The 60,948-nt window shown below is 43.9% G+C and overlaps 2 protein-coding genes across 4 annotated transcripts; both read right to left on the minus strand.

The window, feature by feature from the left end:
- Positions 1-10,912: 10,912 nt before the first annotated feature.
- On the minus strand, positions 10,913-14,537 carry LOC135523413 (keratin, type I cytoskeletal 13-like). The gene is made up of 7 exons (XM_064950068.1): positions 13,957-14,537; positions 13,278-13,360; positions 12,798-12,954; positions 12,449-12,610; positions 12,219-12,344; positions 11,707-11,927; positions 10,913-11,482 (listed from the first exon to the last, which is right to left on the minus strand). The coding sequence occupies exons 1-7, from the start codon at positions 14,452-14,454 to the stop codon at positions 11,338-11,340; spliced, it is 1,392 nt and encodes a 463-aa protein (XP_064806140.1). The 5' UTR covers positions 14,455-14,537; the 3' UTR covers positions 10,913-11,337.
- Positions 14,538-48,907: 34,370 nt separating this feature from the next.
- LOC135523394 (keratin, type I cytoskeletal 13) lies at positions 48,908-60,686 on the minus strand. Of its 3 annotated transcripts, none has more exons than XM_064950056.1 (7): positions 60,056-60,686; positions 59,422-59,504; positions 58,941-59,097; positions 58,543-58,704; positions 58,293-58,418; positions 57,751-57,971; positions 48,908-49,475 (listed from the first exon to the last, which is right to left on the minus strand). In XM_064950056.1, exons 1-7 carry the CDS (start codon positions 60,578-60,580, stop codon positions 49,292-49,294), a joined length of 1,458 nt encoding a protein of 485 aa, XP_064806128.1. In that variant the 5' UTR covers positions 60,581-60,686; the 3' UTR covers positions 48,908-49,291. The 3 variants fall into 3 exon arrangements, with proteins under 3 accessions (XP_064806128.1, XP_064806111.1, XP_064806120.1); XM_064950039.1 differs by lacking the exons at positions 57,751-57,971; positions 58,293-58,418; positions 58,543-58,704; ... (1 more) ...; positions 59,422-59,504; positions 60,056-60,686 and adding exons at positions 49,662-49,882; positions 50,209-50,334; positions 50,974-51,135; ... (1 more) ...; positions 51,852-51,934; positions 52,468-53,070; XM_064950048.1 differs by lacking the exon at positions 48,908-49,475 and adding an exon at positions 56,799-57,465 and having other exon boundaries at positions 60,056-60,684.
- Positions 60,687-60,948: the final 262 nt, after the last annotated feature.

Below are 60,948 nucleotides of genomic sequence, written 5' to 3' on the forward strand. Positions count from 1 at the left end.
GGTTGGGAGGAGGACATCGGTGGGGGAGGCAGAAGGGAGGAGTAGAGAAGGGAGGAATACAGGGAGGTATTACCTCATGCAGGGCAGGGCAGGGCAGGGCTCCTCCACCCACTTTGACACCCTGCGGGCAGATGCTAGCATGCAGAAGGAGATGGAAGAGGATAGATAGATATGTACTTGGTTTGAATATTGAAAATATACCATTGTCTTGCAACTTCACCCTCCACCATCTCACTCTATAGAGGGTGTCTGCCTGCACAAACATATAAAATTGCACACAACCATAAACAGATGGATTTCCTCCCCCATAATAGCGTCTGGTTGAAAGCATAGACAAACCTGCTTCTATTATCCCCAGGTAGGTCAGTCAGTCAGTCAACACACACAGTTTAACTTTGACAGGTGAGCTTTGCCATGACACACAGAATGGCTATTTACCTGAACCTGTTATGTTACTAAGACAACAAGTTGCAAAGAAACTTCACCGTACAAGATGATCTTTCGCTTGACACCCAGACAACATTCTCCCCGAACAGACCTGTCTTTGTCTCACACACTGGTATCTTGCAAGAACATCTCCTGTCCTTTTCATTAAACGCAACAGTCCATTGTTCCTTGGTAGTTTTTCGGATTTCATGCACAGACTCAGGTACCATTGTTTTAGGTTCCACTCAACTTTATGCATGTTCAATCTATTGTAAGAGTCTGTAGGACCGACAAAAGTACCACTTTATAGTCCCTATGGGATGAGTCATTACTCCGGGCATCGTACCCCGGGAAAACTCCCCTCAGATGGGATTATAGTGCTGTTCTTCTCCCTTAACACCTTGGCAGGGAACTTGGCATCTGCAGCGTGCAAGAACAAGCTTTCGCTTGTTTGTATATTGCCATATCACCAGAGCATTTCCTTTTCATAATTATACTCCAGAGGTTACCATTTGAGTCTCACATTTAGTATGTGAAAAAGTTTCTTTGTATTTGGTTCAAGCCAAAGAGCATTGCATCATTTATGTCCACATGTTAATAATTTATGGTAAAGTGGATTATAGTGACATTGGTGGAAAATGTAATAAAAAAGTCATATTTAATCTTTGTAGGTAAATTGTCACCATAGCTAACATACCATTAACATGTATGTTGCCGTGACATCACACTGGGCACACCATGTCATTTCAACATGGACAATTGGGCGATTTTTGGTTGAGATGTTGATCAATGAGAATGTAACCTACATTCACCCATTCAAAAAGACATCCAAAAGTTTGTTGAATTCCCAATGGGTTATCACTATGCTTTCCACCATCCAAAAACACAACCAAATTCCAATGGAATTCCAATGGAACTTGGTTGTCACCTAAATGAATTATAACTGCACTTTCAACCATTTAGCACAAAGTTCAAATGAGAAAACAATGACAGATACTGTGTTTTTCTGCACAACGGTATGTGTTATCATTGTGCTTCATCTAATGAATAGTACAACCAAATGAGCTGAATTGCAGTTAAGATTTCATTAAAAGTACATTGTGCAAGCAGGGGCGGACTAGGACCCAAAATTTGGCCCTGACATTTCTGTTTTAAAGCCAAGTTCCTACACTTCTACTTAGTTTAACATGACATATAATGTTGGGTATGCAATTTCATGATAATAATTATGAAAAAAATCTAGTCCAACCCATATTTGATGTTATTCTTCCTACCAAATAGGTTGTAATATTGTAAAAGGAGCAATTATAATCTCTTATTCAGAACACCTGCGACTATCAAAATAGCCAAATGCATTATGTTTTTGTGCAGTTTTCACTAAGCGAATCGCTCAATTGACGGAGACAGATTTCCCATTTAAAGTAAAGTCCAAAAAACAGGCTATATAGAAATAATTATGCTCGAATTGAAAAATCATTCAACAAAATTAAGATTTTTATCATCCTAATCGAGGTGTAGATTACATCTCACATTCAGAGTTGGCTCTAAGCGAGATTTGGTTGGGGGGCCCCCCATCAAGCAGGCAAAGCGTTTAGTGGCCCCCTTCTTGACAGTGGAGAGAAACATTTTCTGCAGTTCTACACATTTTGCCATGTGGCATAGAGACAAATGTGCAATTTTATCAAACATTTCATGCAGTTCTACACATTTAGCCATGAGGTGAACAAGAAAACACATATTTTCACAGTTGGTCAGGGGGCCCCAAATGATGGCTTACGTCGATTATGCCTGGAGCTGGCCCTGCTCATATTCCAGCTATTGAACTTGTAAACAAGGCTGCATGGGATTTCTATTACTGGGACTCCCTGGAGCCAAAGTCAATGTCTGCTTTAGGTATAATGCCAAGAGCCGCTTTGGGTTTGACAGAGCAAACGCCATGCCACCTCTGGCAGCGCGACAACAACTGCTCTGTATGTTTTACTCATTTTAAGGTTGAACTGTTACAAAGATTTGAAAGAAAGATTTGTAAGGGGGGTTATAGATTCTAGTATGTATCTACTGCTTATGTCAAGAAACCAGCTCATCGCGAGTAACAAAAAGGGTGCCAACGCAGAGAACAAGGAATAACAAAAACATTTATTAACTAAAGTAAACTATAAACAAGTAACAATGGTGTGTCCATGGTGTGTCCAATTTCGCTGACAACCCTACAAGCTCCGCCCACCGACATCCAATTATGGAAATGAAGAGGAAAGAGAAAGAATTCGGCAGACAGAGTGGGAGGGTCGTCACACTGAGCTAGTTTCATTTGTGCCACCGGCTCAGTCCTATAGATTAATGGTTGAGATGGAGAAGTAAATCCAACATACTTGTTATCGACAAGTTATTAGGCTATTTACTGTAATGCAAAAAGTGATACTGAACTATGTTTGGTCAGTGCAACCAAATATCTACATTTGAAGGAGAGCTGATCCAAATGGCTTAGTCATATTATTTTGGTTGAGATGGAGAAGTAAATCCAACACATTCATTATTAAGTTGTCCACAAACAGGAAATAAGAGCTTGAAACACTAGGCCTATATGTATTATCAATTTTTGTCCTGGGATCGGTGTCCCTTCCACAGGTTGACTTGTAGTAGGGTGTGGCCATAGAGATTTATTGTTTGGGTGTGGATAGGTGATGAAGGATGGAGGGCCAGACAACAGAAGCACTCTGTCTCTGTTCATACAGTGCAATGAAAAGAACAGATCAAATTTTAATTAAACAACTCTTTATGCATCGTGCCAATGTACTGTCTGTACTGTCTGTAGCCCTGGGATAACATTTTAGGCATAGATATGTACACCCACATGATCATATTATTCTAGCATTATCACAGAGTAGCATATGTTCTGCTGTGAAAAACATTGTCTGTTTCACCCAGCACTATATTTTGTAAGCTTGGTCGTGATCATACAAAAATATTTTATCTTAATGTCTAATTGGCTTTAAAACTTATTCAGGATCGGTGTCCCATCCACAAAATTGTTGAGCTAACATAGGCTAATGCGATTAGCATAAGGTTATAAGTAAAAAGATTTCCCAGGACATAGACATATCTGATATTGGCAGAAAGCTTAAATTCTTGTTAATCTAACTGCACTGTCCAATTTACATTAGCTATTACAGTGAAAGAATACCATGCTATTGATTGAGGAGAGGGCACAATTTTAACATGAAAAGTTATTAATAAACAAATTATGCATATTTGGGCAGTCTTGATACAACATTTTGAACAGAAATGCAATGGTTCATTGGGTCAGTCAAAAACCTTGCAAATGCACTGTTGCCATCTAGTCGCCAAAAGCTAAATTGCGCCTGGGCTGGAATAATACATTATGGACCTTCTCTTGCATGGTACATATAAAATACAAAAAAAATCATGTTTTTTTCTTTGTGTTATCTTTTACCAGATCTAATGTGTTGAGGGTTGGATCCTTATTAAGAAGTTAAGAAAAATAAGTAAAAAATTGAAAATAAAAAATAAAATTAACGTGTACAAGTAGGTAGTGTTAAAGTGACCATGCAAAGATTATAAACAGAGAGTAGCTGCAGCATAAAAGAGAGGTCTGGGTAGCCATTTGATTAGCTGTTCAGGAGTGTTATGGCTTGCAGGTAAAAGCTGTTAAGATGCTTTTGGACCTAGAATTGGCGCTCTGGTACCGCTTGCCGTGCTATAGCAGAGAGAACACTCTATAACTAGGGTGGCTGGAGTCTGACAACTTTTAGGACCTTCCTCTGACACCGCCTGGCATAGACGTCCTGGATGGCAGGAAGCTTGGCCCAAGTGATGTACTGGGCCGTACGCACTACCCTCTGTAGTGCCTTGAGGTCTGACGCAAAGCAGTTGCCATAGCAGGCAGTGATGCAACCCGTCAGGATGCTCTCGATGGTGCAGCTGTAGAACCTGTTGAGGATCTGAGGACTCATGCCGAATCTGTTCAGTCTCCTGAGGAGGAATAGGTTTTGCCGTGCCCTGTTCACGACTGTCTTAGTGTGTTTGGACCATGATAGTTTGATGTGGACACCAAGGAACTTGAAGTTCTCAACCTGCTCCACTACAGCTCCGTCGATGAGAATCACATAAAGAATTTGCGATAGTAACATTTTTAAATCGTTTTGTTAGTCAAATTAAAAAGCCCAATGAATACTCGCCTTTGTGTAATGATTTAAATCCCACCGCTTAAGGGACATTTATTTTGAAGGCACATATAAATAACAACTGCACGAGGACAGACAACAACTGACAGGCTGACACACACTTCACAGGTGTAAATAGTACTTACCGCATGGCACCGACAGAGATGGTTGCCTCGCTTCGAGTTCTTAGGAAACTATGCAGTATTTTGTTTTTTTATGTATTATTTCTTACATTGTTACCCCAGGAAATCGTAAGTCTTATTACATACAGCCGGGAAGAACTATTGGATATAAGAGCAACGTCAACTTACTAACATTACGACCAGGAATACGACTTCCGAAGCGAATCCTCTGTTCGGTCCACCACCCAGGACAATGGAGCTAATTCCAGTAGGCGATCCAAAACATCGACTTCGCAGAAGGGGCAGACGAAGCGGTCACCTGGCGAGGCTCCATAGACGTGCACATCGCACACAGCTCCAGAGTACACTACTAGCCAATGTCCAGTCTCTTGACAACAAGGTAGACGAAATTCGAGGGTTGTCTTCCAGAGAGACATCCGAGATTGTAACATTCTCTGTTTCACGGAAACATGGATCTTTTGGGATATGTTGTTGGAATCGGTTCAGCCACCAGGCTTCTCCATGCATCGCACCGACAGAGATAAACACCTCTCTGGGAAAAGGAAGGGCGGAGGTGAGTGCTTTATGATTAACGACTCATGGTGTAATCATAGCAACATACAGGAACTCAAGTCCTTCAGCTCACCTGGTCTAGAATTCCCTACTATCAAGTGCCGGCCATTTTACCTACCAAGAAAATTCTCATCAGTTAAAATCACAGCTGTGTACATTCCCCCTCAAGCAGACACCAAGATGGCCATCAAGGAACTTCACTGGACTATACTGCAAACTGGAATCCATATATCCTGAGGATGCATTTATAGTAGCTGGGGATTTTAACAAAGCAAATTTACCTAAATTCTTCCAGCATATTGATTGCGCTACGCGCATGCGCAATACCCTCGACCACTGCTACTCTAACTTCCACGATGCATACAAAGCCCTCCCCCTCTCTCCCTTCGGAAAATCTGACCACAACACCATCTTGCTCCTTCTGCCTTATAGGCAGAAACTCAAACAGGATGTACCAGTGACGAGAACCATTCAATGCTGGTCCGACCAATCGGATGCCACGCTTCAAGATTGTTTTGATCACGCGGACTGGAATATGTTCTGGTCAGCCTCAGAGAACAACATTGACCAATACGCTGACTCGGTGAATGAGTTTATAAAGAAGTGCATTGAAGATGTGGTTTCCACTGTGACTATCAAAACCTACCCTAACCAGAAACCGTGGATGGATGGCGGAATTTGCTCAAAACTGAAAGAGCAATCCACTGCATTTAACAATGGAAAGAGGTCTGGGAATATGTCTGAATATATACAGTGTAGCTATTCCCTCTGCAAGGCAATCAAACAAGGGAAATGCCAGTACAGTGACAAGGTGGATTCGCAATTCAACGGCTCAGACACGAGACGTATGTGGCAGGGTCTACAGGAAATAACGGACAACAAAAAATTATTCCAGCCAAGTCTCGGACACCGACGTTATGCTTCCAGACAAACTAAACACCTTCTTTGCCCACTTTGAGGATAATACAGTGCCACCGTTGTGGCCCGATAACAAGGACTGCGCGCCCACCCCCCCTCCTCCGTGGCTGACGTGAGTAAAACATTTAATTGTGTTAACCCTCTAAAGCTGCAAGCCCAGGCATCCCTAGCCGCATCCTCAAAGCATGCACAGACCAGCTGGCTGGTGTGTTTACGAACATATTCAATCACTCCCTATCTCAGTCTGTTGTCCCCACATTCTTCAAGATGGCTACCATTGTTCCTTTACCCAAGAAGACAAAGATAACTAAACTAAATTAATCCCACCCCGTAGCACTCACTTCTGTCATCATGAAGTGCTTTGAGAGACTAGCCAAGGATCATATCACCTCCACCTTACCGGCTACCCTAGACCCACTTCAGTTTGCATATTGCCCCAACAGGTCAACAGACAATGCAATTGCCATCACACTGCACACTTCCCTATCCCATCTGGACAAAAGGAATACCTATGTAAGAATGCTGTTTATTGACTACAGTTCAGCATTCAACACCATAGTACCCTCCAAGCTCATCATCAAGCTGGAGTCCCTGGGTCTCAAACCCGCCCTGTGGAATTGGGTCCTGGACTTTCTGACTGGCTGCCCCCAGGTGGTGAAGATAAGAAACAACATCACCACTTCGCTGACCCTCAACACTGGAGCCCCACAAGGGTGCGTGCTCAGCCCTCTCCTGTACTCTCTGTTCACTCACAACTGCATGGTCATTCATGCCTCCAACTCAATCATCAAGTTTGCAGACGACACAACAGTAGTGGGCTTGATTATCAACAACAATGAGACTCCTCCTACAGGGAGGAGTTGAGGGCACTCGGAGTGTGGTGTCAGGAAAACAACCTCTCCCTCAACTTCAATAAAACAAAGGAGATGATCGTGGACTTCAGGAAACAGCAGAGGGCGCACCTCCACATCCACATCGAAGGGACAGTACTGGAGAAGGTGGAAAGTTTTAAGTTCCTCGGCATACACATCACAGACAAACTGAAATGGTCTACCCACACAGACAGAGTGGTGAAAAAGGCACAACAGTGCCTCTTCAACCTCAGAAGGCTGAAGAAATTTGGCTTGTCACCCAAAACCCTGACAAACTTTTACAGGTGCACAATCGAGAGCATCCTGTTGAGCTGTATCACAGCCTGGTACGGCAACTGCACCGTCCTCAACCGCAAGGATCTCCAGAGCGTCCCCGGGGCAAACTACCTGCCCTCCATGACACCTATAGCACCCAATATCACAGGAAGGTCAAAAATTTCAAAAATGAACCACCCGAGCCATGACCTGTTCACACCATTACCATCCAGAAGGCGAGGTCAGTACAGGTGCGTGAAGTAGACAATGATTGTAGGGTGTTCCAGCAAGAGTGAACATCAAAATATTTCTTTATTGAGGTATCAGGGAAAGCTGTGTGCTTAGTGTGTCTTGAAAGACTACAACTTGTCCCGACACTTCAAGACGAAGCATGCAGAAAAATAGGAATATGTCTTCAGAGCAGAAGGCAAGAGAGTTACTCTCTCAGTTGCAAAAGCAGCAAGGACTTTTCACAAAACTGCATTCAGCAAACGACGGAATTGCAAGAGCTAGCTATGTACTATCCCACAAAATTAATAAACAAAGCAATCCTTTCGCTGAGGGCAAATTCATGAAATTATGTTTACTTGACTCTGCAGTTGTTGATATTCTTACGAGCCATAACCCCAGACTTTGAAATTACAGAGGGGCTTGCTTCAGTGCAGTCAATGAAGAGCACAACCACAGAGAAATAATTATTGGAGGAGGATAAGTGTGTGGCAAAGCTGGGACTGAATTTTGAAAAGTTACCCGTGTGACCACTGATGGGTGCCCAAACAGTCACTAAAGTGGTAAACTTCAATTGTTTGTCTCACCGTTGGAAGAGACAGAGTCGGGTCATACCCTACCACACAAATGTGAGATGGCTGAGTTTGGGGAAGGTGCTATAAAGGGTGTGGGACCTGAAGTCAGAGATTGCTGAGTTTTAGCAAATGAAAGGAAAATATGTGGAACTGTTACGCGGTGTGGAATAGGGAAACCCAAGAGCAGACTCAGATGAGGAGACTGGGATGAAGTAACCAAAGTATTTATTGAAACACAGGGGGAAGATGGAGTGCAGGTCAGGGGAAGCTTGGGCGGGTTGCAGGAAACCAGGTGTAGAGGCTGAGGCTGGAGAGAGAGGGGCTGGGACAGGGTAAGCAGGTCCGGAGGGGAATCCAGGACAGAGTAGCAGGATGATGAGACATTGGACTGGAGACAGGGACCAGAGTCAGAGCTGGCGGAACTGTAGCGGAGAACAAAACAGCATCAGGCAAGGAAAACAGGCACAACAGGATCTAAATAGAAACAAACGGCTAGAACCGTAGACTGACTGAGCAGAGATTACAATCTAGCAGCGGGGAAGTGGCAGGGCTGGGTATTTGTAGAGGTCTTGATTATGGAACAGGTTGCAGCTGGTGAGATCTGCTCTGACTCCAGCACACCTGTCTCCACCCACACAATCACACACACGCACAGAGAGAGAGAGAGAGTACTGGGGGAGTGGCGGCAGGTCAAGGAGACACAGGATGAGAAGTAGAGGGCGTTGCAGGAGCAGATGAGACATCAACTGCAAGATAAAGAATGGTTGGCAAATTTTGGCTTCACCGTGGACATCATGGCACTCATGAATGAACTGAATTCCAAACTACAAGGGAAGGAAGGGTCTTTTTGCAAATTTGATGTACAGCCTTGTCAAAGCCTTCAAGGGAAAATTACTCCTCCTGACCCGTCAAGTAGAAGCCAACAATCTCACCCACCTTCCGACACTACTAGTCTGTTCCCTATCAGATGACCAGTGGGAGAAGTATACACCACTGCTGCGTGCTTTGAATGGTGAGTTTTCTTGTCGTTTTGAGGATTTCAAAGTGTTGGAAAATTACATGCTGTTGGTTTCCTCTCCTTTCACCTTCAGTGTGGATAACGCTCCCACTGACCTGCAACTTGAGCTTATCGATCATCAGTCTGATGCGGTGATTGGAGAACTATTCAAAGCAATGTCACTGACAAGGTTCTATGCATCTCTCGATGAACAAAACCTTCCAAAGATTAGGAGTCATAATCAGAAGTTGTTTGTACAGTTTGGGTCAGCCTATGTACACTACTGTTCAAAACTTTGGGGTCACTTAGAAATGTCCTTGTTTTTGAAAGAAAAACACGTTTTTTTGTCCATTAAAATAACATCAAATTCATCAGAAATACAGTGTAGACATTATTAATGTTGTAAATGACAAGTGTAGCTGGAACTGGCGGATTTTTTAATGGAATATCTACATCGGCGTACATAGGCTCATTATCAGCAACCATCACTCCTGTGTTCCAATGGTACGTTGTGTTAGCTAATCCAAGTTTATCATTTTTACAGGCTAATTGATCATTAGTAAACCATTTTGCAATTATGTTCGCTCAATTTGATGTTATTTAATGGACAAAAAAATAGCTTTTCTTTCAAAAACAAGGACATTTCTAAGTGACCCCAAACTTTTCAACAGTAGTGTATGTGACCAAACATTTTCAGTGAAAAAATACAAGTCAAGGCACAGATCATCTCTTACTGACTCTCACCTCTCAGCAATTCTACGCATAGCGACGTCAGAAACTATATCTGACTTCACTGCTCTAGTCAATGCCCATCAGAAACTTCACTCCTCACACTGATTGAGTAGTTTAAAGGTAATGTTGAGCTCTCTTTCTTTTGTTTTTGTGCATACCCTTTAACAAGAGTTCTGTCCGTGGTGCTGAATGCACAGTGTACTTTTTCTTCCTTGTAGTTCATTGCATGTTTAATAATGGAAATACCTACCAATAGGAGAACATGGTTGTGGTTTATTTCTGTGCATGTTAAAAAAGTTACGTAAGTAGCATATCTGGACGTGATTTACAGTAGATATATCTGTCAACACAGTCATACAGATGATATATAATCCTGTAATATAATTCTGGCCCGCAAAGGCAAAAATATATTCTAATGTGGCCCTCCATGGAAGAATTTGCCCAGACCTGGTTTAGCCGAAGTTATTCATTATTCAGATCTGACTCCTGACCCCTTTACATAGACCTACATGGTAGTTATGACAGAGACAACCCAGAATGTCAAGTAATAATTTGTCAAGACAACCATCAATAAAGATTATGTGGTTAAATGAGAATGGACTGTGTGGTTTTACTTGTTTCAGAGACAGATTACAAGAATGTCTGAGTATGGATGCCATAGCAGATACATTTTGTGTTCTCATTTCAAATTAATTGTTTACATCATTCAACCAAAACATGGTGTACAGCTCTGCAGCTGACTCCACAAACACCCCCATACAGTACATAACTCTGAACCTAATGCTTAACATTTTTGGAGTTTGATTAATTGAGATTGAATTGTATAATTTTGCTGACAACTTGAATTCAAATTTCAACATACATTTAATGCCAAGTATTAAACTCAGTACAATTGATTGTCATTATTACACTATTCAAGATCATAATGACACATGTACTTTCTCAAGACCATAGATTTGGCCTCATGTGAGAGTCAGATGTATGGGAGCACGCCAGATCGGATAAATCAAGTTGAAAGACACAGAAGACAGAATGATGGTGCCAGCAAGTCAGAGCATCTTTATTACATTGACAATTGGGGTCTGTTGTTGGTGTTCCATCCAGATGTAGTAGAATGTGTTGTTCTGGAGGTGTTAACCATAGAAATAGTATTACCAGAAAATAAATCCCCATTCAAGTCAATGATCCGAGGGGCTTTAGCCATTCTAGAAAGAATAGGAGGATGGTATGCACATCTTAAACTAGAGTTAACCAGAGCTGGCCTCAACAAACAATGTTATTTATCTGACAAATACTTTTAATAAGTTGAAACATTGTATTTTAGGTTGCATGAATTAAGCACTGGGGAACAGCAATATTCTATGTGCTGGCCTCTCATTTCATATACCCATTCTAGTAATTATATTTCTATGGGGTTAACCCGTTGCTTGCTGCAATGCTCGCTGCATGTGTGGGACCTTATGTGGTGTGTTTGGTTCCACTTGAGGAAACAACCTTGCCATCCACCATTTCCTCTGTGACGATCACCACCTTGCCTTTGGTGGAGGACCTGGGGCCGGAGCTGGAGGAGCTGTGGACAGATTTCGAGGAGCTGAGGCCGAGGCTGTGAGGAAGGGAAACCCATGGTTAGCATAGTTAGCATCTATGATCATAATAAGTATCTATTAAAGGTCAAACACCAGTAGATTCATGTCAAAAGTAACAATGGCTCATATTAAGGTCAACTTCAAAAGAACATTGTTTATAAAGTCAAATGTTGAAGGAAACATTCATTCATTTTCACTTGTTTCAAGGACCCTTGTCACCCCTCTTCCCATCCTGCCTTACCCGCTAGCCTCTCCGTCCAGCAGCCTCCTGTACTCAGCGATCTCCATCTCCAGGCGTGTCTTGATGTCCAGCAGCATCTTGTACTCCTGACCCTGGCGTTCCATGTCGCTGCGGAGAGACACTAGCTGCTCCTCCAGACTAGTCACTTGGTTCTGGAGGTGTCCCAGCTGCATGGAGAAACGGCCCTCCGTCTCCGCCAGCGTGTTCTCCAGGGAGCCTTTCTATTGGCCGGGAAGGATAGAGATGATGGGTCAAAAACTGTGATAGTTGGTTGGGATTTTGAAATGTTTAAAGTCATACTGAAAAAGTTAGCTCTGGAAATTGAATGTGTAGGCAGGTAGAGGTTAGCTATAGTAATGGAGTGGTGCCTGGCTATAGCAACTTGTGTTAGAGACCAGGTGAAAGTGAGATACTTGAGGGATGGTAGAAAATGGTGAGAGTCAATTGTTGATTATTGAAGAAAGTTGTAGAAAGTTGTGGACCTTGGTCAGATGTTAGTAATTACATCTCACCATGCTGAGCTGGGACTGCAGTTCGATTTCCAGGCCCTGAAGTGTGCGACGGATCTCTGAGATCTCTGACTTGGAGGTCTGGAGAACCTCTGTGCTGGATGCCACCTCCTTGTTCAACGTCTCTGTCTGTAAATCAGTGGTCAATCATCACAGGAACAAGCAACATTACCAACTAAAGGTAAAGGAACATCTACAGCATGAACATAGTTTAGAGGTTCTAGAGGTTCTACCTTGGTCTGGAACCAGGACTCCAGGTCACGCTGGTTCTTGGCACTAACGGACTCGTACTGCTCACGGATCTCAGCCATGACTCTGGACAGGTCCTGCTGTGGTGCTGCGTCCACCTCCACGTTGATCTGTCCAGTCATCTGTGACCTCATGGCCAGCAGCTCCTGTGGAGAAACACATAGGGGTGAGCTGCCCTCTGTCTTCATTATACATTTGAACACCATTGCTTGATACAGATGTGCTTGAAAGCCAGCAATGGTGTTCTAGTGGAGACCCATAGCAGGTTGACATGGTCAATAGATGTAATACATTAAGGGACTGTATGGATATGTTCCATCAGCCCACACCCACCTCCTCATGGTTCTTCTTGAGATAGATGAGCTCCTCCTTCAGCCCCTCGATCTGCATCTCCAGGTCAGATCTGGCCATGGTCATCTCGTCCAGCATCCTCTTCATCCCGGCGATGTCCGCCTCCACTGACTGACGCATGGCCAGCTCGTTCTCATACCTGAGAGATAGAGAGAGCTTAGGTCAAAGAACTGCCTGAATGTGTTTCTCTGTGGGAATAGCAGGGGGGTTATAGATTCTAGAATTCCATTTAGTTTTGGGAAAATAACAGAAAGTAACACCAGGCTTCTGATATGTCTGTTGGGAGGGTGTGGTTATTGTGGAGGTGAAGGGTAATATCATTTAGCGTCCTTTTTTATAGATTCAACACAAAATTCTGTAAAAAGCGGTATGAGGATTTTTACAGATTTGGGGTTATTCCATTTGGTATTTGGAATGTACCAGCAGTGTACTGTATCTGTGGATGGTGTTGGATATACTTACTTGGTTCTGAAGTCGTCTGCAGCGAGCTTTGCGTTGTCGATGTTCAGATAGATGCCCCCATTCAAGCAAGTGGCAGCCTGGATCTGAGAGGTGGAGGATGGCAAAACATTTCAGGATGGGGCATGCAAGGAATTTCCCACTAATGCAGTACGCACAAACTGTGATACCACACTGTAATCATTGAGTTCTGAGTTTCAGCTGCACTGTAAATCATTTACATTACATTTAAGTCATTTGGCAGACGCTCTTATCCAGAGCGACTTACAAATTGGTGAATTCACCTTATGACAACCTTTTGTCTTTGTGAACATTGTAAAGCATGACACAAATAAACTTATTGAAACTATTGCAATCGCCTAGGGGCTCTTAAGAGACAGGAAGGATTGGATTCAATGATCTGCCTTATTTCCAATACTTCAGCTGCAAATATGTATACTGTCTTTGCATCTATCTTTGGTGCAATATCTTGGTTGAATCAATTATAACAAATGTGTATCATTTCGCAAATCATATTCATATCACTCTTAGCATCTTGTTGGAATACAAGCTGATGACATGTGTAACATGTATCTGTACTCTCTAACAAAGCATAACATTGTCACTCTGCAGACATTACCATGTTTTGACATGCTGAGATGTCATTATTTAGTTATTTTGCTATCAAGGACACGTCTCGTACCTTGTCCTGAAGGTCGACAATAGTAGCGTAGAAGCGAGAGTAGTCGCGAGCGCTGGGGGACGTCTTGCTCTCCATGAACTGACGGATCTTCAGCTCCAGCTCGGCGTTGGCCGCCTCCAGAGAGCGCACCTTCTCCAAGTAGTTGGACAGGCGGTCGTTCAGGTTCTGCATTGTGGCCTTCTCGTTGGCAGACACATGGAGGTCGGCTCCACCGCCACCACCACCCCCTCCCATGCCGAAACCATAACCGCCACCACCACCTCCTCCGCCGGAACCAAACGAGGAACTAGAGATGCGCACCCCAGAGCCTCCTGCACCTCCATACACACTGCCGGCCCTCATGGCCATGACGCGGCCTCCTCCACCACCACCACCACCCATCGAGGAGAAGCGGGAGGAGCCCATACCCATTCCACCTCCACCTCCAGACCTCATGGACATGGTGCCACCTCCACCTCCACCACTGCTGTAGGACATGCTAGATCTGGAGAAGGACATGGCTGCTTAGAAGGAGTCTGCCTGCCTGGGATGAAGAGGAGAGAGAATGTGGTGCCTGGCCCAGCCACTGTTCCCTTTATATTCTGCACAGGGCTTAAGGTGGGAAGGAGGTTGGGAGGAGGACACCGGTCGGGGAGGCAGAAGGGAGGAGCAGAGAAGGGAGGAATACAGGGAGGTATTACCTCATGCAGAGCAGGGCAGGGCAGGGCAGGGCTCCTCCACCCACTTTGACACCCTGCGGGCAGATGCTAGCATGCAGAAGGAGATGGAAGAGGATAGATAGATATGTACTTGGTGTGAATATTGAAAATATACCATTGTCGTGCAACTCCACCCTCCCTCATCTCACTCTATAGAGGGTGTCTGCCTGCACAAACATATAAAATTGCACACAACCATAAACAGATGGATTGCCCCCCCCATAATAGCGTCTGGTTGAAAGCATAGACAAACCTGCTTCTATTATCCCCAGGTAGGTCAGTCAGTCAGTCAACACACACAGTTTAACTTTGACAGGTGAGCTTTGCCATGACACACAGAATGGCTATTTACCTGAACCTGTTATGTTACTAAGACAACAAGTTGCAAAGAAACTTCACCGTACAAGATGATCTTTCGCTTGACACCCAGACAACATTCTCCCCGAACAGACCTGTCTTTGTCTCACATACTGGTATCTTGCAAGAACATCTCCTGTCCTTTTCATTAAACGCAACAGTCCATTGTTCCTTGGTAGTTTTTTGGATTTCATGCACAGACTCAGGTACCATTGCTTTAAGTTCCACTCAACTTTATGCATGTTCAATCTATTGTAAGAGTCTGTAGGACCGACAAAAGTACCACTTTATAGTCCCTATGGGATGAGTCATTACTCCGGGCATCGTACCCCGGGAAAACTCCCCTCAGATGGGATTATAGTGCTGTTCTTCTCCCTTAACACCTTGGCAGGGAACTTGGCATCTGCAGCGTGCAAGAACAAGCTGTCGCTTGTTTGTATATTGCCATATCACCAGAGCATTTCCTTTTCATAATTATACTCCAGAGGTTACCATTTGAGTCTCACATTTAGTATGTGAAAAAGTTTCTTTGTATTTGGTTCAAGCCAAAGAGCATTGCATCATTTATGTCCACATGTTAATAATTTGTGGTAAAGTGGATTAAAGTGACATTGGTGGAATATGTAACAAAAATGTAACATTTAACCTTTGTAGGTAAATTGTCACCATAGCTAACATACCATTAACATGTATGTTGCATTGACATCACACTGGGCACACGACGTCATTTCAACATGGACAATTGGGGGATTTTTGGTTGAGATGTTGATCAATGAGAATTTAACCTACATTCAACCATCCAAAAACACAACCAAATTCCAATGGAACTTGGTTGTCACCTAAATGAATTATAACTGCACTTTCAACCATTTAGCACAAAGTTCAAATGAGAAAACAATGACAGATATTGTGTTTTTCTGCACAACGGTATGTGTTATCATTGTGCTTCATCTAATGAATAGTACAACCAAATGAGCTGAATTGCAGTTAAGATTTCATTAAAAGTACATTGTGCAAGCAGGGGCGGACTAGGACCCGAAATTTGGCCCTGACATTCCTGTTTTAAAGCTAAGTTCCTACACTTCTACTTAGTTTAACATGACATACAATGTTGGGTATGCAATTTCATGATAATAATTATGAAAAAAATCTAGTCCAACCCATATTTGATGTTATTCTTCCTACCAAATAGGTTGTAATATTGTAAAAGGAGCAATTATAATCTCTTATTCAGAACACCTGTGACTATCAAAATAGCCAAATGCATTATGTTTTTGTACAGTTTTCACTAAGTGAATCGCTCAATTGACGGAGACAGATTTCCCATTTAAAGTCCAAAAAAACATTTCTGACTTGCAACATCTCAGCCTGTGAGTATCATACAACCTGAAGCATCACAGAGAGTTGTTATGCATCGTTTTTTAAAATTTGTTAAATGCCTATATTCAATCAGATTAACCGGCAAAACCAGACACCCGCATAGCAGATGTTTTGGCAGTGTTGGAGGTGGAACTGATTTGGGTGCTGTCAAAACGTTTAGTGGCCCCCTTCTTGACAGTGGAGAGACATTTTCTGCAGTTCTACACGTTTTGCCATGTGGCATAGAGAACAATGTGCAATTTTATCAAACATTTCATGCAGTTCTACACATTTAGCCATGAGGTGAACAGGAAAACACAAATTTTCACAGTTGGTCAGGGTGCCCCAAATTATGGCTTACGTCGCTTACGCCTGGAGCTGGCCCTGCTCATATTCCAGCTATTGAACTTGTAAACAAGGCTGCATGGGATTTCTATTACTGGGACTCCCTGTAGCCAAAGTCAATGTCTGCTTTCGGTATAATGCCAAGAGCCGCTTTGGCAGTTCCACCTCTGGCAGCGCGAAAAAAAATGCTATGGATGTTTTACTCATTTTAAGGTTGAACTGTTACAAAGGTTTGTAAGAGCCTTCACTTTAGGCTATTGTATTACAAAAATAATATTGAATTGTGTTTGGACGTCTACACAAAATAGCAAAATTTGAAGGAAATGTATCTGCTGCTTATGTCACAAACCAGCTCATCACCAGTAACAAAAAGGGTGCCAACGCAGAGAACAAGGAATAACAAAAACATTTATTAACTAAAGTAAACTATAAACAAGTAACAATGGTGTGTGTGTAGTCAGTAGTGTAAGTGAGTGGTTGTAGGCATAGATGATTAGCGTTGAGAGGTGCCAAAACTAACAAGACAAAATGGCACAAACAAAAATTAACAGTGTCTGTGTGGAAAGGGTATCCACGATTTACAGGGAAAGGTGTCTTTTTCCCTAGGACACACCCAAGCCCAGGTGTGTCCCATTTAGACAGAGTGGGAGGTCCCGCCCCCCCACATAAAAGCGGGGACCACCAAGTACCCTGGACCACCACTCAAACGAAATACTGCCCTGGTTAACACTGTCCCACTGCCCCAGCCGACCTTGACCTCCCCAGACCTCAGCAATCTTTGTGCACAGGAAGCATCCTTTAAGAGGAAAGAAGAAAACGAGGACAACACAAAATAAATACTAGGGGAAAACATGCTCAAGAAAACGTGTGTCCACCCATCAATAGGACCAGAAGCGTTCAGGAACAGGGTGCACGAGAGAGAGAGCGTCAGCAACGGCATTATCAGTGGCCCTGATGTGCTGCACATCGAGATTAAATGCCTGTAAAAACAAACACCATCTCATCTCACCGGTTAGGACAGGTCATAGACCTCAAGAAGGTGAGAGGGTTATGGTCAGTGTAGACCACAATAGGTATTGTATTACACCTGGCCAGACATACACCTCGAAGGGTTGGAGCTTGATTTCAGCACGCTCCAAATCCTGTTTAAATTCCAATTAATTTTCAAACTCTACACGATCATGCTCGAGCTGTAACAGAAGCAATTCTTTCTGCTATTCAAAAGAAGACTACTCGGGCTAACAGACTATTGTAATGAAATGGGGAGACGGCTGGGGAGGTGGCGAGTCCTCGGCAGAGGCTGCCCCAGTGGCAACTTCAAGTATACCACTCTCAAATCAGATTGGCCTTCAATATCAACTGAACATTTATCACTAATTTCAACCTGGGAGTGTTCAGCAATCATCAACAGCTGTTCTTTAGTACATCATTCTAACAGTTCCTCTGATGGAACGCAAATGAACTTGTCTACATTAGAACCCATAGTCACAAGTAACTCAAAATAATCTTGCTCTTCCCCTCTTCTGAGCACACCAGACCACAACAAGAGAAACGCCCATCACACTGGGCACCACAGGAGATGAGATATACAAGGAGCTTCCCCAAATCCTACAATAACTCAACCCTAGTCTTTGTGCAGATTTGCAGTGGGTAATTACACACTGTAGCCCTCTGGCATGGAAAACCACCCCAGCACGCTGGAAGCCTCCCCACGAGCCACAGATGTGCCCCTGAGACAACTGCTCCGTCCACGGACACCACACAAAAATAACAATGCCCAACGTATTCCAAAGTGGAACATGTCGCTAAGCCTAACAGGGGAAAAGAAAGGAGATACAGTTGAAGTCTTGAAGTTTACATACACCTCAGCCAAATACATTTAAACTCAGTTTTTCACAATTCCTGAAATTTAATCCTGGTAAAAATCCCGTGTCATAGGTCAATTAGGATCACCACTTTATTTTAAGAAAGTGAAATGTCAGAATAATAGTAGAGAGAATGATTTAATTCAGATTTTATTTCTTTCATCACATTCCCAGTGGGTCAGAAGTTTACATCCACTCATTTAGTATTTGGTAGCATAGCCTTTAAATTGTTGAACTTGAGTCAAACGTTTCGGGTAGCCTTCCACAAGCTTCCCACAATAAGTTGGGTGAATTTTGGCCCATTCTTGCTGACAGAGCTGGTGTAACTGAGTCAGGTTTGTAGGCCTCCTTGCTCGCACACGCTTTTTCAGATCTGCCCACACATTTTCTATAGGATTGAGGTCAGGACTTCATAATGGTCACTCCAATACCTTGACTTTGTTGTCCTTAAGCCATGTTGCCATGACTTTGGAAGTATGCTTGGGGTCATTGTCCATTTGGAAGACACATTTGCGACCCCGCTTTAACTTCCTGACTGATGTCTTGAGATATTGCTTCAATATATCCAAATAATTTTCCTGCCTCATGATGCCATCTATTTTGTGAAGTGCACCAGTCCCTCCTGCAGCAAAGCACCCCGACAACATGATGCTACCACCCCCGTGCTTCATGGTTTGGATGGTGTTCTTCGGCTTGCAAGCCTCCCCCTTTATCCTCCAAAAATAACGATGGTCATTATGGCCAAACAGTTCTATTTTTCTTTCATCAGACCAGTGGACATTTCCCCAAAAAGTACAATCTTTATCCCATGTGCAGTTGCAAACCGTAGTCTGGCTTTTTTATGGCATTTTTGGAGCAGTGGCTTCTTCCTTGCTATTAGCCTATCAGAAGCTTCTAACGCCATGACATAATTTTCTGGAATTTTCCAAGCTGTTTAAAGGCACAGTCAACTTGGTGTACGTAAACTTCTAACCCAACTGGAATTGTGATATAGTGAATTATAAGTGAAATAATCTGTCTGTAAACAATTGTTGGAAAAATTACTTGTCAAAGTACTTGCCAAAACTATAGTCTGTTAACAAGAAATTTGTGGTTGAAAAACAAGTTTTAATTACTCCAACCTAAGTGGATGTAAACTTCTGACTTCAATTGTAGCTCTGGGTAGCAAATAGCACGACCCTACCCAAATCTCCTACGGAGGTACACAGCAGATTGTACTCAACTCCGACCTATATCCCAACAGTGAGTAGAGCAGGAGTTTCCAGTCTGGGCAGGGGCCTGGAAACTAACCAATGTTAGTCTCCAACTCAATACACAAGCAACTATCCACCGCAGTTGCAAGTTTACCAAACAAAAGGCTACCAACACTGAGCCTACCAAACAACGCAACTCAAAAAAACGAACAAAAGACTATCAAAACACTAACTCCACATTCTCACAAACAAAATACACTTACTAGTTAGCTTAACGACACTAGTATTAAGCCTAATGACATACTTCTCCATGCAACGCACCTGTTTGACGACCTCATTGGACAACCAAAATCACTGATACGTCTCTAAGGCACTATACCGAACACTTGTAAGACTAGACAGTGAATACCGACCAATTCGCATCCCAATGAACATTAATCCATCATAATGCCACAAAATCCTATATGCCAAAATGTCTAGGAACCAAACTTATGATCCCAGACGAGCCCCCCCTTATCACGAACCGGCTCGTAACCCGTAACAAAAAGGGAGCCAACGCAGAGGTCAAAGAATAACAAAAACATATTTATTAACTTGTTATGGCTGCAATCCCGATATCGGGATAAGTGTCATCAACAACCACTGAATAGCATAGCGCTACATTCAATAAATATTACTACAAATATTTATATTCATGAAATCACAAGTGCAATATAGGAAAACACAGCTTAGCCTTTTGTTAATCCACCTGTTGTGTCAGATTTTGAAATTATGCTTTTCAGCGAAAGCAATCCAAGCGTTTGTAAGTTTATCGATCGCACGACAAAATACTAAGTACACTTAGTATCAGGAAGCTTGGTCACGAAAATCAGAAAAGCAATCAAATTAATCGTTTACCTTTGATGATCTTTGGATGTTTTCACTCAAGAGACACCCAGTTACACAACAAGTGTTCCGTTTGTTCCATAAAGATTATTTTTATATCCAAAATACCTCAGTTTGTTTGTCGCGTTATGTTCAGAAATCCACAGGAAAGAGCGGTCACGACAACGCATACGAAAATTCCAAATAGTTTCCATAATGTCCACAGAAACATGTCAAACATTTTTTATAATCAATCCTCAGGTTGTTTTTAAAATATATAATCGATAATATATCAACCGCAAATGTCTTTCACAGTAGGAGAGGGCAATACCTAACCAAATTCTGTTGCGCGAGCAAAACTCATGTGACCACTTGACGCGATTCATCGTTCTGGCTCATTTTTCAAAATAAAAGCCTGAAACTATGTCTGAAGACTGTTGACACCTTGAGGAAGCAATAGGAAAAGGAATCTGGTTCATATCCCTTTAAATCCAGCAAAGGGAGGCTATGGAACATGTAGTTTTCAAAATAGAAGTCACTTCCTGTTTTGATTTTCCTCAGGGTTTCGCCTGCAATATCAGTTCTGTTATACTCACAGACAATATTTTGACAGTTTTGGAAACTTTAGTGTTTTCTATCCAATACTAATAATCATATGCATATATTAGCAACTGAGACTGAGGAGCTGGCCATTTACAATGGGCACCTTTTCATCCAAGCTACTCAATACTGCCCCTGCAGCCATAAAAAGTTAGCTAAAGTAAACTATAAACAAGTAACAATGGTGTGTGTAGTCAGTAATGTAAGTGAGTGGTTGCATCTATAGATTGTGATAATCAAATCAAGTTTATTTATATAGCCCTATTTACATCAGCTGATATATCAAAGTGCTGTACAGAAACCCAACCTAAAACCTCAAACAGCAAGCAATGCAGGTGTAGAAGCACAGTGGCTAGGAAAAACTCCCTAGAAAGGCCAAAACCTAGGAAGAAACCTAGAGAGGAACCAGGCTATGAGGGGTTGCCAGTACTCTTATGGCTGTGCCGGGTGGAGATTATAACAGAACATGGCCAAGATGTTCAAATATTCATAAATGACCAGCATGGTCAAATAATAATCACAGTAGTTGTCGAGGGTGCCATAAGTCAGCACCTCAGGAGTAAATGTCAGTTGACTTTTCATAGCTGATCATTAAGAGTATCTCTACCGCTCCTGCTGTCTCTAGAGAGTTGAAAACAGCAGGTCTGGGACAGATAGCACGTCAGGATTCCATAGCCGCAGGCAGAACAGTTGAAACTGGAGCAGCAGCATGGCCAGGTGGACTGGGGACAGCAAGGAGTCATCATGACATGTAGTCCTGAGGCATGGTCCTAGGGCTCAGGTCCTTCGAGAGAGAGAAAGAAAGAGAGAAAGAGATAATTAGAGAGCATACTTAAAATCACACAGGACACCAGATAAGACATGATAAGTACTCCTGATACAACGGACTGACCCTAGCCCCCCGACACAAACTACTGCAGCATAAATACTGGAGGCTGAGACAGGAGGGGTCAGGAGACACTGTGGCCCCATCTGATGATACCCCCGGACAGGGCCAAACAGGCAGGATATAACCCCACCCACTTTGCCAAAGCACAGCCCCCACACCACTAGAGAGATATCTTCAACCACCAACTTACCATCCTGAGACAAGGCAGAGTACAGCCCACAAAGATCTCCACCATGGCACAACCCAAGGGGGGGGGCGCCAACCCAGACAGGAAGATCACATCAGTGACTCAACCCACTCAAGTGACGCACCCCTCGGGACGGCATGGAAGAGCACCAGTAAGCCAGTGACTCAGCCCCTGGAATAGGGTGCGAGGCAGAGAATCCCAGCAGAGAAAGGGGAAACGGCAAGGCAGAAACAGCAAGGGAGGTTCGTTCCTCCAGAGCCTTTCCGTTCACCTTCACACTCCTGGGCCAGACTACACTCAATCATATGACCTACTGAAGAGATGAGTCTTCAGGAAAGACTTAACTGTCAAGACCGACTTAGCTAGTTTAATTTGTGCCACTGGCTCAGTACTATAGATTAATGGTTGAGATGGAGAAGTAAATCCAACACATTCATTAATAAGTTGTCCACAAACGGGAAATAAAAGCTTGAAACACTAGGCCTATATGTATTATCAATTTATGTGCTGAGATCGGTGTCCCTTCCACAGGTTGACTTGTAGTAGGGTGTGGCCATAGAGATTTATTGTTTGGGTGTGGATAGGTGATGAAGGATGGAGGGCCAGACAACAGAAGCACTCTATCTCTGTTGATACAGTGCAATGAAAAGAACAGATCAAATTTTAAACAACTCTTTATGCATTGTGCCAATGTACTGTCTGTACTGTCTGTAGCCATGGGATAACATTTTAGGCATATATATGTACACCCACATGATACTATTATTCTACCATTATCACAGAGTAGCATATGTTCTGCTGTGAAAAACATTGTCTGTTTCACCCAGCACTATATTTTGTAAGCTTGGTCATGATCATACTGTCAGGCATAGGTGTATATGTGGCATCGAAGTCAGGCGCAGGAGAGTCAAACGGAGTGTAAAATGGAGTCTTTTAATAAAGTCCACGTAACATGTTCTTTAACACTAAAAGGTATATACATAAACAAACATGGGTACGAGGACCCGACGCGCACCTATACAACATAAAACTACACTGACAATAAAACAATCTGTGACAAAGACATGAGGGGAAACAGAGGGTTAAATACACAACAGGTAATGAATGGGATTGAAAACAGGTGTGTGGGAAGACAAGACAAAACCAATGGAAAATGAAAAATGGATCAATGATGGCGAGAAGACCGGTGACGTAGAACGCCGAGCACCGCCCAAACAAGGAGAGGCAACGACTTCGGTAGAAGTCGTGACACATACAAAAATATTTTATCGTAATGTCTAATTAGTGTTAGTGTTGAGCTAACATAGGCTAATGCAATTAGCATGAGATTGTAAGAAAAAACAAATCCCAGGACATAGACATATCTGATATTGGTAGAAAGCTTAAATTCTTGTTAATCTAACTGCACTGTCCAATTTACAGTAGCTATTACAGTGAAAGAATGCCATGCTATTGTTTGAGGAGATTGCACAATTTTGAACATGAAAAGTTAAATTATGCACATTTGGGAAGTCTTGAAACAACAATTTGAAAAGAAATGCAATGGTTAATTTGATCAGTCAAAAACTTTGCACATACACTGCTGCCATCTAGTGACCAAAATCTAAATTGTGCCTGGGTTGGAATAATACATTATGGACTTTCTCTTGCATTTCAAAGAAATGGTACATATAAAATACAAAACACTGCATGTTTTTTCTTCGTGTTATCTTTTACCAAATGTAATGTTTTATATTCTCCTACATTCATTTCACATTTCCACAAACTTCAAAGTGTTTCCTTTCAATGTTTTCAAGTGTCAAGAATATGCATATCCTTGCTTCAGGTCCTGAGCTACAGGCAGTTAGATGTGGGTATGTCATTTTAGGCAAAAATTGAAAAAAAAGAGTTGGATCTTATTAAGAAGTTAAGAAAAATAAGTGTAAAGTAAAAAAATTGAAAATAAAAAATAAAATGAACAAATAATTAAACAGCAGCATTAAAATCACTATATCAATATGTACAAGTAGGTAGTTAAAGTGGCCATGCAAAGATAATAAACAGAGTAGCTGCAGTGTAAAAGAGAGGTCTGGGTAGCCATTTGATTAGCTGTTCAGGAGTGTTATGGTTTGCAGGTAGAAGCTGTTAAGATGCCTTTTGGACCTAGGATTGGCGCTCTGGTACCGCTTGCCGTGCTATAGCAGAGAGAACAGTCTTAAACTAGGGTTGCTGGAGTCTGACAATTTTTAGGGCCTTCCTCTGAAACCGCCTGGCATAGAGGTCCTGGATGGCAGGAAGCTTGGCCCCAGTGATGTACTGGGCCGTATGCACTACCCTCTGTAGTGCCTCGCGGTCGGAGGAGCAGTTGCAGTTGCCATACCAGGCAGTGATGCAAACAGTTAGGATGCTCTCGATGGTGCAGCTGTAAAACCTTTTGAGGATCTGAGGACCCATGCCGAATCTTTTCAGACTCCTTAGGAGGAATAGGTTTTGTTGTGCCCTCTTCACGACTGTCTTAGTGTGTTTGGACCATGATAGTTTGTTGTTAATGTGGACACCAAGGAACTTGAAGCTCTCAACCTGCTCCACTACAGCTCCGTCGATGAGAATGGGGGCATGCTCGGTCCTCCTTTTCCAGGAGTCCACAATCATCTCCTTTGTCCTTTGTCTTGATCACGGTTAGGGCAAGGTTGTTGTCCTGGCACCACACGGCCAGGTCTCTGACCTCCCTATAGGCTGTCTCATCATTGTTGGTGATCAGACACTGTTGTGTCATTGGCAAACTTGATGATGGTGTTGGTGTTGTGCCTGGCCATGCAGTCATGAGTGAACAGGGAATACAGGAGGGGACTGAGCATGCACCCCCGAGGGGCCCCCATGTTGAGCATCAGCGTGGCGGATGTGTTGTTACCTACCCTTATGACATGGTGCGGCCCGTCAGGAAGTCCAGGATCCAGTTGCAGAGGGAGATATTTAGTCCCAGGGTCCTTAGCTTAGTGATGAGCTTTGAGGGTACTATGGTGTTGAACGCTGAGCTGTAGTCAATGAATAGCATTCTCACATAGGTGTTTATTTTGTCGAGATGGGAAAGGGCAGTGTGGAGTGCAATTGAGATTGCATCATGTGTGGATCTGTTGGGGCAGTATGCAAATTGGAATGGGTCTAGGGTTTCTGGGATAATGGGGTTGATGTGAGCCACGACCAGCCTTTCAAATCACTTCATGGCTACAGACATGAGAGCTATGGCTCGGTAGTCATTTAGGCAGGTTACCTTAGTGTCTTAGAAGGCGTGACAGCACATCTTCCTCTTCTTCCTCCTCAGGAGGTTGAATGGGCCCTTAAGTCCTCAAAAAGTTATACAGCTGTACCATTGAGAGCATCATGACTGGCTGCATCACTGTTTGGTATGGCAACTGCACCGCCCTCGATCGCAGAGGTTTCTCATGAAAGTTTGCCATTTCCTGTTTTACGTCTGGAGGGAATTCCATTAACAATTATGATTACCTTCGTGCAAAGGAAGGAAGCAAAGTCTTCTCCCTCGCAAATGGAAACTCTCCACCAAAGCCCTCCCTTTCACTAAGTGTTTATCATGACAAAAAAGCTAAATAAAATTATATAGCCAAGTTTGACTTTGTGGCTGTGGAATCCAGTGGAAACCATTTATTGTCCGCACACAGGCTTGAAAATCACTGCACCAGTTTACGCACCGCCTTTGCCCCAATCCTGATTCATCCAAATAATCAATTATGAAAACCAAAAACCAGGAACTACTGCAGCTTTTAATCACATTATTCTATGTGAGCCTTGACAGATTCTCGCCATTTAATCTATTCACGAAAATCTGCCTGTGAGATTTTACTGAAAAGCTAACAATCACTACACGGACAATCTGCATTACCCTTTTTATGTATTCTTTTATATTTCTGCACTGACTCTATGCACTCTCACATCGATAAACAAGCACACACACACACACACACACACAATCATTATACACGCTGCTGCTATTCTGCTTATCAGAAACAAGTAAAGAATGTTCACGTTTGATAGGAATGAACATGCAGTAACCCCAAGGAGAAAACGTATGAATCATAAACTATGTAAAGTGACCTCTGCTTGTCTTCTCCCCTCCAAAAAGATGACAGACCACACAATCTAGTGTGCCATGATTGTGTCGTAGCTAAATTCCCAAATCTGGCCCTCCAACCGGGATGATCATCTTTCATCCCCTCACCTCTCCACTGCAACTATTTGTAGGTGGTTGCTACAAATAAGTCATTTATGGTTGCCTTGCTTTGCGTTCCTACGAAACTATGCAGTATTTTGTTTTTTTATGTGTTATTTCTTACATTGTTACCTCAGCTAATCTTAAGTGTTATTACATACAGCCGGGAGGAACTATTGGATATAAGAGGAACGTCAACTCACCAACATTACGACCAGGAATATGACATTCCCGAAGCGGGTGCTCTGTCTGGTCCACCACCCAGGACAATGGATCAGATCCCAACCGGCGACCCAAAACAATGGCACTGCAGAAGGGGCAGACGGAGCGGTCTTCTGGTCAGGCTCCGTAGATGGGCACATCGCACACCGCTCCCGAAGATACTATTCGCCAATGTCCAGTCTGTTGAAAACAAAGTAGATGAAATCCGAGCAAGGGTTGCCTTCCAGAGAGACATCAGAGATTGTTACGTTCTTTGTTTCACGGAAACATGGCTCACTCAGGATACGTCATCAGAGTCAGTACAGCCACCAGGTTTCTTCACGCATCGCGCTGACAGAAACAAACATCTCTCTGGTAAGAAGAAGTGCGGGGGTGTATGCCTTAAGATTAACGAGACGTGGTGTGATCATAACATCATACAGGAAGTCCTTTTGTTCACCTGACCTAGAATTCCTTACAATCAAATGCCAACCGCATTATCTACCAAGAGAATTCTCTTTGATTATAATCACAGTCATGTATATCCCCCCAAGCAGACACATTGACGGCCCTGAAAGAATGTAATTGGACTCTGTGTAAACTGGAAACCACATATCCTGAGGCTGCATTTATTGTAGCTGGGGATTTTAACAAGACTAATCTGAAAACAAGGCTGCCTAAATGTTTATAAAAATATCAAATATACGATCCGGGCTGGCAAAACCCTGGATCATTGTTATTCTAACTTCCACGACGCATACAAAGCCCTCCCCCGCCCTCCTTTTGGAAAAGCTGATCACGACTCCATTTCGTTGCTCCCAGCCTATAGACAGAAACTAAAACAGGAAATGCCAAGTGCTCAGGTCTGTTCAACACTGGTCCGACCAATCGGATTCCACACTTCAAGATTGCTTCAATCACGTGGACTGGGATATGTTCCGCATAGCGTCAGACAATAACATTGATGAATACGCTGATTCGGTGAGTGAGTTTATTAGCAAGTGCATCGGTGATGTTGTACCCACAGCGTCTATTAAAACCTTTCCCAACCAGAAACCGTGGATTGATGGCAGCATTCATGCAAAACCCGTGCAAAAAAGTGCGAACCACTGCATTTAATCAGGGCAAGGCGACCGGAGACATGACCGAATACAAACAGTGTAGCTATTCCCTCCACAAGGCACTCAAACAAGCTAAGCGTCAGTATAGAGACAAAGTAGAGACGCAATTCAACGGCTCAGACACGAGAGGTATGTGGCAGGGTCTACTGTCAGTCACGGACTACAAAAAGAAAACCAGCCCCGTCACGGACCACGATGTCTTGCTCCCAGACAAACTGAACAACTTCTTTGCTCGCTTTGGGGACAATACAGTGCCACTGACACGGCCTGTTACCAAAACCTGTGGGCGCTCCTTCACAGCAGCCAATGTGAGTAAAACATTTAAACGTGTTAACCCTCGCAAGGCTGCAGGCCCAGACGGCATCCCTAGCCGCATCCTCAGAGCATGTGCAGACCAGATGGCTAGTGTGTTTATGGACATATTCAATCAATCCTTATCCCAGTCTGCTGTTCCCACATGCTTCAAGAGGGCCACCATTGTTCCTGTTCCCAAGAAAGCTAAGGTAACTGAGCTAAATGACTATCGCCCGTAGCACTCACTTCCGTCATCATGAAGTGCTTTGAGAGACTAGTCATGGACCATATCACCTCCACCCTACCTGACACCCTAGACCCAATTTGCTTACCGCCCCAAGAGGTCCACAGACGACGCAATCGCAATCACACTGCACACTGCCTGGACAACAGGAATACCTATGTAAGAATGCTGTTCATCGACTTCAGCTCAGCATTTAACACCATCGTACCCTCCAAACTCGTCATTAAGCTCGAGACCCTGGGTTTCAACCCCGCCCTGTGCAACTGGGTCCTGGACTTCCTGACGGGCAGCTCCCAGGTGGTGAAGTTAGAAAACAACATCTCCACCCCGCTGATCCTCAAAACAATCCCCACAAGGGTGCAATCTCAGCCCTCTCCTGTACTCCCTGTTCACCCATGACTGAGTGGCCATGCACACCTCCAACTCAATCATCAAGTTTGCCGAAGACACTACAGTGGTAGGCTTGATTACCAACAACGACGAGACAGCCTACAGGGAGGAGGTGGGGGCCTCGGAGTGTGGTGTCAGGAAAACAACCTCACACTCAATGTCAACAAAACAAAGGAGATGATTGTGGAGTTCAGGAAACAGCAGAGGGAGCAGCCCCCCATCCACATCGTAGGGACAGTAGTGGAGAAGGTGTAAAGTTTGAAGTTCCTCGGCGTACACATCACAGACAAACTGAAATGGTCCACCCACACAGACAGAGTGCTGAAGAAGGCGCAGCAGCGCCTCTTCAACCTCAGGAGGCTGAAGAAATTTGTCACTCACAAACTTTTACAGATGCACAATCGAGAGCATCATGTCGGGCTGTATCACCGCCTGGTTCAGCAACTGCTCCGTCCACAACCGTAAGGCTCTCCAGAGGGTAGTGAGGTCTGCACAACGCATCACCAGGGGCAAACTACATGCCCTCCAGGACACCTACACCACCCGATGTCACAGGAAGACCAAAAAGATCATCACGGACAACAACTACCCGAGCCACTGCCTGTTCACCCAGCTATCATCCAGAAGGGGAGGTCAGTACAGGAGCGTCGAAGCGGGGTCCAAGAGACTGAAAACAGCTTCTATCTCAAGGCCATCAGACTGTTAAACAGCCATCACTAACATTGAGTGGCTGCTGCCAAGATACTGACTCATCTCTAGCAACTTTAATAATTAAAAATTGTATGTAATAAACGCATCACTAGCCACTTCAACATTGCCACTTTATATAATGTTTACATACCCTACATTACTCATCTCATATGTATATACTGTACACTATACCATTTACTGAATCTTGCCTATGCCGTACAGCCATCGCTCATCCATATATTTTTAAGTACATATCATTATTCATTCCTATACACTTGTGTATAAAATGTAGTTGTTGTGAAATTGTTAGATTACTTGTTAGATATTACTGCATGGTCGGAACTAGAAGCACAAGCATTTCGCTACACTAGCATTAACATCTGCTAACCATGTGTATGTGACAAATAAAATTGGATTTGATTTGATTTAATTTGAATGTGTTCTCTTCTCAGTCAAATCACCTGGTAGAATAAGAGTTCAATAAACCAATGGTGTACACCCACCTCTCAGTTTGGATTGCAGGATGTGCCTAAGGGTGGCAGGTAGCCTAGTGGTTAGAGAGGCGAGCCAGCAAACGGGTTGCACGTTTGAATCCCGGGTCCGACGAGAAGTGAACTGGCAACCGGAGGGTTACTGGTATCAAATCTTAGATGCCACCTGACAGACGTGCCCAAAGTAAACTGCCTGTTACTCAGGCCCAGAAGCCAGGATATGCATATAATTGATAGCATTGGATAGAAAACACTCATGATTCTTCTTGAGATAGATGAGCTCCTCCTTCAGCCCCTCGATCTGCATCTCCAGGTCAGATCTGGCCATGGTCATCTCGTCCAGCATCCTCTTCAGCCCAGGGATGTCCGCCTCCACCGACTGATGCATGGTCAGCTCGTTCTCATACCTGAGATGGAGAGAGCTTAGGTTAAAGAAATGCCTGGATGTGTTCCTCTGTGAGAATAGCATGGGGTTTATAGATTATATTATAAACTGGGTGGTTTGAGCCCTGAATGCTGATTGGCTGACGGCCATGGTATATCAGACCATATACAACTGGTATTTATTTATATATTTATTTTGTTTAACCTTTATTTAACTAGGCAAGTCAGTTAAGAACAAATTCTTATTTACATTGACGGCCTACAAAGCAATGACAAAGCACTTCTTTTTACTGGTAACCAATTTATTAAAGAAATAACGGCAATATACAACAGCCAAGGTCTGTATCCAACCCTCTTTCATCATTCTCTGGATCCAGGAACTCCGCGGAGCGTCGTGCCTAAGAAAAGTCCTTTGCCGTGTTATATTGGCCATATACCACACCCCTTCTGGCCTTCTTTCTTAAGTATTCCATACGTTTTTGGGAAGGTTGGGAGGGTGTGATTATAGTGTAGGTGGAGAGTAATTTCATTTGATTTCCTTTTTTACAGATACAAAATTACATTTAAAAAAGCAGTATGAGAATGTTTACAAATGTATGCTTATTCCTTGGTTTATGGAATGCACCAGCAGTGTTCTGTATATGTGGATGGTGTTGGATATACTTACTTGGTTCTGAAGTCATCTGCAGCGAGCTTTGCATTGTCAATGCTGAGATAGTTGAAGTCGGACGTTTTCATACACCTTTAACCAAATACATTTAAACTCAGTTTTTCACAATTCCTGACATGTAATCCTAGTAAAAAATTCCCTGTCTTAGGTCAGTTAGGATCACCACTTTATTTTAAGAATGTGAAATGTTTGAAAAATAGTTGAGAGAATAATTTATTTCAACTTCTATTTCTTTCATCACATTCCCAGTGGGTCAGAAGTTTACATACACTCAATTAGTATTTGGTACCATTGCCTTTAAATTGTTTACCTTGGGTCAAACGTTTCGGGTAGCCTTCCACAAGCTTCCCACAATAAGTTGGGTGAATTCTGGCCCATTCCTCCTGACAGAGCAGGTGTAACTGAGTCAGGTTTGTAGGCCTCCTTGCTCGCAAACACGCTTTAACAGTTCTGCCCGCAAATTTTCTGTAGAATTGAGGTCAGGGCTTTGTGATGGCCACTCCAATACCTTGACTTTGTTGTCCTTAAGACATTTTGCTACAACTTTGGAAGTATGCTTGGGGTCAAGCACGGCCACCCCCGTGCTTGGCAGTTGGGATGATGTTCTTCGGCTTGCAAGCCGCCCCCTTTTCCCTTCCAACGTAACGATAGTCATTATGGCCTAACAATTCTATTTTTCTTTCATCAGACCAGAGGAGATTTCTCCAAAAAGTACAATCTATGTCCCCATGTGCAGTTGCAAACCATAGTCTGGCTTTTTATGGCGGTTTTGGAGCAGTGGCTTCTTCCTTGCTGAGTGGCTTTTCATGTCATGCCGATATAGGACTTGTTTTACTGTGGATATAGATACTTTTGTACCTGTTTCCTCCAGCATCTTCAGAAGGTCCGTTGCTGCTGTTCTGGGATTGATTTGCACTTTTCACAACAAAGTACGTTCATCTCTAGGAGACAGAATGCGTCTCCTTCCTGAGCGGTATGACGGCTGCGTGGTCCCATGGTGTTTATACTTGGAAACTGTTCCCAAGGATGAACCAGACTTGTGGAGGTATATAATTGTTTTTCTGAGGTCTTGGCTGATATCTTTTGATTTTCCCATGATGTCAAGCAAAGAGGCACTGAGTTTGAAGGTAGGCCTTGAAATACATCCACAGGTACAACTCCAATTGACTCAAATGTTGACAATTAGCCTATCAGAAGGTTCTAAAGCCATGACATAATTGGAATTTTCCAAGCTGTTTAAAGGCACAGTCAATTTCGTGTATGTAAACTTCTGACCCTCTGGAATTGTGATGCAATGAATTATACGTGAAATAATCTGTCTGTAAACAATTGTTGGAAAAATGACTTGTGTCATGCACAAAGTAGATGTCCTAACCGACTTGCCAAAACTATAGTTTGTTAACAAGAAATTTGTGGAGTGGTTGAAAAACAAGTTTTAATGACTCCAACCTAAGTGTATGTAAACTTCCGACCTTAACTGTAGATACCTCTGTTTACACAAGTGGCAGCCTGGATCTGAAAGGTAGAGAATGGAAAACATTTCAGGATGGGGCATGCTTGGGATTTCACACTAATGCAGTCCGCACAACTGTCATAACACACTGCAATCATTGAGTTCTGAGTTTCAGTTGCTCTGTAAATTATAGCTCATTGAAGCATTACAGGGAACCTGTTTTCTTTGTGAACATTGTAAAGCATGACACAAAGGAACAAATTGCACCTTTCGCAATCGCCTAGGGGCTCTTACGAGACAGGAAGGATAGGCTTCAATGATCTGCTATATTTTTAATGCTTCAGCTGCAAGTATACATACCGTCTCTGCATCTATCTTTTGTGCAACATCTTGGTTGAATTTTTCATTGTCCAATATTCACATTCATGTCACTATTAGTAACTTGTTGGAAAAACAATCTGATAGCATGTGTACACCATGTACCTGTACTCTCTAACAAAGCATAACATTGTCACTCAGCAGACATTACCATGTTTTGACATGCTGTGACGTCATCATTGAGTGCTCTTGCCATCTAGGACACATGTCACGTACCTTGTCCTGCAGGTCGGCGATGGTGGCGCAGAAGCCAGAGTAATCACGAGTGCTGGGGGACGCATTGCGCTCCAGGAACTGACTGATCTTCAGCTCCAGCTCGGCGTTGGCCGTCTCCAGCGAGCGCACCTTCTCCAAGTAGGTGGACAGGCGGTCGTTCGGGTTCTGCATTGTGGCCTTGTGGCCACCTCCTCCCATGACGAAACCACCTCAACCACCACCTCCGCCGCTGGAACCGAACTCACAAGAAAATCTCCTCAAATCAAATCAAATTTTATTTGTCACATGCGCCGAATACAACAGGTGTAGTAGACCTTACCGGGAAATTCTTACTTACAAGCCCTTAACCAACAATGCAGTTCAAGAACTAGAGTTAATAAACTAAGGTGAAAAACAAAAAGTAATAATCTAGGTCCTGGATGTCAGGAAGCTTTGCCACAGTGATGTACTGGGCTGTACGCACTACCCTCTGTAGCGTCTTACCGTCAGATCCCGATCAGTTGCCATACCAGGCGGTGATGCAACCGGTCGTCACCGCTTGTCCTTTTCCTTAAGTCGTCCTTAACAGTCCATTGTTGCTTCATAGTGTTTGTGATTTTATTCATAGACGCAGATACCATTATATGACTTTTTTCTCTCAACTTTATGCATTTTCTATCCACTGTAGGAGTCTGCAGGTCTGACAAAATAAAAATCCTTGGCAAGGAACTTGGCATTTGCATATTTCCGTATCACCACTGCATTTCTTGCAGATTTTTTAAATCATGCTCCAGATGTTGCCATTTGAGTCCCATATTTTGTATGTGTAAAAGTTGATTTGCGTTTGATTCAAGCCAAAGAACATTGCAGCATCTCCTGTTAATGATTTGCAGTAGAATGGATTATTGTGACATTGGTGTGACAGAGATGTTGCACTATATATAGCTATTGCCTTTAAGTCAGCATGGTCTAACTAGAATTTGCAACAAAAAGTGACATTTAATCTTTGTAGGTAAACTGTCACCATAGCTGACACATTATTAACATGTAAGTTGCAGTGACATCCCACTCGGCACACCACGTAAGTTCATCATGGACAATTGGATGATATTTGGTAGAGATGTTGCTCAATGGTATGATAATAACTCTGACAAAAAATCTAGTCTAGAGTAAATGGCACAGCCATATCCCACTCTTATCCATTCCCCACTTTCGTTCGTACCCACGTTACTCTCGGGCCGACTCTTTTGTCTGTATATATCCACGATGTCGCTCCTGCTGCTGGTGATTCCCTGATCCACCTCTACGCAGACACCATTCTGTATACAGCTGGCCCTTCTTTGGACACTGTGCTAACATACCTCCAAACAAGCTTCAACGCCATACAACACTCCTTCTGTGGCCTCCAACTGCTTTTAAATGCAAGTAAAACTAAGTGCATGCTTTTCAACCGATTGCTGCCCGCACCCTCCCGCCCAACTAGCATCACTACTCTGGACGGTTATGACTTAGAATATGTGGACAACTACAAATTCCTAGGTGTCTGGTTAGACTGTAAACTCTCCTTCCAGACTCACATTAACCATCTCCAATCCAAAATTAAATCTAGAACCGGCTTCCTATTTCGCAACAAAGCCTCCTTCCCTCATGCTGCCAAACATACCCTCGTAAAACGGACTATCCTACGATCCTTGACTTTGGCGATGTCATTTACAAAACAGCCTCCAACACTCTACTCAGCAAACTGGATGTAGTCTATCACAGTGCCATCCGTTTTGTCACCAAAGCCCCATATACTACTCACCACTGCAACCTGTATGCTCTCGTTGGCTGGCCCTCACTACATATTCATTGCAAAACCCACTGACTCCAGGTTATCTATAAGTCCTTGCTAGGGAAAGCCCCACATTATCTCAGCTCACTGGTCACCATAGCCACAACCACCTGTAGCACGCGCTCCAGCAGGTATATTTCACTGGTCATCCCCAAAGCCAACACTTACTTTGGCCACCTTTCCTTCCAGTTCTCTGCTGCCAATGACCAAATTGCAAATATCACTGAAGCTGGAGTGTTATATCTTCCTCTCCAACTTTAAGCATCAGCTGTCAGAGCAGCTTACCGATCAATGTACCTGTACACAGTCAATCTGTAAATAGCACAACCAACTACCTCATCCTCATATTGTTACTTATCCTCTTGCTCTTTTGCACCCCAGTATTTCTACTTGCACATCATCATGTGCACATCTATCACTCCAGTGTTAATGCTAAATTGTAATTATTTCGCCTCTATGGCCTATTTATTGCCTTTACCTCCCTACTCTTTAACATTTGCACACACTGTACATATATTTTTCTATTGTGTTATTGACTGTACGTTTGTTTATGTGTAACTCTGTGTGGTTGTTTTTGTCGCACTGCTTTGCTTTATCTTGGCCAGGTCACAGTTGTAAATGAGAACTTGTTCTCAACTGGCCTACCTGGTTAATTAAATAAAGGTGAAATACATTTGCTTTAACTCTCAAACACAGAGGTGTAAAATTGGAGTGCTTTTTGCCTCTGCTCACAAAGTTGAAGTTGGCATTAGTCAAACATTTCTATCACTGAAACATCTCCAAAACGTTCCTGGTTTGTCATGCATACATGTACTGTAACTCTCAACTATATAGAATAAATAATAGGTGCTATGACATGGCAGTGTGCAATGTACTCTCATGATAAGACCTGCACTCTGCAAGCTTTTACAACCTCTCATAAACCGCCATCTGGGTGCTGGCTGGGGATCTGGGATTGTGGGAGGTGGGAGGGGAAGAGGTTCATGTTGTCCATCATAACCCTTTTCTTTTATACACTTCCTTGTCTTCACCATTAGCCTTTGCAACCTCAAAAATAAAATGTTCTGCCTGTATGTTGTTTGTAATGACTGTTACTGATAACTAATATAATGACATAAACCTGTATCTGTGTTTGTCCTTTCCATTAACACGTCTCCTCCAGTAGGAACGATAAAGTCCTTGACCACTGTTACTCTATCCACAAGCAAGCATACAAGGCCCTTCGTCAAATCAGATCATGACTCGATACTCCTAATTACTGTCTACAAGATCAAACAGGAAGTACCCGTGACACGCTACATAGAGAAATGGTCCTCCAAATCCAAGGCTAAGCTACAAGACTGCTTTGCTAGCTCTGACTGGAATATGTTATTTTACTCAGCCGATATCTTTGACAAGCTAACCACCTCCGTCAACGGCTTCATTATGAAATACATCAGCGACAGACTCTGCTTCCCCAATCAAAAGCCCTGGATTAACATAGAGTTTTGCGCAAATCTAAAGGATAGGTTTTAGTGCACACAGAGATATCACAGCCAACCCAGAGGCTATGGCTGAGGACACAAACAAGTACAAGAAATCCTGCTACGATCTCCACACAGCCATCAAACAAGCAAAAGGACAATATAGGAACAAGCTGGAATCCTATTACACAGACTCCGACGTCCGCCACATGTGGAAGGCCCAGCCATGATCTTCGCAAAATGCCTCTCTACCAGAAGAACTCAATGTATTTATTGCATGCTTTGACAAAAACTACACCGAGCCATGCATGAGGGCACCCGCTAATTCAGAGGACTGGGTGATCTCGCTAATCAAGTAAACAATCTGTATTCCAGGGCACATTCTCAGAGCTTGGACAGAACAGTCATTTACAACCTCTCCTTGTCTCAGTCCCTAATCTCCACATGTCTCAAACTGACCACCATAATTCCTGTGCCCAACCAAGAACTCTAAGACTACCTGCCACAATAACTACCACCTTGTAGTACTCAGATCTGTAATCCTGAAGTGTTTTGAAATGCTGTTTATGGCACACATCAACACCATCATTCCAGACACCTAGACCCACTCCAATTTGCATACCGCCTCAACAGATCCATAGACGACACAATCTCAATTGCACTCCACACTGCTCTCACCCACCAAGATAAGAGGAATACCTATGTGAGAATGCTTTTCATTGACTACAGCTCAACGTTCAACAATAGCTCGTCACCAAGCTTGGGAATCTGGGACTGAACACCTCCCTCTGCATCTGGATCCTGGATTTCCTGAAGTGCCAACCCAAGGTGGTGAGGGTAGGCAACATAACCTCCACCATGCTGACCCTCAACATGGGCACCCCAAAATGTAATCATCCCCAGCTTTCCAATCGACTCTTTCATCCCCTCACCTCTCCCCTGCAACTATTCCCAGATTGTTGCTATAAATAACAATGTTTTCTTTTCTCAGTCAATTTACCTGGTAGAATAAGGGTTAAATAAGGGTTAACACTCACCTCCCAGTTTGGATTGCAGGTTGTGCCTACTGTACAATCACCTACAAAGGGTGGCAGGTGAGCAGGGTTGCAAGATTGAATCCCGGGGCAGACTGGAAAAATCAGTCAGGAAGTGAGCTGGCAACCGGAGTGTTACTGGTATCAAAACTTATATGCTATTGACTGCTGTTGTGCCCTTGAGCAAGGCACTTAATCCACCACAACAAAAGCTCCCCGGGCATCCAATGTGGCAGCACCACACACCTCTCCAAAAAATCTGTATGGATGTGTAGGTTGGGTAAAAAACGGAAGTCAAATTTCGGTTTGGACCTTGTGTGCAATTGACCAATAAAGTTATCTAATCTTAATCTTAAAAACAACATAAACTCTAACTGAAAGCAGGATACCTTTATTATTATTCCCCCTACTAGAATGTACTTTACACTGACATTCAGCTCGTGGCATGAAGTGTTCGGTTTTAGTTTGATTTTAGTTTGATTCTTTAATTAAATTGAGCATACAATAGCTTGTTTGTGTGTAAACTAAGGTATACCGCTTCATTTTAACCTCAACCTTTTATAATTCATAACTTATCATCTGGTTGTTTGGGATTGTCACACGGAGCAGAGCACAGCAGTGCAACACAGAGCCACTGTCAATCACCAGATTCACCCGAAACTCAACCCCTATCCATTGGCATCCCGTAACTGGTTCTTCCAGACACACAATGTAGAAAAAAACAGAAACACTTTGTCTGAACAAATATGTAATGAAGTGAAGAAGACATTCTATAGCAATATTCTCTAGACCACAATCTAGTGATATTATGGTTTTTACAAGCAATGCTAAATCAGAAAGGAGCAGTCAGTTTGTTAGTCCGCATTGACATGTTCACACAAACAAGGAGCCAGGGCAAAGCAATCAGTTAAGATAACAGCAATTCATCGGAATGCATAAATCACTATGTTGGTTGAAGGTGGAAGACACATTTCAGTTGAACACATTCAGTTGTGCAACTGACTAGGTATCCCCCTTTCCCTTTCCTTAGTATGTGGTCTGCATCTTGGTTTAAGACTGTGCACCACTGTGAGTAGAGCACTCTACTTTACAAGTCTTTGTATGAGCTTCTGAAGTTTCCCACAGTCATATCTGTCAACACTAACTCCAATGACTACTGACATTGTGTAACAGTGGAGGATCCGCAGAGGAGTTAGGGGGGACCATCCAACTCAGTGAATTTCAAACAACAACAATTATGAAACATGAAAAAGTTATCCCTTTCAGATAAAACTACATTAAATGCTGTACCCGATTAAATAAAGGGATTCTGCAATGAAGGTCTACAGTACAGTAGTCTCAACAGCACACTCTAGAATAGGACCATGGTGTAGACCAGGCCTGGGCAAAGGACGGCCCGGGGGGGCATATGTGGCCCGCGACCAGATTCAGGTGTCCTCGGATGGGGCCACAGTGTCTCCTGACCCCTCCTGTCTCAGCCTCCAGTATTTATGCTGCAGTATTTTATATGTCGGGGGGCTAGGGTCAGTTTGTTATATCTGGAGTACTTCTCCTGTCCTATTTGGTGTCCTGTGTGAATTTAAGTGTGCTCTCTCTAATTCTCTCTTTCTCTCTTTCTTTCTCTCTCTCGGAGGACCTGAGCCCTAGGACCGTGCCTCAGGACTGCCTGACATGATGACTCCTTGCTGTCCCCAGTCCACCTGGCTGTGCTGCTGCTCCAGATTCAACTGTTCTGCCTTATTATTATTTGACCACGCTGGTCATTTATGAACATTTGCACATCTTGGCCATGTTCTGTTATAATCTCCACCCGGCACAGCCAGAAGAGGATTGGCCACCCCACATAGCCTGGTTCCTCTCTAGGTTTCTTCCTAGGTTTTGGACTTTCTAGGGAGTTTTTCCTAGCCACCGTGCTTCTACACTTGCATTGCTTGCTGTTTGGGGTTTTAGGCTGGGTTTCTGTACAGCACTTTGAGATATCAGCTGATGTACGAAGGGCTATATAAATACATTTGATTTGATTTGATTTGATTTGAATACAGCCCATGGAATCATGCTCAGATTACATAAAGATTTTGCCAATAGTAAAGTTTTTTAATCGTATTTGTTACTCAAATTAAAAGGGGGTGGCGCAGTGGTTAAGGGCACTGTACTGCAGCGCCAGCTGTGCCACCAGAGACTCTGGGTTCGTGCCCAGGCTCTGTTGTAACTGACCGGGAGGTCCGTGGGGTGACGCACAATTGGCCTAGCGTCGTCCGGGTTGGGGAGGGTTTGGCCGGTAGGGAAATCCTTGTCTCATCGCGCACCAGTGACTCCTGTGGCGGGCCGGGAGCAGTGCGTGCTAACCAAGGTTGCCAGGTGCACGGTATTTCCTCCCGGCTTCCGGGTTGGATAAGAAGCAGTGCGGGTGTTAATAAGAAGCAGTGCGGCTGGTTGGGTTGTGTATCGGAGGACGCATGACTTTCAACCTTCGTCTCTCCCGAGCCCGTACGGGAGTTGTAGCGATGAGACAAGATAGTAGCTACTAAAAACAATTAGATACCATGAAATTGGGGAGCAAAGGGGGTAAAAATAAATACTTAAAAAAATTAAAAGCTTATTGAATACTCGCCTTTGTGTAATGATTTAACTCCCACCATTTATTTTGAAGGCACATATAAATAACAACTGCATGAGGACAACTGACAGGCTGAACTGACAGGCTTCTCCGTGACTGACGTGAGTAAAACATTTAATTGTGTTAACCCTCGCAAGGCTTCTGGCCCAGACGGCATCCCTAGCTGCGTCCTCAAAGCATGCACAGACCAGCTGGCTGGTGTGTATATGGACATATTCTATCACTCCCTATCTCAGACTGTTGTCCCCACATACTTCAAGATGGCTACCATTGTTCCTGTACCCAAGAAGGCAAAGATTTGAAAAACTAAATGAATCCCACCCCATAGCACTCACTTCTGTCATCATGAAGTGCTTTGAGAAACTAGCCAAGGATCATATCGCGTCCACCTTATCGGCTACCCTAGACCCACTTCAGTTTGCATACCGCCCCAACAGGTTCACAGACGATGCAATTGCCATCACACTGCACACTTCTTTATCCCATCTGGACAAAAGGAATACCTATGTAAGAATACTGTTCATTGACTACAGCTCAGCATTCAACACCATAGTACCCTCCAGGCTCATCATAAAGCTGGAGTCCTTGGGTTTCAACCCCGCCCTATGGTATTGGGTCCTGGACTTCCTGACAGGCCACCCCCAGGTGGTGAAGGTAAGGAACAACATCACCACTTCGCTGACCCTCAACACTGGGGCCTCACAAGGGTGCGTGCTCAGCCCCCTCCTGTACTCTCTGTTCACTCATGACTGCGTGGCCATTCACGCCTCCAACTCAATCATCAAGTTTGCAGACGACACAACAGTAGTGGGCTTGATTACCAACAATGACGAGACAACCTACATGGAGGAGGTGAGGGTACTCGCAGTGTGGTGTCAGGAAACAACTTCTCACTCAACGTCAACAAAACAAAGGAGATGATCGTGTTCTTCAGGAAACAGCAGAGGGTGCACCCCCACATCCACATCGATGGGACAGCAGTGGAGAAGGTGGAAAGTTTTAAGTACCTCGGCATACACATCACAGACAAACTGAAATGGTCCACCCACACAGACAGAGTGATGAAAAAGGCGCAACAGCGCCGCTTCAACCGCAGAAGGCTGAAGAAATTTGGCTCGTCTCCCAAAACCCTGATAAACTTTTACAGATGCACAATCGAGAGCATCCTGTCGGGCTGTATCACAGCCTGATACGGCAACTGCACCGCCCTCAACCGCATGGTTCTCCCGAGGGTTGTGGGGTTTGCACAACACATCCCTGGGGCAAACTACCTGCCCTCCATGACACCTATAGCACCCAATGTCACAGGAAGGCCAAAAAGAAAAAAAATCAACCACCCGAGCCACGACCTATTCACACCATTACCATCCAGAAGGCGAGATCATTACAGGTACATCAAAGCTCGGATTGAGAGACTGACAAACAGCTTCTATCTCAAGGCCATCAGACTGCTAAACAGCAATGACTAACTCAGAGAGGCTGCTGCCTACGTTGAGACCCAATCACTGGCCACTTCAATAAATGGATCACAAGTCACTTTATACAATGCACTCTAAGTAATGGCACTTTAATAATGTTTACATATCTTACATTACTCATATCACATGTATACTGTACTTTATACCATCTATTGCACCTTGCCTATGCCGCTCAGGCATTGCTCATCCATATACTTACATTTACATATTCTCATTCACCCCTTTAGATTTGTGTGTATAAGGTAGTTGTTGGAGTTGTCAGATTACTTGTTATATATTACTGCACTGTTGGAACTAGAAGCACAAGCATTTCACTACACTCGCATTAACATCTGATAACCATGTGTATGTGACAAATAAAATGTGATTTGATTTGATTTAGTAGCTAGCTAGAAATTGCAAAACTAAATAGTTTTTCAAAGATTTCAAAGAAAAGGAAAGTAGACAGTGAATGTAGGGTGTTCCAGCAAGAGTGAACATCAAAATATTTCTTTATTAAGGTATCAGGGAAAGCTGTGTGCTTAGTGTGTCTTGAAAGACTACAACTTGTCCTGACACTTCAAGACGAAGCATGCAGAAAAATAGGAATATGTCTTCAGAGCAGAATGCAAGTTTCTTTCTCAGTTGCAAAAGCAGCAAGGACTTTTCACAAAACTGCATTCAGCAAACGACGGAATTGCAAGAGCTAGCTATGTACTATCCCACAAAATTAATAAACAAAGCAAGCCTTTCGCTGAGGGAAAATTCATGAAATTATGTTTACTTGACTCTGCAGTTGTTGATATTCTTACGAGCCATAACCCCAGACTTTGAAATTACAGAGGGGCTTGCTTCAGTGCAGTCAATGAAGAGCACAACCACGGAGAAATATTTATTGGGGGAGGATAAGTGTGTGGCAAAGCTGGGACTGAATTTTGAAAAGTTGCCCGTGTGACCACTGATGCGTGCCCAAACTTGACAGGAAAAAACATTGGCCTTTTGAAAAGGATATAAGATCAAGTAGCAGAGCTGAACAGATCAGAAAAGGATTTTCCTGCATTGCATTATTCATCAGGAGGTGCTCTGTTAATGTGTTTTGAAAATGAGCCACGTTGTGGAAACAGTCACTAAAGTGGTAAACTTCATAAAAGAAAAATATTTAAACCACAGGCAGTTTGTCTCACTGTTGGGAGAGACAGTCGGGTCATACAGATCTCCCCTACTACACAAACGTGAGATGGCTGAATTTGGGGAAGGTGCTTAAAAGGGTGTGGGACCTGAAGTCGGAGATATGTTGATTTCCCTCAACTGTTACGCGGTGTGGAACAGGGGAACCCAAGAGCAGACTCAGATGGGGAGACTGGGATGAAGTAACCAAGGTATTTATTGAAACACAGGGGGAAGATGGAGTGCAGGTCAGGGGAAGCTTAGGTGGGTTGCAGGAAACCAGGTGTAGAGGCTGAGGCTGGAGCGAGAGGGGTTGGGACAGGGTAAGCAGGTCCAAGGGCGTAGTAGAGTAGAGAATCCAGGACAGAGTAGCAGGATGATGAGACATTGGACTGGAGACAGGGACCAGAGTCAGAGCTGGCGGAACTGCAGCGGCGAACAAAACAGCATCATGCAAGGAAAACAGGCACAACAGGATCTAAATAGAAACAAACGGCTAGAACTGTAGACTGACTGAGCAGAGATTACGATCTAGCAGCGTGGAAGTGGCAGGGCTGAGTATTTGTAGAGGTCTTGATTATGGAACAGGTTGCAGCTGGTGGGATTTGCTCTGACTCCAGCACACCTGTCTCCACCCACACAATCACACACGCACAGAGAGAGAGAGTACTGGGGGAGTGGCGGCAGGTCAAGGAGACACAGGATGAGAAGTAGAGGGCGTTGCAGGAGCAGATGTTACATCAACTGCAAGAAAAAGAATGGTTGGCTAATTGTGCCTTCACCGTGGACATCATGGCACTCATGAATGAACTGAATTCCAAACTACAGAAGGGTCTTTTTGCGTATTAGATGTACAGCCTTGTCAAAGCCTTCAAGGGAAAATTACTCCTCCTGACCCGTCAAGTAGAAGCCAACAATCTCACCCACCTTCCGACACTACTAGTCTGTTCCCTATCAGATGACCAGTGGGAGAAGTATACACCACTGCTGCGTGCTTTGAACAGTGAGTTTTCTTGTCGTTTTGAGGATTTCGAAGTGTTGGTAACAGTTTCCTCTCCTTTCACCTTCAGTGTGGATAACTCTTCCACTGACCTGCAACTTGAGCTTATCGATCTTCAGTCTGATGCAGTGATTGGAGAACTATTCAAAGCAATGTCACTGACGAGGTTCTATGCATCTATTGATGAACAAAACTTTCCAAAGATTAGGAGTCATACTCAAAAGATGTTTGTACTGTTTTGGGTCAGCCTACGTACACTACTGTTCAAAAGTTTTGGGTCACATTTTTTGTCCATTAAAATAACATCAAATTGATCAGAAGTACATTATAGGCATTGTTAATGTTGTAAATGACAATTGTAGCTGGAAATGGCAGATTTTTTATGGATTATCTACATAGTGGCTCATTATTAGCAACCATCACTCCTGTGTTCCAACGGCACGTTGTGTTAGCTAATCCAAGTTTCTCATTTTAAAAGGCTAATTGATCATTATAAAACCCTTTTGCAATTATGTTAGCACAGCTGTTGTCCTGATTAAAGAAGCAATACAAATGGGCTTCTTTAGACTAAATCAAATCAAAGTTTATTTGTAACGTGCGCCGAATACAACATGTGTATTAGGTGATCAATAGGTAAGTAAAGAAATAAAAACAACAGTAAAAAGACAGTGAAAAATAACAGCAGCAAGGCAATATACAGTAGCGATGCTATATACAGTAGCGAGGTAATAACAATAGCGAGGCTACATATAGGCACTGGTTAGTCGGGCTGATTGAGGTAGTATGTACATGTAGATATGGTTAAAGTGACTATGCATATATGATGAACAGAGAGTAGCGGTAGCGTAAAAGAGGGGTTGGTGGGTGGCGGGTTGGCGGGACACAATGCAGATAGCTCGGTTAGCCAATGTGCGGGGGCACTGGTTGGTTGGGCCAATTGAGGTAGTATGTACATGAATGTATAGTTAAAGTGACTATGCATATATGATAAACAGAGAGTAGCAGCAGCGTAAAAGAGGGGGTGTGGGGGGGAACACAATGCAAATAGTCCAGGTAGCCATTTGATTACCTGTTCAGGAGTCTTATGGCTTGGGGGTAAAAACTGTTGAGAAGCTTTTTTGACCTAGATTTGGCACTACGGTACCGCTTGCCATGCGGTAGTAGAGAGAACAGTCTATGACTGGGGTGGCTGGGGTCTTTGACAATTTCTAGGGCCTTCCTCTGACACCGCATGGTGTAGAGGTCCTGGATGGCAAGCAGCTTAGCTCCAGTGATGTACTGGGCCGTACGCACTACCCTCTGTTGTGCTTTGCGGTCGGAGGCCGGGCAGTGCAGCAATAGGCTTTGTCTTGCCCTCTTCATGACTGTCTTGGTGTGTTTGGACCATTCTAGTTTGTTGGTGATGTAGACACAAAGGAACTTGTTGCTCTCAACCTGCTCCATTACAGCCCCATCGATGAGAATGGGGGCGTGCTCGGTCCTCCTGTTCCTGTAGTCTACAATCATCTCCTTCGTCTTGGTTACGTTGAGGGATAGGTTGTTATTCTGCCACCACCCGGCCAGGTCTCTGACCTCCTCCCTATAGGCTGTCTCGTCGTTGTCGGTGATCAGGCCTACCACTGTTGTGTCATCTGCAACTTTAATGATGGTGTTGGAGTCGTGCCTGGCCATGCAGTTGTGGGTGAACAGGGAGTACAGGAGGGGACTGAGCACGCACTCCTGGGAGGCTCCAGTGTTGAGGATCAGCATGGCGGACGTGTTGCTACCTACCCTCACCCCCTGGGGGCAGCTCGTCAGGAAGTCCAGGATCCAGTTGCAGAGGGAGGTGTTTAGTCCCAGGATCCTTGGCTTAGTGATGAGCTTTGAGCGTACTATGGTGTTGAACACTGAGCTGAAGTCAATGAATAGCATTCTCACATAGGTGTTCCTTTTGTCCAGATGGGAAAGGGCAGTGGGCAGTGTGGAGTGCAATAGAGATTGCATCATCTGTGGATCTGTTTGTGCAGTATGCAAATTGGTTTTGATGTGAGCCATTACCAGCCTTTCCAAGCACTTCATGGCTACGGGTTGCCTTCGTGTTCTTGGGCACAGGGACTATGGTGGTCTGCTTGAAATATGTTGGTATTACAGACTCAATCAGGGACATGTTGAAAATGTCAGTGAAGACACTTGCCAGTTGGTCAGCACATGAAAAAAATAATAGATTAAGATGGGCGAAAGAACACTGACCATGGACAGAGGAACTCTTTCTCGAAGGCCAGCATCCCGGAGTCGCCTCTTCGCTGTTGATGTTGAGACCGGTGTTTTGCAGGTACTATTTATTGAAGCTGCCAGTTGAGGACTTGTGAGGCATCTATTTCCCAAACTACACATTCTAACATACTTGTCCTCTTGCTCAGTTGTGCACCGGGACCTCCCACTCTTCTTTCAAGTCTGGATAGAGACTGTTCTTTTTTTATTTATTTTTTATTTTTTTATTTCACCTTTATTTAACCAGGTAGGCTAGTTGAGAACAAGTTCTCATTTACAACTGCGACCTGGCCAAGATAAAGCATAGCAGTGTGAACAGACAACACAGAGTTACACATGGAGTAAACAATTAACAAGTCAATAACACAGTAGAGAAAAAAAGGGGAGTCTATATACAATGTGTGCAAAAGGCATGAGGAGGTAGGCGAATAATTACAATATTGCAGATTAACACTGGATTCATAAATGATCATGTACAGGTAGAGATATTGGTGTGCAAAAGAGCAGGAAAGTAAATAAATAAAAACTGTGGCGATGAGGTAGGTGAAAATGGGTGGGCTATTTACCAATAGATTATGTACAGCTGCAGCGATCGGTTAGCTGCTCAGATAGCTGATGTTTGAAGTTGGTGAGGGAGATAAAGGTCTCCAACTTCAGCGATTTTTGCAATTCGTTCCAGTCACAGGCAGCAGAGTACTGGAACAAAAAGCGACCGAATGAGGTGTTGGCTTTAGGGATGATCAGTGAGATACACCTGCTGGAGCGCGTGCTACGGATGGGTGTTGCCATCGTGACCAGTGAACTGAGATAAGGCGGAGCTTTCCCTAGCATGGCTTTGTAGACGACCTGGAGCCAGTGGGTCTTGCGACGAATATGTAGCGAGGGCCAGCCGACTAGAGCATACAAGTCGCAGTGGTGGGTAGTATAAGGTGCTTTAGTGACAAAACGGATGGCACTGTGATAAACTGCATCCAGTTTGCTGAGAAGAGTGTTGGAAGCAATTTTGTAGATGACATCGCCGAAGTCGAGGATCGGTAGGATAGTCAGTTTTACTAGGGTAAGCTTGGCAGCGTGAGTGAAGGAGGCTTTGTTACGGAATAGAAAGCCGACTCTTGATTTGATTTTCGATTGGAGATGTTTGATATGAGTCTGGAAGGAGAGTTTGCAGTCTAGCCAGACACCTAGGTACTTATAGGTGTCCACATATTCAAGGTCGGAACCATCCAGTGTGGTGATGCTAGTCGGGCAAGCGGGTGCAGGCAGCGATCGGTTGAAAAGCTTGCATTTGGTTTTACTAGCGTTTAAGAGCAGTTGGAGGCCACGGAAGGAGTGTTGTATGGCATTGAAGCTCGTTTGGAGGTTAGATAGCACAGTGTCCAATGACGGGCCGAAAGTATATAGAATGGTGTCGTCTGCGTAGAGGTGGATCAGGGAATCGCCCGCAGCAAGAGCAACATCATTGATATATACAGAGAAAAGAGTCGGCCCGAGAATTGAACCCTGTGGCACCCCCATAGAGACTGCCAGAGGACCGGACAGCATGCCCTCCGATTTGACACACTGAACTCTGTCTGCAAAGTAATTGGTGAACCAGGCAAGGCAGTCATCCGAAAAACCGAGGCTACTGAGTCTGCCGATAAGAATATGGTGATTGACAGAGTCGAAAGCCTTGGCAAGGTCGATGAAGACGGCTGCACAGTACTGTCTTTTATCGATGGCGGTTATGATGTCGTTTGAGGTGCACCCGTGACCGTCTCGGAAACCAGATTGCATAGCGGAGAAGGTACGGTGGGATTCGAGATGGTCAGTGACCTGTTTGTTGACTTGGCTTTCGAAGACCTTAGATAGGCAAGGCAGAATGGATATAGGTCTGTAACAGTTTGGGTCCAGGGTGTCTCCCCCTTTGAAGAGGGGGATGACTGCGGCAGCTTTCCAATCCTTGGGGATCTCAGACGATATGAAAGAGAGGTTGAACAGGCTGGTAATAGGGGTTGCGACAATGGCGGCGGATAGTTTCAGAAATAGAGGGTCCAGATTGTCAAGCCCAGCTGATTTATACGGGTCCAGGTTTTGCAGCTCTTTCAGAACATCTGCTATCTGGATTTGGGTAAAGGAGAACCTGGGGAGGCTTGGGCGAGGAGCTGCGGGGGGGCCGGAGCTGTTGGTCGAGGTTGGAGTAGCCAGGCGGAAGGCATCGCAAGCCGTTGAGAAATGCTTGTTGAAGTTTTCAATAATCATGGATTTGTCGGTGGTGACCGTGTTCCCTAGCTTCAGTGCAGTGGGCAGCTGGGAGGAGGTGCTCTTGTTCTCCATGGACTTCACAGTGTCCCAGAACTTTTTGGAGTTGGAGCTACAGGATGCAAACTTCTGCCTGAAGAAGCTGGCCTTAGCTTTCCTGACTGACTGCGTGTATTGGTTCCGGACTCCCCTGAACAGTTGCATATCGCGGGGACTGTTCGATGCTATTGCAGTCCGCCACAGGATGTTTTTGTGCTGGTCGAGGGCAGTCAGGTCTGGAGTGAACCAAGGGCTGTATCTGTTCTTAGTTCTGCATTTTTTGAACGGAGCATGCTTATCTAAAATGGTGAGGAAGTTACTCTTAAAGAATGACCAGGCATCCTCAACTGACGGGATGATGTGAAGGGACTAGTACACAGCATTGTACAAAATCTTCAGTTTCTTAGTAATTTCCCTGATGTGATAGCCTTCATTTCTCAGAACAAGAATAGACTGACAAGTTTTACAAGAAAGTTCTTTGTTTCTGGCCATTTTGAGCCTGTAATCGAACCCACTGATGCTCCAGATACTCAACAAGTTAAAAAAAAGGCCAGTTTTATTGCTTCTTTAATCAGAACAACCGTTTTCATCTGTGCTAACATAATTGCAAAAGTACAAGTGATTGTCATTATTACACTATTCAAGATCATAATGACACATGTACTTTCTTAAGACCATAGATTTGGCCTCATGTGCAAAAGATAACAACATATGTGATAGTCAGATGTTTGGGAGCACGCCAGATCAGATAAATCAAGTTGAAAGACACAGAAGACAGAATGATGGTGTCAGCAAGTCAGAGCATCTTTATTACATTGACAATGGGGTCTGTTGTTGGTGTTCCATCAAGATGTAGTAGAATATGTTGTTCTGGAGGTTTTAACCATAGAAATAGAATAACCAGAAAATAAATCCCCATTCAAGTCAATGATCCATGATGGGTGTCTGAGGGGCTTTAGCCATTCTAGAAAGAATAGGAAGATGATATGCACATCTTAAACTAGAGTTAACCAGAGCTGGCCTCAACAAATAACGATGTTATTTATCTGACAAATACTTATTATAAATTAAAACGTTGTATTTTAGGTTGCATGAATTAAGCACTGGGGAACAGCATGGGGTTAACCCGTTGCTTGCTGCAGTGCTTGCTGCGTGTGTGGGACCTTAAGAGGCGTGTTTGGTTTCACTTGAGGAGACAACCTTGCCGTCCACCATTTCCTCTGTGACGATCAGCACCTTGCGTTTGGTGGAGGTGGTGGTGCTGGAGCCGGAGCTGAGACCAGCGCTAGATGAGCTGATGTGGGAGCTGGAGGAGCTGTGGCCAGATTTTGAGGAGCTGAGGCCGAGTCTGTGAGGAAGGGATACCAATGGTTAGCATAGTTAGAATCGATGATCATAATAAGTACGTATTAATGGTCACGTAGCAGTAGAATCATGTCAAAAGCAACCATGGCTCATAATAAGGTCAACTTCAAATGAACATTGTTTTTTTAGTCAAATGTTGAGGGAGACATCCAATCGCATCCTGCCGTACCCGCTAGCCTCTCCGTCCAGCAGCCTCCTGTACTCAGCGATCTCCATCTCCAGGCGTGTCTTGATGTCCAGCAGCATCTTGTACTCCTGACCCTGGCGTTCCATGTCGCTGCGGAGAGACATTAGTTGCTCCTCCAGACTGGTCACTTGGTTCTGGAGGCGTCCCAGCTGCATGGCGTAACGGCCCTCCGTCTCCGCCAGCGTGTTCTCCAGAGAGCCTTTCTATTGGCCGGGAGGGATAGAGATGATGGGTCAAAAACTGTGGGAGTAGGTCTTGAATTTGGAATGTTTACAGTCATACTGAAAAAGTTAGCTCTAGTAATTGAATGTGTAGGCAGGTAGAGGTTAGCTATAGTAATGGAGTGGTGCCTGGCTATAGCAACTTGAGGGACAGTGTTAGAGACCAGGTGAATGTGAGATAGTTGAGGGTTGGAAAAGGGAATGATGAAAGAGTCAACTGTTGATTATTGAAGAAAGTTGTAGAAAGTTGTGGTAGTAATGTCCCCTAAACTGTTGTCTGTGGTTAGATGTTTGTAATTACGTCTCACCATGCTTTGCTGTGACTGCAGTTCGATCTCCAGGCCCTGCAGTGTGCGACGGATCTCTGAGATCTCTGACTTGGACGTCTGGAGAACCTCTGTGCTGGACGCCACCTCCTTGTTCAACGTCTCCGTCTGTAAAATATAATAAGTTGTTAATGGTTGAAAAATGCCCAATTGTCATACTTGAGTAAAAGTAAACGTACCTTAACAGAAAATGACTCAAGTAAAAGTGAAAGTCACCCAGTAAAATATTACTTGAGTAAAAGTCTCCAACTATTTGGTTTTAAATGTTCTGAAGTAAATATCATGTCTAAAATATACTTAAGTATCAAGAGTAAAAGTATAAATTATTTGTTTGTTTTTTAACCAGGTGCATACATTTACAAACGAAACATGTGTGTTTAGGGAGTCCGCCAGATCTGAGGCAGTAGGGTATTAACAGGGATATTCTCTTGATAAGTGAATGAATTGGACCAATTTCCTGTCCTGCTAACCATTCAAAAAGTAACTTTTGGGTGTCAGATAAAGTACATTATTTTCTGTAGGAATGTAGTAAAAGTTGTCAAAAATGTAAACAGTAAGCACAGATACCCCAAAAAAACGACTTAAAAAGTACTTTAAAGTATTTTTACTTAAGAACATTAAAACCACTATAAGTCGTCGATCATCACAGGAACAAACCAACTCATGATAGAATGTGACAATGTTACAAACTAGAAGTAAAGGAACATCTACACCATGAACATAGTTTAGAGGTTCTAGAGGTTCTACCTTGGTCTGGAACCAGGACTCCAGGTCACGCTGGTTCTTGGCACTAACGGACTCGTACTGCTCACGGATCTCAGCCATGACTCTGGACAGGTCCTCCTGTGGTGCTGCGTCCACCTCCACGTTGATCTGTCCAGTCATCTGTGACCTCATGGCCAGCAGCTCCTGTGGAGAAACACATAGGGGTGAGTTTAAATAATTAAGAAGTGACTAACCTCTGCTGATGGTAACAACTTGACCTGCCCTCTGTCTTCATTATACATTTGAACACCATTGCTTGATACAGATGTGCTTGAAAGCCAGCAATGGTGTTCTAGTGGAGACCCATAGCAGGTTGACATGGTCAATAGATGTAATACATTAAGGGACTGTATGGATATGTTCCATCAGCCCACACCCACCTCCTCATGGTTCTTCTTGAGATAGATGAGCTCCTCCTTCAGCCCCTCGATCTGCATCTCCAGGTCAGATCTGGCCATGGTCATCTCGTCCAGCATCCTCTTCATCCCGGCGATGTCCGCCTCCACTGACTGACGCATGGCCAGCTCGTTCTCATACCTGAGAGATAGAGGAAACTTAGGTCAAAGAACTGCCTGAATGTGTTCCTCTGTGAGAATAGGAAGGGGGTTACAGAATCTAGTATTCCATTTAGTTTTGGAAAGATAACAGAAAGTAACACCAGGCTTCTGATATGTCTGTTGGGAGGGTGTGGTTATGGTGAAGGAGAAGGGTAATGTCATTTGATTTCCTTTTTTATAGATTCTACGCAAAATTAAATAAAATATATTATGAGGGTTTTTACAGATTTGGGCTTCTTCTATTTGGTTAATGGAACACACCATCAGTGTACTGTATATGTGGATGGTGTTGGATATACTTACTTGGTTCTGAAGTCGTCTGCAGCGAGCTTTGAGTTGTCAATGTTGAGATAGGTGCCTCCGTTTACACGAGTGGCAGCCTGGATCTGAGAGGTGGAGGATGGCAAAACATTTCAGGATGGGGCATGCATGGAATTTCACCCTAATGCAGTACGCACAAACTGTGATACCACACTGTAATCATTGAATTCTGAGATTCAGCTGCACTGTAAATGATAGCCCATAGAAGCATTACAGGGAACCTTTTGTCTTTGTGAACATTGTAAAGCATGACACAAAGAAACAAATTGCACCTTTCGCAATCGCCTAGGGGCTCTTAACAGACAGGAAGGATTGGCTTCAATGGTCTATTATATTTTCGATGCCTCAGCTGCAAATATGCATACTGTCTTTGCATCTATCTTTGGTGCAATATGTTGGTTGAATCAATTACAACAAATGCATATAATTTAGCATTTTCCAATGGTCATGTAAAACTCTCTGTAACTGACATGTGTACACCATGTATCTGTACTCTCTAACGAAGCATGACATTGTCACTCTGCAGACATTACCATGTTTTGACCTGCTGTGATGTCATTATTGAGTGCTCTTGCTATCAAGGAGACATGTCACTTACCTTGTCTTGCAGGTCGGCGATAGTAGCGTGGAAGCGAGAGTAGTCGCGAGCGCTGGGGGACGTCTTGCTCTCCATGAACTGACGGATCTTCAGCTCCAGCTCGGCGTTGGCCGCCTCCAGAGAGCGCACCTTCTCCAAGTAGTTGGACAGGCGGTCGTTCAGGTTCTGCATTGTGGCCTTCTCGTTTGCCGACACATTCATATCAGCTCCACCGCCACCACCACCCCCTCCCATGCCGAAACCATAACCGCCACCACCACCACCTCCGCCGGAACCAAACGAGGAGCTAGAGATGCGCACCCCAGAGCCTCCTGCACCTCCATACACACTGCCGGCCCTCATGGCCATGACGCGGCCTCCTCCACCACCACCACCACCCATCGAGGAGAAGCGTGAGGAGCCCATACCCATTCCACCTCCACCTCCAGACCTCATGGACATGGTGCCACCTCCACCACCACCACTGCTGTAGGACATGCTAGATCTGGAGAAGGACATGGCTGCTGAGAAGGAGTCTGCCTGCCTGGGATGAAGAGGAGAGAGAATGTGGTGCCTGGCCCAGCCACTGTTCCCTTTATATGCTGCACATGGCGGAAGGAGAGATTGAGGGTGGGAGGAGGACACCGGTGGGGGAGGCAGAAGGGAGGAATACAGGGAAGTATTACCACATGTGAGGCAGGGCTCCTCCCCCCACTTTGACACGTTATGATGCATAAGACGGAAGAGGAAAGATAAATATGTGCTGTATGTGTGGTTATGCAAATATTGAAAATATACTATTGTTGAGCAACTCCACTCTCCCCCATCTCACTCTGTAGGTGGTGTCAGCCGACAGGGTGCTTGCAGGCACTCACACAAACATATAGAAGTGCACACTCCCATAAAGAGATGGAATTCCTCTCCCTTAAAAAGCATCTGGTTTAAAGCATAGACAGGCCTGCTTCTATTAGCCCCAGGTAAGTCATTTAATCAGTCAACACACACAGTATCACTTTGATATGCTGTGACGGGTGAGCTTTGCCATATTTTTTGAAACACTGAATGGCTATTTACCTGTACCTGTTCAGTTACCAAGACAACAAGTTGCCAAGAAATTTCCCAGTACAATATGATATTTCGCTTGACACCCAGACAACAATGTCCCCGAATAGACCTATCTTTGTCTCACACACTGATATCTCGCAAGAAAATCTGTCCATTTCCTTAAACGCAACAGTCGATTGTTCCTTGATCATTTTTGTGATTTTATGCAGACTCATGTTCCATTTTCCTAAGTTTCACTCAACTTTATGCGTGTTCCATCTGCTGTATGAATCTGCAGGACTGACAAAAGTCATTTTCCTTCCTTTTACCACTTTATAGCCCCCATGGAATGAGTCATTACTCAGGGAATTGTACCCCAGAAAAACTCACCCCAGATGGGATTAAAGTACTGTTCTTTCCCTTAACACCTTGGCAGGGAACTTGGCATCTGCCTATTTCCATATAACCACAGCATATATTGCAGATTTCTTTTTTTTCACGCTCCAGAGGTTACCATTGTCCTCCAACATTTTACCTGGGCGTTGCTCCATTATCTATTTTGATCCTGAATACACAACACAGAGTGAAACACTTTGTATTTTCAAGCGTTGGGATGGCAGCATCATGTTATGGGTATGCTTGTCACCGGCAGGAACTGGGGAATTTGTCAGGATCAAAATAAATATGAAAGGAGGGAGGTTAAACTTTTTATTTTTTAGCGGGAGAATTACACATTTTAATGCCAAAGACATGCCAGAATGACTTTCCAAGAGGAGTTGAGTATTCATGAGTGCTCCAGGCTCAGCCCAAAAACAATAGATAAATGTTGCCCTAAGACTTGTCTAAAGTTTGTAAAAACTAAAATAAACCTCCTCACCTTAGCCTCACCCTAGCCTCACCCTTCAATTATTCATAACATATTTCCTGGTTGTTTGTGGCTACAACCCAGTCACAGAGATCCAAGCCGAGCACGACAGCACGTAGAGCCACTGACAGTCACTAGATTCACCCAGAACTCAACCCCTGTCCATTGGCATTATGTAACCTGTTCTTCTAGACACACAATGTCCCCAATGTAGGAACAAACAGACCTCTTTTGTATGAACAAATATGTCTAAAAGAAGACATGCTAAAGCAGTCATTTCTAGACCACAATCTAGTTGAAATGGATTCAAATCCAAAGTGCTGTTGCATGTGTCTTAAACATTTGTGAAATTATTGGCTTTTCTGAGAAACGCTAAATCAGAAGGGTGCAGTCAGTCAGTGAGGTTGCAGTGTTCACACAAACAAGGTGCCAGGCCAATGCAATCAAATTAGATATAAGTTCATCTGAATGTATGATTCACAAAATCATCTATCATACACTACATGGCCAAAAGTATGTGGACACTCCTTCAAATTAGTGGATTTGGCTATTTCAGCCACACCCGTTGCTTGAAACGTTTATAAAATCAAGCACACAGCTATGCAATCTCCATAAACAAACATTGACAGTAGATGGGCCTTACTGAAGACCTCAGTGACTTTCAATGTGGCACCACCAAAGGATGCCACCTTTCCAACAAGTCAGTTTGTCAAATTTCTGCTGGTGCTGCCCCGGACAACTGTAAGTGCTGTTATTATGAATTGGAAACGTCTAGGAGCAACAACGGCTCAGCCGCGAAGTGGTAGGCCACACAAGCTCACAGAACGGGACCACCGAGTGCTGAAGTGCATACAAATTGTTGTCCTCGGTTGCAACACTCACTACCAAGTTTCAAACTGCCTCTGGAAGCAAGGTCAGTACATACACAGTTAGTTGGGAGCTTTATGAAATATGTTTCAATGGCTGAGCAGCCGCACAAAAGCCTAAGACCCCATGAGCATTGCCAAGCTTCTGATAGAGTGGTGCAAAGCTCGCCGCCATTGGACTCTGGAGCAGTGGAAAAGTGTTCTCTGGAGTGATGCTTCACAAACAGTGGGACGAATCTGGATTTGGCAGATGCCCGGAAAATGCTACTAGCCCGAATGCATAGTGCCAAATGTAAAGTTTGGTGGAGGACAAATAACGGTCTGGGGCTGGTTTTCATGGTTTGGGCTCGTTAGTTCCGGTGAAGATAAATCTTAACGCTACAGCGTACAATGACATTCTATCGACAACTTTGGGATGAAATGGAACACCAACTGCGAGCCAGGCCTAATCACCAAATATCAGTGCCCGATCTCACTAATGCTCTTGCGGCTGAATAGATCCTAATACCCGCAGCAATGTTCCTACATCTAGTGGAAAGCCTTCCCAGAAGAGTGTTGATGTTATAGTAACAAAGAGCGGACCAACTCCATATTAATGCCCATGATTTTGGAATTAGTTTTTGAAGAACAGGTGTCCAAATACTTTTGGCCATGTAGTTTATATGTGGTCTGCATCTTGATTTATGGCTGTCCACCACTGTGAGTAGAGCACTCTACTTACCAAGCCTTTGTATGAGTTTTCCAAATCTCCTAAGTCTCCCACAGTCATATAATAAATAATTCAAAATTCTAAAGATATGCTTTTTTTAGAGTAAAAAAAAAGAATACCACATATACATATACTCACGTCACCAAATACACTTTCGCAGTGAAGGTCTACAGTAGTCTCAACAGGACCCTCTAGGGTAGCACCCTGGTGTAACTATTTTCCATCCTCCTCTGGCTACATCGATTTCAATACAAAACCTAGAAAACACTTGCTCCTAACCTACTTCCATAGACCTACATGGTAGTTATGATGGAGAGCACCTAGAACCTTGATGTGGATGAGATCAAGTAATAATTTGTCAACAGAACCATCAATAAAGATTATGTGGTTGAATGAGAATGGACTGTGTGGTTTCACTTGTTTCAGAGATATTAACGCTTTGCCATAGACTGGCTATGAATATGTGAGTACAGATGTCATAGCAGATACATTATGGCATCTAATTTAAAATGTATAGTTTTCAAATCAAAGTCTTTCCACCAAAACATGGTGTACAGCTCTACAGTTGACTCCAAACACCCTCCATACAGTATAAAACTCAATTTAAAAACAACTTTTCTTAGAGGTAGAATTATGTAATTTTGATGACAACTTTCAACATTTCTACTATGAATATTTAAACATTTTTTGCTTAGTATTAAACTCAGTACAAGTGATTGTCACTATTACACTATTCAAGATCATACTGAAACATATGCTTTCTCAAGACCATAGAATTGGCCTCGTGCAAAAGATAACAACCTATGTGATCGTCAGATGTATGGGAGCACGCCAGATCAGATCAAGTTGAAAGACACAGAAGACAGAATGATGGTGTCAGCAAGTCAGAGCATCTTTATTACATTGACAATGGGTTCTGTTATTGGTGTTCCATCCAGATGTAGTAGAATATGTTGTTCTGGAAGTTTTAACCATAGAAATAGTATTACCAGAAAATAAATCCCCATTCAAGTCAATGATCCATGATGGGTGTCTGAGGGGATTTAGCCATTCTAGAAAGAACTGGAGGATGGTATGCACATCTTAAACTAGAGTTAACCAGAGCTGGCCTCAACAAATAACACAGATAACGAAGACAGGCGTTTTTCATCTGACAAAGACTTCGTATAAGTTGAAACGTTGTATTTTAGGTTGCATGAATAAAGCACTGGGGAGCAGTAATATGCCATGTGCTGGCCTCTCATTTCCTACACCCATTCTAGTAATTCTATTTCTATGGGGTTAACCCATTGCTTGCTGCAGTGCTTGCTGCAGTGCTTGCTGCGCGTGTGGGACCTTATGTGGTGTGTTTGGTTTCACTTGTGGAGACAACCTTGCCGTCCACTATTTCCTCCGTGACGATCACCACCTTGCGTGTGGTGGAGGTGGTGGAGCTGGGGACAGAACTGGAGGAGCTGACAGTGGAGCTGCTGACACTGGAACTAAGGCCGGAGCTCGAGGATTTTTGGACAGATTTCGAGGAGCTAGAGCTGAGGCTGTGAGGAAGAGAAACCCATAGTTAGCATCTATGATCGTAAAAAGTAAATATTAAATGGTTACATAGCAGTAGATTCATGTCAAAAGCAACAATGGCTCATAGTAAGGTCACCTTCAAATGAATTTTGTTTTTAAAATCAAACGTTGAAGGAGACATCAATTCCTTTACACTTGTTTCAAGGTCCCTGTCACCCCTCTTCCCATCCCACAAATATGTAACACTCTCTTCCCAAATCCCTGTCTATCTCATTGGCCTCCCTCTGTCCAATCGCATCCTGCCGTACCCGCTAGCCTCTCCGTCCAGCAGCCTCCTGTACTCAGCGATCTCCATCTCCAGGCGTGTCTTGATGTCCAGCAGCATCTTGTACTCCTGGCCCTGGCGTTCCATGTCGCTGCGGAGAGACACTAGCTGCTCCTCCAGACTGGTCACTTGGTTCTGGAGGCGTCCCAGCTGCATGGAGTAACGGCCCTCCGTCTCCGCCAGCGTGTTCTCCAGGGAGCCTTTCTATTGGCCGGGAGGGATAGAGATGATGGGTCAAAAACTGTGGGAGTTGGTTTTGAATTTGGAATGTTTACAGTCATACTGAAAAGTTAGCTCTAGCAATTGAATGTGTAGGCAGGTAGAGGTTAGCTATAGTAATGGAGTGGTGCCTGGCTATAGCAACTTGAGGGACAGTGTTAGAGACCAGGTGAAAGTGAGATTCTTGAGGGTTGGTAGAGAATGATGAGAGTCAATTGTTGATTATTGAAGAAAGCTGCAGAAAGTTGTGTAAGAAATGTCCCCTAAACTGTGATCCTTGGTCAAATGTTTGTAATTACGTCTCACCATGCTTTGCTGTGACTGCAGTTCGATTTCCAGGGCCTGCAGTGTGCGACGGATTTCTGAGATCTCTGACTTGGACGTCTGGAGAACCTCTGTGCTGGACGCCACCTCCTTGTTCAACGTCTCTGTCTGTAAAACAATGGTCAATCATCACAGGAACAAATCAACATTTCAGCTCATGATATAATGTGACAACGTTACCAACTAGAAGTAAAGGAACATCTACACCATTAACATAGTTTAGAGGTTCTACCTTTGTCTGGAACCAGGCCTCCAGATCGCGCTGGTTCTTGGCACTAACGGACTCGTACTGCTCACGGATCTCAGCCATGACTCTGGACAGGTCCTCCTGTGGTGCTGCGTCCACCTCCACGTTGATCTGTCCAGTCATCTGTGTCCTCATGGCCAGCAGCTCCTGTGGAGAAACACATAGGGGTGAGTTTAAATAATTAAGAAGTGACTAACCTCTGCTGATGGTAACAACTTGACCTGCCCTCTGTCTTCATTATACATTTGAACACCATTGCTTGATACAGATGTGCTTGAAAGCCAGCAGTGGTGGTCTAGTGGAGACCCATAGCAGGTTGACATGGTCAATAGATGTAATACATTAAGGGACTGTATGGATATGTTCCATCAGCCCACACCCACTTCCTCATGGTTCTTCTTGAGATAGATGAGCTCCTCCTTCAGCCCCTCGATCTGCATCTCCAGGTCAGATCTGGCCATGGTCATCTCGTCCAGCATCCTCTTCAGCCCAGCAATGTCTGCCTCCACTGACTGACGCATGGCCAGCTCGTTCTCATACCTGAGAGATAGAGGAAGCTTAGGTCAAAGAACTGTCGGAATGTGTTCCTGTGTGAGAATAGGAAGGGGGGTTATAGATTCTAGTATTCCATTAAGTTTTGTGAAAATAACAGAAAGTAACACCAGGCTTCTGATATGTCTGTTGGGGAGGTGTGGTTATGGTGAAGGTGAAGGGTAATGTCATTTGGTTTCCTTTTTTATAGATTCAACACAAAATTAAATAAAAAGCAGTATGAGGGTTTTTACATATTTGGGGTTATTCCATTTGGTTTATAGAATGCACCAGCAGTGTACTGTTTATGTGGATGGTGTTGGATATACTTACTTGGTTCTGAAGTCGTCTGCAGCGAGCTTTGCATTGTCAATGCTGAGATAGATGCCTCCGTTTACACGAGTAGCAGCCTGGATCTGAGAGGTGGAGGATGGAAAAACATTTCAGGATGGGGAATGCATGGAATTTCCCACTAATGCAATACGCACAAACTGTGATACCACACTGTAATCATTGAATTCTGAGATTCAGCCGCACTGTAAATAAGAGCTCATAGAAGCATTACAGTGAAAATGTCGTCTTTATGATAATTGTAAAGCATGGCTCAAAGAAACAAATTGCACCTTTCGCAATCGCCTAGGGGCTGTTGAGAGAGGAAGGAATAGCTTCAATGATTGGCTTAATTTTCCATACTTCAGCTGGAAGTATGGACACTGTCTTTGCATCTATCTTTGGTGCCACATCTTGGTTGAATCAATTATAACAAATTTATATAATTTAGCATTTTCCAATTGTCATATATCACTCTCAGTAACTTGTTGGAAAAACAAGCTGTGTACATGTGTACACCATGTACCTGTACTCTCTAATGAACCATAACATTGTCACTCAGCAGACATTACCATGTTATGACATGCTGTTATGTCATCATTGAGTGCTCTTGCTATCAAGGAGACATGTCACGTACCTTGTCCTGCAGGTCGGCGATGGTGGCGTAGAAGGCAGAGTAGTCGCGAGAGCTGGGGGACGTCTTGCTCTCCATGAACTGACGGATCTTCAGCTCCAGCTCGGCGTTGGCCGCCTCTAGCTTGCGCACCTTCTCCAAGTAGGTGGACAGGCGGTCGTTCAGGTTCTGCATTGTGGCCTTCTCGTTGGCTGACACATTCATGTCAGCTCCACCGCCGCCGCCACCCCCTCCCATGCCGAAGCCTCCGCCGCCACCCCCTCCCATGCCGAAACCATAACCGCCACCACCACCTCCGCCACCGGAACCAAACGAGGAGCTAGAGATGCGCACCCCAGAGCCTCCTGCACCTCCGTACACACTGCCGGACCTCATGGCACCTCCTCCACCACCACCACCACCCATCGAGGAGAAGCGTGAGGAACCCATACCCATTCCACCTCCACCTCCAGACCTCATGGACATGGTGCCACCTCCACCTCCACCACCGCTGCTGCTGTAGGACATGCTAGATCTGGAGAAGGACATGGCTGCTGAGAAGGAGTCTGCCTGCCTGGGATGAAGAGGAGAGAGAATGTGGTGCACGGCCCAGCCAATGTTCTCTTTTTATGCTGCACATGGTAGAAGGTGGGAGGGAGGGTGGGTGGAGGACATGGGTGGGGGAGGCAGAAGGGAGTAATACAGGTAGTTATTAACTCATGTGGGAAAGGGCAGGGCTCCTCCCCCCACTTAGACATGTTTGGATGCAGAAGATTGAAGAGGAAAGATAGATATGTACTGTATGTGTGGATATGCAAATGTTTAAAATATTCTATTATTGCGTAACTCCACTCTCCCCCATCTCACTCTATATGTGGCCTCTGCCTGCAGGGTGCTTGCAGGCACTCACACAAACA

This window comes from Oncorhynchus masou, chromosome 4, assembly GCF_036934945.1.
Source record: "Oncorhynchus masou masou isolate Uvic2021 chromosome 4, UVic_Omas_1.1, whole genome shotgun sequence".
In the NCBI taxonomy this organism is placed as follows: domain Eukaryota; kingdom Metazoa; phylum Chordata; class Actinopteri; order Salmoniformes; family Salmonidae; genus Oncorhynchus; species Oncorhynchus masou.

Bases quoted from the DNA above. Each gene is read 5' to 3' on its own strand.
- LOC135523413 (XM_064950068.1), bottom strand. From the start codon at position 14,454: ATGTCCTTCTCCAGATCTAGCATGTCCTACAGCAGTGGTGGAGGTGGA. The intron at 13,361-13,956 runs GTACGAGACGTG...TCCACCTCTCAG, and splicing joins TTGTCGACCTTCAGGACAAG to ATCCAGGCTGCCACTTGCTT. The intron at 11,928-12,218 runs GTGAGATGTAAT...CCCGGCCAATAG, and splicing joins TGCAGTCCCAGCTCAGCATG to AAAGGCTCCCTGGAGAACAC.
- LOC135523394 (XM_064950048.1), bottom strand. From the start codon at position 60,580: ATGTCCTTCTCCAGATCTAGCATGTCCTACAGCAGCAGCGGTGGTGGA. The intron at 58,705-58,940 runs GTGGGTGTGGGC...GTTTCTCCACAG, and splicing joins TCAAGAAGAACCATGAGGAA to GAGCTGCTGGCCATGAGGAC. The intron at 57,972-58,292 runs GTGAGACGTAAT...CCCGGCCAATAG, and splicing joins TGCAGTCACAGCAAAGCATG to AAAGGCTCCCTGGAGAACAC.